At 37.3% G+C, this 72,089-nt stretch overlaps 3 protein-coding genes across 3 annotated transcripts; all 3 read right to left on the minus strand.

Moving 5' to 3' along the window:
• Window positions 1–10,359: 10,359 nt before the first annotated feature.
• Window positions 10,360–15,913, minus strand: LOC105056491 (protein NRT1/ PTR FAMILY 8.3). The gene is made up of 5 exons (XM_010938708.4): window positions 15,532–15,913; window positions 14,669–14,774; window positions 14,343–14,560; window positions 13,550–14,103; window positions 10,360–12,620 (listed from the first exon to the last, which is right to left on the minus strand). Exons 1-5 carry the CDS (start codon window positions 15,598–15,600, stop codon window positions 11,798–11,800), a joined length of 1,770 nt encoding a protein of 589 aa, XP_010937010.1. The 5' UTR covers window positions 15,601–15,913; the 3' UTR covers window positions 10,360–11,797.
• A 4,713-nt stretch (window positions 15,914–20,626) lies between these two features.
• On the minus strand, window positions 20,627–34,128 carry LOC105056492 (protein NRT1/ PTR FAMILY 8.3). The gene is made up of 5 exons (XM_010938709.3): window positions 33,832–34,128; window positions 23,586–23,691; window positions 23,283–23,500; window positions 22,594–23,150; window positions 20,627–21,663 (listed from the first exon to the last, which is right to left on the minus strand). The coding sequence occupies exons 1-5, from the start codon at window positions 33,889–33,891 to the stop codon at window positions 20,841–20,843; spliced, it is 1,764 nt and encodes a 587-aa protein (XP_010937011.1). The 5' UTR covers window positions 33,892–34,128; the 3' UTR covers window positions 20,627–20,840.
• Window positions 34,129–52,340: 18,212 nt separating this feature from the next.
• LOC105056493 (protein NRT1/ PTR FAMILY 8.3-like) lies at window positions 52,341–58,432 on the minus strand. The gene is made up of 5 exons (XM_010938710.4): window positions 58,236–58,432; window positions 55,347–55,449; window positions 55,043–55,260; window positions 54,275–54,831; window positions 52,341–53,335 (listed from the first exon to the last, which is right to left on the minus strand). The coding sequence occupies exons 1-5, from the start codon at window positions 58,290–58,292 to the stop codon at window positions 52,516–52,518; spliced, it is 1,755 nt and encodes a 584-aa protein (XP_010937012.1). The 5' UTR covers window positions 58,293–58,432; the 3' UTR covers window positions 52,341–52,515.
• Window positions 58,433–72,089: the final 13,657 nt, after the last annotated feature.

The following is a 72,089-nucleotide window of genomic DNA, read 5'->3' on the forward strand; positions in this document are numbered from 1 at the left end:
ATAAAATCTTATTTTTATGCAATTTCATCTCTTTACATTATGCAATTTATTTTTCTTGCAATTAGGATAGTTTAATTTATGCAATTTAATTTTATGCAATTATGTTAGTTTAAATTATGCAGTTTAAATTTATGCAATTAGGATAGTTTAATTTATGAAATTAGGGTAGTTTATTTTTCTGCATTTAAATTTTGCAAGTAGATTTAGATCATATCTAGCTAAGCATCCCTTCTAGGGTTTGCGATGAAGCTAGATCATGAGTAGGAATTTTACATAGGGTTCTTTCTTTTTCTTAGGGTTTCTTTTTCTTCCTCTTTTGCCAAGAATTTTTGACTAAGGATCGATCCCACAGAGACTTGGTTTAAGACTAAGGATCTAGGGTTTTTGAATCCACTAGATCTAGATTAGGAAATTCTACCTATAATTTTTCTTATTGATCCTAACGACTACTCCTCTTGTCTTTCCCAAGCATAGATTATGAAGGGACTAAGGCCCAACGATAACCCATCAAGATTCTTTACAGGGGAGTAGTAACTAGGATCCCTTAGGATTTTCTCCTCCTATGCACTGAATCAAGCATGAACTATGAAGGGACTCTGACCCAACTGTAGTTCATCAAAAATTCTTGGCAAAAGAGGAAGAAAAAGAAATCCTAAGAAAAAGAAAGAACCCTATGTAAAATCTCTACTCATGATCTAGCTTCATCGCAAACCCTAGAAGGGATGCTTAGCTAGACATGATCTAAATCTACTTACAAAATTTAAATGCAGAAAAATAAACTACCCTAATTTCATAAATTAAACTATCCTAATTGCATAAATTTAAACTGCATAATTTAAACTAACCTAATTGCATAAAATTAAATTGCATAAATTAAACTATCCTAATTGCAAGAAAAATAAATTGCATAATGTAAAAAGATGAAATTGCATAAAAATAAGATTTTATATAAAAAAATTTATTACAAAAACCTCAAAGCTCGAGGCTTGAGAAGAGAGCTAAAAACTCCACTATCTAGGGTTACAAGCTTGATCGGAAGGAAGAATACCTAAAACAAGGGCCTTTGGGGGCTTTTTATAGGCATTTGGGGGTTATAAGGTTTTCAAAACTTTAGATGTGGGACTAAGAGGTTTTAGAGGGTTGTTAGAGGGGTTTAGGGGCTCAAATCTTGCTCAAAAAGCACTTAAATCCATCAAGAAATCCTAGAAATTGTTTCAGCAGTCCGATCTTCATCTAAAGGACCCAATTCATCTAATAAATCAAGCTGGAAACGATTCTGGCCGTCGGATCAAGATCTGGGTGAAGCGCTGCCGTTGGATCGCGCTGCAGAGATGGGATCAGGTCGGATGCGTTGCGGACCGTCCGATCAAGGCGCTGGAAGATTTCGTCCGTTGGATCGCGCTGCAGAAGGATCCCGTGTTGTCCTAGTGTTTATTGCTTCTTGCAATTGCCTTGATTACGGTTGGATCTTGACCGGCTGCGATGGTGGCCGTCCGATGGCGCAAAAATATGGAGCGTTGGATCTTGATCAGAGAAGATCGGACCATTGAGTGATGTGAAGTTACCAGGTTGCCCTTCGGACCTTCTTCTCTCTCCTCATGAGCCCTGGACCGCACGCATAGATCGGGCTCGCGATGCATTGCGGTGAGCCGAGACTCGCTGATTGGTTGGTTTATGGTGCGCCGATGGGTCCATGGTCCATGCGCCTGTTGCTGTGGACCAGGCGGCTAACCAGATCACTAAATCAATTGATTTTTGACCAATTTTGATCTGATTTGACTCGGGTTTGACCCAATTGAGTCTTCTTTCTTCATTCTTCAATTTTTGGGTCAATTTAACTCCGTTTTGCGTAAAATTTGCGCCGTTGGAATCCTCTTTCCTTGTTCTTTCTATTGATGACCTCTTTTTTTGCAAAATATAATAACAAGTATCAATTTTCTAATAAAATTAGATAATTTAGATATTAATTGATACTTTTTATGTCAATTTGTGACATAAATCAGTAAAAAATGTATTTTTTCATTTCCTCAAAATCGATGCATTATTGTGCCTTAGAGTAAGGATGGTGTAATTATTGGGGAAAAAAAATGAACTAATTTGATCTAAAAAAATATCCTATTTTTATTATTAATATCCATATTGGACGTTAGATGAGCATATCTCCTCCTCTCCCTCCTCCATGTGCTTCTCTTCCTCATTCTCCTTCTTCTCCTACTACCCCTTCTTCTTGTCTCTCCATCCTGTTATCATGCCGTAACCATTCCCAACAAAGCAATGATTGATTGTTCCAATGGTTATAACAGTCATCATCTATCTTGAAATATAGTATTCTATTTTTTTTCATTTCAAAAGAATCATTACTATCATTGCCATTGTCATGATATTATAACAAAAACTAATAGATAATGATGGAAAATATTTTTCCAATCACCATCTACTTAAAAAAGATTTTACCTTTTTGAACATACAATCTTTTTTGAGAGGGAAAGTTGATGCAAAAAAATTTAGATTTTGAAAAATATTATTTAGAGAAATGGTATAATTGGAAATAATGATAGCTTATTGCATTATAACACACCATAATAATGTTAAAAAATATATTACAATGAGTACTATCTTCTTCCTTGTTACCATGCACATAGAATAATGGAGGGCACCCGATATCATTAAAATGGCCATTATACCATGATATAAATCAATGATAGGTCTCTTAAATCAAAATTCACTGTACTAGAATATTGGTTGAAATATTATCATAGTTTAAAAGTTTAGAAACTATTCTTTAAAGGGTTCTTACTTTTAATAAAGTGGATACAAAACAAATAATTTTTAGAGTAAAATTATTCTTTTCACTACCATCCCTCTTAAAATAAAGGTAAAAAAGAGATCCACCTGCGCATTCGAGAAATCTGACAGGTGCATTGGTTAACTGTCCCTGTCGATCTCCTCACTCAAAATCTCTCCATTAGCATTTCTGATGCATGCCCTAAACCATTGAGGTATGTATGTTGTAATAATGCCAACAAGACCTATTCAAAACAAACTAAGACGTTTCAGAATTTTTTTTGGGTACAAACTTAGAGCTGAAAAAGAATTTCAGATATGTATGCAGTGTACTAATGTTCCATTACAACTAAAGAAGTTTTATCGCATTATAAGTGTGGGAATTTGGCTACTTACCTCCTATAGTGTCGAGAATCCGAACCTAGCTTGTGATTACTAATTTTCGATCGAAATGACGAATGCAAGTCGATCAATTCCACATCCTAAATCCTCCCTTATATTTTACAGAAAATTGAATGATTGAGAGAAGAGATTAAGAGGGAGAGAGAGTAATGTTTTTGTGTTTTTTCTTCTCATTTTATCAGTTTTTGACTTGGGAAGTTATATCCCACTTTTGAAAACCAAATATGAGTAACTGCTAGGTGCACTTATTCTCCACAACTTAACTGTCCGTTCCATGCTGGATACTGAACCATCCATTATGGGCATCTCAAGATCTATAACCCAACATCTCCCACTTGCACATAATGGATTCTTTAATCTCATAATCATTCCAAGAAAACGTAATCTCTTTTCTCTATATAAGTTCATACAAGGAAATAGGCCGTGCGACCAACATACTTTATCATTTTGAGAACTCGTTGCTATACAACTGTTAGGTATATATAGCAGCTCAAACATTAAACAGAGCAAGTATGTAGTATCTTAGATTCATTTAGTCATATTTCAAACTCTCTTGATCTCTTTTATAACAATAGCTTTGTATTCACAATTATGCACAAAGCTTAATTGATCGATCGGTGAATACAATTAGATGTGACACCAAAATGATCTTCCCTTTTTCTAGAGTCTTTCCATTTCTAATCCAACTGTTCTCCAGATATGTCCCATTAGATCGAATCATTCATGATCATTGGCAACAATCCAAGATAACTAACAGTGAATCAGAACTTCAAAAAATGGTCAAAAGTCAAGGATACCAAGTTGAGATTTCTTGTAATCTCAAGGATCTCACACAACTAAGAAGTAGAAATCTTGTCTTCTGTTTCCCTTTTAGGTCGAATAATGCATATGTGGTATGAAACACATATTATGGTATTATCCTCTTTTTTTCATGAAGCGTATGTTTACATTATAAAAGTAATACCATACAGATGATAATTTAGATATACTCAATATCTATCTTGAATCCTCAACTTTACTTTTTCCTTTTAGGAATATTTCAATAGGGCTTCCATCTGGCATATAAAGACAGATAAGGTGAATTGTGGGTTTATTTACATCGGTCACAAAAAAAAAAATATTATCATAGTGACCTCATCTTGATCCATTATCAATGCGATTTCGTTTTGAGTTTGAGCTCTCTAGATTCATAAAGGATACTCAAAACTAATCTTACCTCTATAATAATACTAAAATTATATAGACAATTGCCTATATGAGAAGGCAATCTCTTGTCCAACATACCATTTCAATATATGTATAAAACATAAAAAAATATTAAACTTGTGTGTATGCTTTATCTGACAAAATTTTCAAATTGACATTAATTTGGAAAAGGAACATCATCCATTACTCATAAAACTGAAAAAAATCATTACAGATTTTTATAAAGCCAATTTATGCAATTACATTAGCATCTACGTAATCCTAAAGACCTAACATGGCCATTATACACATCTCTAGGTATGGGCTTTGTAAATGGATATGCAACTATCTTGTTCGTAGAAATATATTGCATATTGACTGTTTTATGTGCAACCATGTCTCTCATGAAGTTGTACTTGGTGTCAATATATTTGATCTTTGCATAATATTTAGGATCCTTGGTGAATGCGATTGCTACTTGACTATCACAATTCACTAACACAAAGTTCGATCCATCTTCATTAAATCCCAGGTGAGTCAGGAATCTCTTAAGCCAAATCGCTTCTTACCCCACTGTGAAAAATGCCACAAATTCTGCTTCCATTGTGGATAAAGCTATACATGTCTGTTTCTTGCTACTTCATGAGATTGCTCCATTATTTAGCAAGAAAATATAATCAGAGGTGGATTTTTTTTCATCCAAATCATCTTCCCAATCTATATCTATATAGCCCACAAGGCCCAGATCACATCCTTGGTAACATAGTAAATAATTCATAGTGCCTTTGAGATATCTTAATATCCTCTTCACCACTTTCTAGTGAGATTGTCCTGGATTTGATTGATACCTGCTTACCATACCAACGGCAAAACATATATTTGGCCTTGTACACATCATTGCATATATTAGGCTTCCTACAACACTGGAGTAAGGAATCTTTGCCATTTGTTCCTTTTCTTGTGGAGTCTTAGGATACATTTTTAGGCTTAGACCCTTATCTTTTGTGATAGGAGTATCAATAGGCTTACAATCTTGCATATGAAATCGTTCAAGAATTTTCTTAATATATCGCTCTTGTGAAAGAGCTACTAATCTTTTAGAATGATCTCTAGAGATCTTTACTCCTAGAATGTAAGCTGCTTCTCCCATATCCTTCATCTTAAAATTGGAGAATAACCATTCTTTTATGATTATAATGTACTTCTTATCATTTCCAGCCAATAGTATGTCATCCACATAAAGTGAAAGAATCACAAATTTATCTTTGGATCTCTTGACATATACGTGATGGTCTTCATCAATCATAATAAAATCATATGAGATTATTGCTTGATGAAATTTAATATACCATTGCCCTGAAAGATTGCTTAAGATCATAAATTGATCTTAAAAGTCTACACATTTTGTATTCTTGACCTTCACTTACGAAATCTTATAGGGTATTCCATGTAAATTTTTTCTTTCAGTTCTCTATTTAGAAAAATAGTAGTTATATCCATTTGATGTAACTCTGAGTCTAAACTTGCCACTATGATTAGAATTATGCGTATAAAGGTAAATTTCACAACAGAAGAGAAAGTCTCTTCATAGTCAATTCCCTCCTATTGAGTATATCCCTTTGCTATAAGATGAGCTTTATACCTTTCAATTGTTCCATCCGCCATATGCTTGATTTTGAGAATCCATTTATTTTCAATTACTTTACGTCCTTTAGAAAGATCAACCAATTCTCAAATATTGTTTGATCTCATTGAATCCATTTCATCTTCCATTACTTTCAACCACTTATCTTTCACAGAGCAAAAAAGAGCTTCACGAACTGTTTAAGGCTCGTCTTCATCTTGTGGTATAACTATGAAGACTTCATCTTCAATCTCAAAATATCATCGAGGAATGTTTTCATGATTATTACGCCTGTTTTGTGATTTTGATGAACCAATATTATCATCTTTAGTCTTGCTCCCATTTAGATGAGATACTGTTGGCTGATTTTCAGGTATGTATATTAAGCGATTTGCAACAAACAAATCATCTTGGTCTTCAATCTTATAAAGAAACAGACCCAAATTTATCTCATCCTTATGTGAAAATTCATTTTTGAAAAAAGTGACATCTCAAGATTCGAATTCGGCTACACTCCTACCCTCCTATTCACCAATGAGCACGTACCCTTTTGAATGTTCGAAGTATCTTATAAATATATTCTTTTTATCTTTTGGACTCAATTTGCCATGTTGATGAGCTGGCTCATCAACATAGGCAGCACAACCTCAAGGTTTGAGATAATTAAGATTCGATTTTCTTTCGGTCCATAATTCATAAGGGGTTTATGCAACCGATTTGGAGGGTACTCGATTGAGTATGTATACAGCAGTTAACAAGGCATCAACCCAAAAGGTGATGTGTAATTTGGCCTAAGTCATCGTCGATCTAACCATCTCCAAAAGAGTCCTATTTCTCCTTTCAGCAACACTATTTTGTTGTAGAGTGCTTGGTATTGTTAATTGTCTGTCTATTCCTTTTCATTACATAATTACTCAAATTCGTGAGATAAATACTCACGTCTACGATCAGTCCTTGATACTTTAATTTTTTTGTCTAATTGATTTCATGTATTTTCTAAAGCATTCTAAAGCTTTAGACTTGTGAAGATCAAATAGACATAACCGAAACGTGTGTAATCATCTATGAATGTAATGAAATATACACCTCCATGTCGAGCCCTAATATTCATTTGGCCACAAATATCGGAATATAATTGCAATAGAGTATCTGCTTTAGTTGCTTTACCAAATGGCTTTCTTGCTATTTTTCCTGCTAAATAATTTTCACAAGTTGGTAGATTAACTTTTTCAATTATGCCTAATAATCCCTCTTTAGCTAATCTATTCATTCGGTGTTGTCTTATATGGCCTAATCTAGCATGCCATACATCCACATCAACATCATTAGAAGATGTAATAAAAGAAGAACAAACACTATATATATATATATCACTACACAGAATGTAATTAACATCCAACAAAATAAAATTGTCCAACAAATAATCAGAACCATAATAACATGTATCCAAATACATATTTAAAATAGTACCATAGAAATTTAAAGCAATTTCAGACTTAAGAAGAACAATAACTGAAACAAAATTTTGTCGGATATCAGGAGCAAAAAGGACATCATGCAGGAGTAAAGTACGTCCATCTTGTATACACAATTTGTAGATGTCACTATCCTGGACCTCAACACAAGCATTGTTTCCCACATAAAGCCATCTTGTTCCACGCTGAATCTGATGAAAGTCCACGAACACATCATGATCTTTTGCTACATAGTCGATAGCCCCTGAGTCTACAATCCACAAAGGATAAGATTCAGTTAATAAGTAGAATTAGCAACTAATGCTATACTTGTAGTTACATATGAAATTGAAGCATTTCTATATACTTCTAAAGTTTCCATCCTGACAATCATATAAAAACATAAAGCATATGTAAACTCATTTAAGGTTAATACCTTCTTTGGCTCGTTGCATTCACGAGCATAATGGCCTTTCTTGTTGTAGTTATAGTACTTAATCTTGGACTTGTTCTTCTTCTTGGGATGAACCATAGGACTTTTTTTCTTTTCCTGATTTTTTTCAGGACTACTTTTTTGCTTCTTCGACTTTTTGCCTTTATAACCATACCCACCATATGACTTATGCTTACGCCAGAAGCTCCATGTGAGCTCGAGCCAGTTATATAGGGATGGCAATAGGTAGGATTTGGGTCAGATATTGTACTACCCATCTCCAAATTCGAATTTAATACCCTATATCCAAATCCTATCCGATATCCGATCGGATAAAAAAAGAGATACCCATCCCCATACCCAATCGATTCGGGAATATCCACGGATAACCCATTCTCCATACCCAACTCATTCCCATCCCATATCTATCCCATACCCAAAAAAAATAAACAACTAAAATAATTTTATGCGTATTATCAATCAAAACAAAATTACCAATTCAACGTAGAACATAATTTATAAGTCCAGATTTATAGAAATCAAACATAGAAATAGAATTACAATTCAACATAAAACATATAAATAACCAAAATAATTTTATGCATATTATCAACCAAAACAGAATTACCAAAATAGAATTATAAACATATATATTCGGATATAGATTCTGGTATTATCCATACCTGTAGGTTCAGGTCGGATTCGGATTTGGGTAGAAAATAGTACTACCCATACTCTATTCATACCCGTGCTACAGTTTTCGATTTTTATCCAAACCCAAATCCGATCAAACCCTATTTTTCGAGTTTGATCGAATTTGGGTAGGGTGCATACCCATTGGGTCAGGTCGATTGCCATCCTTACAGTTATATACACATCAATATTAAGCCTTGATGCCTCAATATGATCTTCCTCAAGCTCCAAATGACGTGTAGCATCAGTGAGAGTCTTTATGCTCTTATTATGGGTAAGGTGCACCTTCATCTGTTCCCAGTTATGGGGCAAGAATTGAATAATAGCCTGAACCTGTTGCTCATCGGTAAGCACGTGACCTACATTCTTCAACTCACTAATCATATTGGACATCTCTCTTAGATGTTGCCTCATGTTATGATTTGGACGCTTCTTATAGGTATCAAATCTAATAGTGAGTTGTTTAAGTTTGGTAATAGAGGTCCCACCAAACTTCACTTTCAAAGAATCTCAAATCTCCTTAGCAGTATCAAACTTTCGAAATTCACGCATAACATCATCTTCCATACTGCTAAGTAAGATAATGCAAGCTTTGGAATTCTTTTTCTTCCAGGCCTCATAAGCCTCTCAGTCTTTTCTATGTTGGGCCATATTTCTTTCTTCGGATTCATCCAGGACATAGTTCAAAACATCAAGAGCCTCTGGTTCTTTCAGGACATATTGGATTTTTATGTGCCAAATTTCATAGTTTTCACCACTAAATTTCATTCCACTGTTCAATTCAGTAACTATGTTCTTTATTGTAGTAGCCATTTTCACAAATGATTCTATATAGAGAGACATATATGCATTAATTAATGTTTACCATAGCACACAATCATCTTTACATGATCCAATAAATTATCATAAAAAATCAAGTAACATGTAATCAAAAGATCATTAAGTTTCACAATCATCATCCATGTTTACATGTTTCATTATATTAATTTATTTTCTTATATAAAGACTCCCACTTAAGTAACAAATACTTAAATTGAACATGGTTAAACATATTGATGTAATGAAAATAAATTAATATAACAATAATAAAAAATATATATACATTAACCATTTCACCAAAATAAGTAAAATAAGGAAAGCATAAAAGAAATAATAAACCAATAAATTATGCAACCATACAAAATTAAAATAAATATTTACAAAATACATAAGTTCTTTGAAAAAACACCAAGGGACTCGGTCTAAGGAAACACCCTTCGAACAGGGATCGAGTCCAGGAACATATCATGTAGGTCCATTGGAAGTGTATAGTGCAAGTTCGACAACCACGGGCTTCCAAGGCAGACACGTCTCTCACTACGAAGCATCATCCTAGCAGATAGACAAACAGATCATCTAGCTTCCCTCTTTACATACTCAGCTATGAACTTCTGAATCACAACTTGATAGCACTTATATCCTGGTTCAATTTCTCAAATTTGGGTGAAAAATCCCTGCAGATACGGACTCCGCAAAAAATCTATGCATTATCAAGTACGCTCCCAAGTCAGTTTTCATGCCACCTATCCATATGACATCTTGAATCCTATGATGCAGGTAGATGATAGGATTCAGAAGTCAATCCATATCATCCTCACGAGTATTGGGATTCATGACAACATCCATCAGAGACACAAGATTCATCTGAAGCCTTTGTCTTTGTGCTTGAGTTCTAGCTACTATAAGTGTTTTCATTAAGGTTATATTAATTTTTTTTTCTATAACAAATACTGAGACTGTTAGTATATACAAAATATACAAACAATGATTAAAAACTTATTTTAATCAACCCAAAGTAGCATTTTCTGGATCCCAAAGGTGGCAGCAGTGTGTATTATCAAGTGGCCTGCATTGAACCCTTATATCTCATTGGTTTCTAGTCTAGATTGCGCAAATCAAATATCATTCTGAAGCTTTACATGTCTACTTTATAAAGACATAAGTTGCATAGGCCAAAACATGCATTATCATAATAAATTTAAGTCTCAAAGGCAGTAAATTAAAACTGGAAAATATTGCGTCCAGAAATGACAGATTTTATGGGTCAACTTTGGAGAGTCGTAACTCTCTCAATCCTTAACAAAAATAAGCATATGATCTGCCAAATCGAAGCTTAACATACATCTGTAAAATGGTATAAAAATTCGTCACATATGATAATATTTTCACAAAGAAAAGAAGACCCAAAGTAGGCTGCTTGTTAACTAAACACATACAGATTTCAGGTTTCCAGAATTAAGTACCTAACTTTGGGAGTCCATATTTTACTCAATATGCATCCAAATAATGCAAATAAGGTGTCAAATTAAAGTTAATCATACCAATTACAAGATTGACACATAAAATCGTGCATTGGAAAACATATGAACAGAGTAAAATAGTCTTAAATTAAGCACTTCAATAAGCACGAAAAAATTCAAAAACAATGGGTTTTCATGCCTCCAATCATCAATCAATTCCAAATTGCCATAAGAATCATGTTTAAACCAAAAAAACAAGCCTTCATGCTCTGATACCAATGTGGGAATTTGGCTACTTACCTCCTGTAGCACCGAGAATCCAAACCTAGCTTGCGATTACTGGTTCCCGATTGAAATGACGAACGCAAATCTATCAATTCCACACCCTAAATCCTTTCTTATGTTTTACAGAAAATTGAATGATTGAGAGAGGAGATTAAGAGGGAGAGAGAGAGAGTAGTGTTTCTATGTTTTTTCTTCTCATTTTATCAGTTTTTGACTTGGGAAGTTATATCTCATTTTTGATAACCAAACGTGAGTAACTGCTAGGTGCAGTTATTCTCCACAACCAAACTTTCCCTCCCATGTTGGGTACTGGACCACCCATTATGGGCGTATCAGGATCTACAACCCAACATTAAGCTTTTCAATTACTTTGGGTCATTGCAATAACCAAAAACATGATCAGAAATATCACAAAAAGACCACCTACTCATTGTCAGTATTCAGTATCATATGCAACAAGATGATAGAATCATACAAGCAAATGAGCATATGTCTGATTATTTCAACATGCAGGTTTTTGGAAAAACCGTACAATAGACATCAAAAGCAGAGAAGCAGCATTGCTAGTTAAACACCAAATATTGTTTATGGCATATACTCCCAGATCACTGAAACCCATTTGTAAGGTTTCAAGGGCCAACCATCATCCAGATCAAGCTCAAAAGGCTTGCTTGTACTGATACCTCATAGCGCAATAAACAAAAACCAACAGGTTCAAGAAGCTGAGTCCAGCTATAAACCAAAAGAAATAATCAAGATGCCCTTCATTCAAGTTATCTGGAATCCATCCAGGTTTTCCACCTTGTGTCGTTATGGAGGTCAGAATGCTCAGAACCAATGAACTTAAGTAGTTCCCCAGTGAAACTGTTACAAGATAAAGAGCAGTGCATAGACTTCTCATGGCATCTGGGGATTGGTCATAAAAAAACTCAACATGCCCAATTATAGTAAAAACTTCAGCAGCACCTATCAAGAAATATTGCGGAATTTGCCACAGAATACTCATTGGCACTGGAACCTCCTGATGTTCTAAACCAACAGCCTTTGCAATCTCTAACCTCTTTCCCTCTACCAAAGCTGCCGCTACCATCGATAGTATAGATATGAACAAACCAATTCCAATCCGTTGCAGATGTGAAAAGCCTCTCTCCTTGCCAGTGAACCTCCTTGCAGAAGGTTCAAGAATGATATCGTAAATTGGGATCCATATGAGGATGCTGATGACAACAAAAGTTGATAAAGAGGCAGGAGGGATATTGAAAGAACCAATGCTTTTGTCAAGAAACATCCCCTGCTCCAAAAACATGGAAGATACTTGTGCATTGGCAGCATAGAATATTATGCCAGCTGCCAGTATTGGGAGCATCCTAAGAACTATCTTCAGTTCTTCCACCTGTGTTACAGTACAGAGCCTCCAAGGATTATGAAGGTTTTTGCACTTATCATCAGTGTTTGATGTAGTGGCAGCCTTATCAAAGAACCTGCACAGTGTATGTTAGACATGTAATAACATGACACAATCATTCTTAGGAGTAAATAAATGAGAATGAAAAGTTCAATAGAGAGAGAGAGAGAGAGATGAGATGAGAGAGAATCCAATTGGAAAAATTCTAGCCTGTCTCCTATTAGTGCAAAATTAAAGATAGAACTTGTAAGTTGAAGACTCAGACCGAATCATAATCTAAAACATTTAAATATGCTTAAAGAATACTATGTGTTGGAGTGCATCAAATTGGTCATAAACAAGCAACATTAATTTGGCCCATGCATCAAAATGCAACATGTGGTAGCACAGATAATGATCCACAGCACTAAGAAACATATAAGCCAAATGGTAGCAAGTTCAAAAGCTTACAAGCCATAAACAAGTAACCAAAAACATTGTCATGTGTGCGCACATGTGTGCGAGTTACGTCTGTAGAAGTTGACTTTTTTTTTTAATTATAAAATCTATTATCTGAATGTATTTATTCAGTGTCTATTTCAATCTAATGGACGAATATTTATGAAATATGAATTGATAATCATTTCAACCATTAGATTGACATTGAAAAACCAAGATTAGCTAAAATTATAAATTTAAACTCTCTATTGGAATTCAGGCTCTTAATATTGAGCTTGTTGCATTCAAATACTTTAGGTTCTAGAGTTCAAGCATGTTCTGGCATACTTCACTTTAGTTTGTTTACATGTTGACTCCAGCCTATTGGCTGTCGCTAGTGAATGTATCTAGAGATGACAACCTGCATTGAGTTTTGAGATGACATCCCATCATAATACTAATATCTAAAGGATATAATGAACAGAACAGATCCACTATTCTAGCACTCAAATTCTCTATGTGTGTTATACAAATCTAAGAATATATCAACTGATATGCATTTGTGCAATACAGAAGTCAGAGAAGTACTTGAATTCAGCAGTGTGCTCCAGTTTCCGGCTTCCTTTGATAGCTGAGGTTTCACCAGGTAGCTCATAAAGGAGAGAACCATTATGAGGAATATCTATATTCCACTTGCGAAGAGATGCAACAATGACTTGGCACACTCTTGTAAGAGGGCTTCCTCTGGGTTGTTGAAATCTATAAAATACAGAGCCCAAGAAAAAACTACCAACAGCTAAACCCATGGATAGGGCACAAATGCCAAATCCCAAGCCCCACCCATAACTATCTTGAACCCAAACAACATACGTGGCTGATATGAAAGAACCAAAGCTTCCAGAGAAAGAAAGCCAATTGAAGAAAGAGCCTCTTTTCACTTTCTCCAGAGGATTGGTATCATCAAACTGGTCAGCTCCAAACAATGAAACACAAGGTCTGATGCCACCACTCCCTAATGCAATTAGATAAAGACCCAAAAAGGATAGCACATGAGCTGAGATTGCTTCTGAGCAAACAAACCCAACACAGGCAGGAGGCGTAAGTGCAGAAACTGATGCTGTAAGTGTTAAAATAACCATTCCCTATTGTACAAAAACAAATTATTGTTCAATAAACAACATATAGAAGATGAAAGCAACAAAAAAATTAACAGAAAATCACAAGTCTTATGCAAAGGAAGACAAAGTAGATGGGTAACGCATAGGATCAGAAAAATGCTGAAGTCAAGCATATCTCTTAAATACCATTTATGAATCAACTAGACAAAAGAGGATAATATCGATGTATAGGTAGTTATGAATTAAGCAACTGTTATGCTTACAACGAGGTAAACAGCCAGAAAAGCTGCTATTGTCCAATATCTTCCCCAGTATGAGTCTGCTAGCACAGCACCAACTAGGGGTAAAAGATTACATGTGCCTTCCCAAGTAGTAACATTTCTTGCTGCAGAAACATTACCTTCATGTAGCTTTGTTGTGAGAAAAGTCACTAGATTTTTTTCTATTCCAAAATATGCCAACCGTTCACAGAATTCAGTCCCTGTAATAGGTATTTGATTTTGTTCAGTAAAACTTTGTGTGCCATATGTATCAGTCCCTGTAATAAAGCTTGTGGCTAATAGAAAGAATGAAGATTGTCAGCTATTACCCAGGATGAAGAAGCAAGCTTTCCAATTTCCTGTGTGGTGCTTCAAGATAGGATTGCCTTTGATGTCAACTGATCCATCCCCCGTGTATGGTCCATCACCTCCATTCTACAGGATCAAATAATGAATTCCATAGAAATTACAATGACTTGATTCTTCCAGAAATGGTTAAAGAGCATAAAGTTCCCTTCTTGGATCATATAGCTAACATTTTATATCAAACAAAATTTCAAAAGGTAAACGGAAAGGAAAGTTGTAACTTCGGTTAAGATAATTTCAGAGACCATCCTCAACTTTTGAACTTTAACTTAGTTTATTATTTTCGAATATCCAAGCCAATCATTCTTTGATTTATTATTTCTAAAACTAAATCATTTACAACATCAGTTTCAACTTCTTTTTCTTAAATATGCACATCCTTTCAAAATTCACATGCTGAAAGCCTCAATTTCTCAATAATCCATTGTTTGACCTCCATAAAGATCACTATGACATCCCTGCAATTACCCCCGAACTAATTAATAAAATTTTACACTGCCAACATACTGAAATGTCATTATCTGTATTAATTTTTTTAAAAAAAATACACATACTGTTTTAATCAGTGAACACCGAAGATATGAAAAATGGCCTTATTTAGATATTTGTTTTTGTTGCATACAACTTGAAAGATTCCTCTGACACCGATATATAACGTTTGTTATAACGTCGTAAAAATCATAAATTTAAATCATGATTAGAATAGCGCAAAACACAGTATGAAGCCTCAAAGCTAACATTTTTCTCCTCTTCCTGCAGAGAATAAATCAAATGTTTAGATGATAACAATAAACAAAAACGACCAGAGTGAGAGAGGGAAGGAGACCTCGGAGATGGGCTCTTCCGATTCCCACAGCAATCTCTCGTCCACTTCCACCACCTCCATCGATGCCATGATGAATCCAAGTAACGATCAAGCAGACGAAGGACCCGTCTGAGCCGAAGAGAAGGAAGAGACTGGTGATGGGAGGGAGTTAAAGTGTCAGCAACCGCTGATAAGTGACCAACAGCATTGCATCTGCTGTTCTTCTCCTTCCCTCTTCTGGAGGTTGGCACAGGAAATGGGGAAATGCGATGGGCATGGCATCAAGAGAAAAAAGGCCGAGACTTCTTCTCGTATTTGGAGTTCTTCTGAGGCGACAACGCACCGTAGTTGGTGGCCTCCGCGAGACCCTTAAACGCTAAATTTCTCTATCCAAGCAACAGGGTGGTTGTAGAGAGACAGGGCGGGGGAGAGAGGGCGCAAGAAAAGGAGTTTGATGTCGACCGATGATATGGCATAAGTCCGAAAATATTATTATTATTATTAAGTTTGATATATTTTTGAGTCTGCTTACTTCAATGTTGGTGAGAGTTGGGAAAGAGAAGTGTCATGAGTTTAATCTTTGGGATTGGTTGGATCCATGAAATTAAAAAGTTTTTTTTGTTTCTTCTGTTATTAATAAATCTGGTTAGGAAAAACAATCCAGTTGCGAGAGGAAGTCTCCTTGCACAGTGAGTCTCACGCAGAGACAATAGTTGTCCGGCTGTGGAGATGGTCAACCACAACCAAACGTTTGGAAACAATAGTTGTCCGGCTGTAGAGATGGTCAACTACAGCCAAAAGTGGTAGTGAAAGTAGTTCTTTACATCCAAAATACCATCTAGTACCATTTTTTCCCCTGTTCCTTTCTCATCTAATGTTGCTTGACGCAATGTCTAACGATGGGTACCACCATCACATGATAATCACCTGCCACCAATTAATTCATCACAGTTACACACGCAAGAAACTGACTGGGAGAGTAGCGGCAATTTTTTTTATAAGATATCGATTGCATGATCTTAATTTCCTTAATCCAGTTGTATTATATACTAAATTTTGCTATAGTGCTCCAATTTTTTTTTTTAATTTTTTTATTATTAATTTTTTTGGATTGTCCAATTCAAAATAGATAGCATTGATTTATCTATTCACAATCAATTTTAACCAACCATATACTTGGTTGGTATAGTAAATTATTCAAATTGTAGAAGTGATTTGAAAATGAAAAATTCACTTGATACTGGGGTAAAAGTGGTATGAATATTATCCATTCAGATTCATTTTCGTATCCAAATCGATCCGAATATGGATAGAAATTTGAGAATCTGACTAATATATATTCGTATCCGTATCCATATTCATAAAAAAAAATGATATGGATAGACAACTATCCGATCTGTATCCAAATATTCAAATCTACATATAATTTTATATAATAATTATTAATTTTTTTAAAAAATATTCAACCATATAAATATATTATTAACTTGATTTATCATCTATTTAATAATATTTTTGATTCTGTAATCATAAAGTTTAATTATCTAGGTAATATCTGTAATTATATCTATAATTTCAATATCCGAATTTTATCCATTTCTGTTTAAAACAAATATGGATATGAATTTTTGCATCCCAATAATATCCGTATCCATATTTATGTTCGTCAGATGAAATAAATATGGATATAAATATGGTGATATCCGATCTGCATTCGATCCGATTTCAACCTTACTTAGTTGGTGTTGAAAATAATTAAAAATTTAGAGATATTTTTAAAAATTATTTATTTTTGAAACTGCTTCTTTTCTTTCTTTCTCTTTTTCTGATTTTTTCTCCTTCATCTCTGGCTGTTGCAACCTTCCCTCCCCTCATTGTTTCGACAACCACTGATCAAGCCTCGCCCCTCTCTCACCACCTCAACCACTTTACTCTCAATCTCCTACCAGCGATCAACCTCTGCCCACCTCCGCTCCTTCATTTTCTTCTTTAACCACTGCGACTACTTCTTTCTGCTACCTCCTCGATCTTCGATCGACAATCAAGCTCCGCTTCACGCTCCACTTCTCCTTTGTTGGCTGGTCTGATCAAGCCCCATCTGACCCTTTTCTTTTCTTCTTTACCTCTGATTGCCACCATTGCCTCTCTCCTTGCTACGTATCTTGATTGTCTCTGATCAAACCCCGCCCCTCCCCACTGCCTTGACTGCATTGCTCCGGCCATCTCTCTCCCCTTGCCTTGACCGCCTCCTCTAGATCTAATCATGCCATCTTTTAGTTCTGATTCCAACAATCTAAAACTCAACGAGTGGCCCGAGTGAAAGAGATGGGGGTGAAGGAGGAGGGGGATAGCGGCAGATATAACGAGGAGATGCAGGGCAAGAAAAAAATTATAAAAGATTGAAAAATAATAAAATATTATTATTTAAAAAAATAATAAAATATAGAAAAAGGAGGAGAATGGTGGATCTGGTGGTGGTACAATTCTTTATCTTTTACAATAAATATTATAAAAAAAATACCATAGAAAAACCCATTATATACTATATTCTTTTTTGAAAACCGCTTATACCTCGATGTAGAGTTCCATTTCATCCATGTCTGGACATTCCCTTTTTCCATGCGAATCACATATACCAAATACTTGTTCCGGTAAAACAAATTATCCTATCAAACATTCTTACATGCGTAAATTTGTATTTATCGAATTTCACAAGTAAAAACTTTTACTCGCTGATATGTCAGCATTTCAAGCGGTTGAAAATTTTATAATTTTTACAGCCCCTACTTGACCACAGTGCTTATTTGACTCAGGTTTCTAGAAGCAGAGTTCGCAAGTATGGTTTCCGCTTCACCACCAAGTGGCCTTCCATGCTCAGATGCAATATTTATGATCCACTTAGCAGCTGTCACAAACATCCAAATTTTCTCACTGCTTGTAAAAAGGAAATTTGGATTTCTACTACTTTTATGGTCTACCACGATACGGACAAGTCCCAGTTGATTGGAGCAGCTGGGGCCCGTTATTAAATGCTACAGTTTTTCTCAAGCCTCAACTGCTGCTTAACAGGTCTCAAGTGGACTGTCGCTGGCCCTTCGTTGCTTCAGGATCCAAATCTATCGCCAAGTCACTGCTAACTGTTGCTGTTCCTACTATACCTGTTAGTTGGAAAAGGTGCCAAGTCATTGTCAGCTCTAGCTCATGTTATTTTTGTAACTTTAGATCCCTCCCTCCTGTTTGCTCTGTGCCTGGGGTGGGAGGCTGGGCAACTGGCATTTCCTTCTCTGCATTACCCCATCTTTCCCTATGCCTGGTTTTGGTGTCATAGCATACATCCAACATCAGTGGAACGGAGTCGAAAGAATTCAGGAGCCAAACAGTCTACTCAGGAAGCTGTCCTGTGTTGATACCTCGTGGCATATTTAGAAGGGATCCAGAACTATTATGGACAATAACAATGCTTAATATTTGCCTCGGGGTGACCGATGAAGTGATCTCTTGATAACTTATATGCACATAATATTTTGCACAAAACGGGATTTTAAAGATTCACCTTTGTTCAAAGTGAAATAAAAATTCTTAATAAAAAAAAAAAGGTAACAAAAATCCTGCTAATATATGCACCCGCCTGCAGTGACCGTTATCATGTTTTCCTGCTAGCACTTGTTCGCGTAATATTTTTATACGGATTTTCGTTCGCATAGAACGTTTTTGAGCACGTCCTCACGTGTCAATCTGAAACATAGTCCCGTATCCGATGAGTGGATTCCCGATCGCTCGATCAAGATCAGATGGTCGATGTTTAGAATATTGTGCCTTCAGGCGCCTCCTCCACCGACGTAATTTGTCCCATCAGAAGGCATTCCGAAACGAACAAGCAACCGACAAGAATTTTTTTTTATATATTTTTTTGGTAGAACCGACAAGAACTTTTTTTTTTTTTTTGTGCAAACCGACAGGAACTTTGAAAGCAAGGCTAGCCTCGAGAAGAGAAGGAAAAAATATATATATATATAAAAGTCAAACTTCAACATGCGTACGGAAGTTTTTTTAAAAAGATCTGCAGAAGATTTTTTTTTTCTTTTTGGTAAAGATTTGCGGAAGATTGTTGAGCATGATTTTTAGGGCTGCCATCGAGTCAGCTGGGGATCAGGTATGGGTACCGATCAAATATTAAATGTTAATTGTATCTTTAAGAGATAATCAAAGCTAAATAATCCATGCTTTCAAAAGTTTATACATCCAGTATATACTAAAAGCATTAAATTATGAATACTAAACACTTGTACGTATGTATGTATAAATAGAAGTATTATTATATATGTATAACTAGAAGTACTAATATGGATAAAGCTTTATAAGTTGTTATGTAAGTGTATATATTTGATCACTAGATCAAAAGTATAAATAGATACATCAGTGTGGCAAGAGCAAAAGGCATTTCCATCGGACCAAAAAACATCCGAGTCTTGTAGAAAGGAACAATACGTATTTTAAAGTAGCAAAACTAGCCGTATTTTCCCCTTGCAGAACAATCATTACTCAAAGATTTCATTTATTGAAAATAATATTTTAATGAGATGGATTTATTTTTGCCTTTATATGGTTGGATTGAATTGAACAGAGAAAGAATATGCTTTATTAAAAGGAAAGAGCAAGAGATCATTCAGCCACACCTTATCTGAAGCCAAACTGGTTCATAGAACCTGCCGACCCCAACCCCTTGGCATCCCAAAAACTAGCTTAGCAAAGCTCGCCACTAGAAGACTTCAATGCAGCAAGAATTTTCATATCATTTGCAACCTAAACTCAGTTAACAAAATAAAAATGGGAGCGGTCAGATGCTGAGATTTCTATGCTTCCAGTTAAAGATAACATTGTCCTACAACCAAGCACAAATCTATGTTTTTTTTCCCTTAGGGGTTTAAAGCATGCTTTCAACCTTCTTCAGTGCCAGACAGAAGGCTCGAAGATACCACCACCAGAATACCAGTCAGCAATTCTGCCCACAGGCCAACTGCCAACCTACTTCTGATGTGTTAACATAAGATATGCCACACTGATGATCCACTGCCACATCGCACATACTCCCAGAGATCCCAACAGAGACACCATGGAAGAAATACCAAATTATTATTTTTCTTGTGAGAGAGTTATTATTTTCTATTACATGTTAATTACATAAGTACAACTGTCTCAACCAAAGCATATAAAGGAAATATGCTACTACAACACTAAAGGATTTGATGGAACCATGAATGACATAACAACTGTACACCAGGCTAGAGAATGTTCTGAGATTACATTGGAACAAACATTCAAGTTGGAACTCAAGAAGCCTTCTTGCTTTTATATTTAATTGCGCAGAAAGCATAAACCAGAAAGTTCAGAAAACTGAGTCCAGCTAAAAGCCAGAAGAAATAATCAAGATGCCCTTCATTTAAGTTGTCAGGAATCCATCCAGTCTTTCCTCCTCGAGTTGTTATATATGTCACAATTGTCAGAATCAGAGAGCTTAGGTAGTTCCCCAGTGCGGTTGTGAGAAGTGAAAGCGCACTACAGAGACTTCGCATGGCATCAGGAGACTGATCATAGAAAAACTCAAGCTGCCCAATGAATGTAAATACTTCTGCTGCTCCAACCAAGAAGTATTGAGGTATCTGCCAGAAAATGCTCAATGGAACTGCCACTTCTTGGTGCTCCAAATGCTCAGCCCTCACAATGTCCAAACGTTTTATCTCCACCAGTGCTGCTGCTGTCATGGCTAAAATCGATATGAACAATCCAATGCCCATCCTCTGTAGTTCTGAAAAACCTCTCTCCTTGCCCGTGAACCTCCTTACTATTGGAACAAGAATCCTATCATAGACTGGAACCCATACGATAACACTGATCACATCAAAGGTTGCTAGAGATGCAGGGGGAATGGTGAATGAGCCAATCGTTGTATCTAGAACCATCCCTTGTTCCACAAACATGGTGGAAATCTGTGCATAGACTGCCGAAAAAACAATGGTAGTGGCCCAGATGGGGAACATCCGTACAAGTATCTTCAGTTCTTCCACCTGAGTGACTGTGCAGAGCCTCCAGGGATTGGAGAAACTTTCAGTCTTCAAATCAAGATCTGACACAGTAGCAGCCTTGTCAAGAAACCTGCGGTACAAGTTTATGAATATTTAGCAGTTCAACATGCATTATCAGGCAGAAACAGCAGAGGAATTACTGTATATAAAAACCTAGCTACCAAAAAGCATACAATAACTAAAGAAAGTATTAGGTATTAAAAATGTTTTATATATCAAGAAAAAGTCATAACTCACACCATTTCGGGCGGTTGACAATAATCATCAGTTTTTAGTGGACATAAGGATCTGTTACTTGAACTTCATGATTTGATTTGACTGGAACAGAAAAGGACATATGTTTTGTTTTTAGACCTTAGTTGATAATATATTATCAAGATAAATACATGTTTGATATCTATCAAATAATAAAACCAAGTAAATCAGTCCACTCTTAGTTAATTTCCAATGGCAAGATAACAGTAATATACAGACTGAAGAAAAAATTGGAAATTTACACAGTACTAAGTGAATACATCTTTCTGTTGAAAAGTCATGAATTTATAATATCAAGTACATAGCATATGAAAACTGGAGATGCAAACACGTTTAGAACGTACCAAAGCAAAAATAATGAACAATTTGACTGAACACTATTCACCATGGAGTTACAAAAATTAACTTATTCTGTTAATCTTTTGAAACGATTTCAATAAATTCTTCCGGTTATAACCTAGTTTTATAATTTACTTTGATGCTGTCCTCTTATGATATGATAGATAACTGAATTCTAAGACTGACCATTTTTGACAGATTATGGGTTCTCAAAAGTAACACAGAGATTGCCAGAGAATCTCTTGACGATTTGCAACCAAAATTTCATCCGCAATGTTTTCCAATCAGCCAATTGCAAGTCTACAGATGCAAGTCCAGCCTGAGTAGCAGAATTACTTAAGGACTTGACTCAATATTAATTCAACAATTAAATATATTGAGATATAAAGGAAGTTAAGAGACGTACTTAAGTTCGTCAGTGTGCTCCAATTTTCTACTCCCTTCAATTGCTGATGTTTTTTCTGGTAGTTCATATAGGAGAGAACTATCATAAGGGACATCTAACTTCCATTTACGAAGAGAAGCTACAGCCACCTGGCACACTCTTGTAATAGGGCTTCCCCCTGGTTTTTGAAATCTATAGAGTGTGGTGCCTGAGAAAAAACTTATAATGGCTAGGGCCATGAACAATGTAGGAATACCAAAGCCCAAACCCCACCCATAGTTGTCTTGCACCCACACAAGAAAACTGCTGGATATGAGAGCACCAATATTCACAGAGAAATAAAACCAATTAAAGAAGGACCCTTTCTTCACTCTCTCTGCTGAATCGGTGTCATCAAATTGATCAGCACCAAAGGAAGAGACACAAGGTTTGATTCCTCCAGTCCCTAATGCAATCAGATAAAGACCAAGAAAGAAAATAGCATATTGAGCTGGATTTGCTTCTGGGCAAACAGATTTCACACAGGATGAAGGCCTAAAGCCAGGAACCGATGCCGAAAGAGTCAATGTACCCATTCCCTACACCCAAAACAGTAGCATTATTAATTTCCCGAATTAGATAAGATGGAAAAAACAGATCATAAGTCACAAGCAGAGCAACCAAACACACGATTACAAGAAAGAAACGAGAGAAAAAGTACTTGTACTTACAATAAAGTATATTGTTGAGAAGACTGCTATAGTCCAGTACCTTCCCCAGTATGCATCTGCCAATATTGCTCCAATCAAGGGGGTGATGTAGCAAGTTCCTTGCCAAGTGGTGACATTTCTTGCAGCAGAGACATTTCCTTCATGTAGTTTTCCGGTGAGGTAAGTGACAAGATTGGTTGCTATTCCGTAGTAGGCCAAACGTTCACAACATTCAGTCCCTGTGATTTGGTTATAGAACCTTGAGCGCAGCGATGATGCCTAGCTGATATATGATGGGCTAAACATATCAAGTAATGTTAATACCTAAGATGAAAGGGCACGCTCTCCAATTGCCTGTGCCATTCTTCACTACAGGATGTCCATGTATGTCAACTGATCCATCTCCTGTGTACGGTCCGTTATTTCGATTCTACATATCAAACAACAGATATCCAATGTGATGGAATTTTATAAAGTTTTAAATAATCAGAAACTAGAAGGTATGTGAATTTTAAAAAAGCCCCATCAACTAGCATAACAAAATGAATTAGCATTTATAATCTCAATTGTGTAACCGAAATCAGATAAAAAGCGAGATTTAGACTTTGCAATGGCAACCCAAACCTTCATTCTGATGACAACTTCTAATTGATGTTTTGATCAAAAACAAATTTTCCCAAGTCAAGAACTATTAAGCTCAAGCTTTAAGCGAAGGCTATGAAAACAGCTAAATGAAAAATAATCCCAGGTAACAAATTACCTGGCTATGACACTTTTATCAGACAGGTTAAGTACTGTGGAGGGGAGACATTCAAGGACTATTTGAGTTAGAGCACATAAAACCTACCATCCATAAATCAGTAATAGGAACTTATGAGCAGTTGCATCTATGGGATTCCGGATAGCTCAGCGGAAGGTCTAGGTGTTTAAAATTTTTCATTCAAAACACCCAGCACATCAAAACCCTAATTTTCAGGATCTCTTGATAATATCAATCAAAGCATGAGTTAAATAAGCAGGATTAGAAGAATAACTGTAACGCTTATTATAATTTTCACTAGGTGTCCAAGTGTTCGCCCTCTAACGATGATCCACATAGGAATCGATCTAAGGACAGCACTCCTTCTACACCTTGCTTCAAGAGTTCTAGTTCCTAGAACTCAACAAGCATTCAACCGATTAGACCCGCCTCCAGACGTGAGTTTGAACCTTTTAGAACCTCTTTCTGGCTTTGATCTCTTTCTTTAGGACCTCTTAAACCCTTTGTCCTAATAGGAATAGGCTTGTCTTAAAAGAACAAACCTTGTTCTAAAGGAACTAGAGTTTTAAGAGAAGGAGAGAGGGAGTGGATAAGGCTTGTAGGAATCGAATGAATGATCCAATGGCCGCCCCCTTTAACTAAGTTGAGAGGGGGCACCAGATGAGAAGTCACACCTCAAATGAATTGCCATATCTTGATAACATATCAGAAATTTGAGAGTCTTCAAACAGAAGGACTCGTCAGACTTGATACGTCGATTCATTCCCTCCCTCGCGTGCACGTCAGAAAGAGATGCAAATGGCATCTCTTCTGAATTCAGATAAACCCATAAATTGCCATGTGGTGAGGGCACTTGAATTTGAATTCAAAACTCCTGATAAGAGGATAAGAGGTGCCTCCTTCTGCCCAAAGTAGGACTTCTCAAGCACCTCTTCGCGTGATCAGCAGATCACCGCACGTGCCAAGAAAAAACCAAACGTCCCACGCCCATTCAAAGCCTTATTCATCCTTTAAAATATGTGCCAAGGAGGTTAAGGATCTGATCAAGATGCCACATAGGTCAGAGACCCAAAGCAAAAGCATTCTGGTCCTTCTGCATGCCAAAAAGAATGAGGGCATGCGCCCCTCTTCTTTTTTAGCACCAAGAGTCCCAACCCTTGGGTCTTTAACCAAAAAATGTGGATAAGGCATTAGGCGCCCCATTTTGGACCGCCTCCAGGTTGCTTGACCTAATCCAAGTACTCACCAAATTAGGTTAGCCAAAAAGCAAGTGATCAAATCTGATCACACAAAAAGCTAGGATTTGTCACACATGCTAGCATGCTTATTGGTAATCCGATTGAATTCAAAATTTCAATCAACCATATCAAATGGATCCTTGATCAATTCCTTTATGTGTGTGACCTATTGAGTTTCACATCTAACCAGTAGTAGGTCCAGATACAGGTTGACCTAATTTGATTAGAACCTTTCTAATCGATTAAGATCCAAACCGTGCCGATTCGAGTTCAGCAATTAAAACTCTTTCTAATTGAAGATCGAATTAAATACTTTAATTCAATTAAACCTACAAATCAAGATGGACGTCTAGCACCGTATCATGACTATCCAGAAGATATGAAATTTAGTAAAAATACCAAATACATCCTTTAGTGGTATGTTATCGTGCAATTCAATACCTCGATCATTCCGCATCTCGAATATATTCATGAATATGGAATCATGTCAAACTCAAACACATATTCATATCGATTCTCCATCAATCAATGATGACTCCAATGATGAAGCATTAGAAACTCTTTCTAATCTTCATCGAGTTTCTAATGTTTCATCCTGCTTTAGCTAAAGACTTCTGAGTCATCTAGAGATTAGAATGCATAGGATGACATCTTCTCTTACTAGGAGTGATCGATTTCTTATTGACCGACTCACAACCTCCATACATATTCCACCATATCCAGAATATCCCATACATGTTTTTATGTCATGCCTGGATATGAACTAAAACATGAATTCACGTGCACAAGATTTCATGATGGTCTCAGGTCTAAGGATCACTTGCACAACTCCCACTTAAAGAACCATCTTTTAATATGTAAGTAAGGCTCCATAAGATATTCTCTATCGATGAATCAATTCAGTGAACTCATTCCCTAATGAGCATCCATATTCTTGTATTAATATCCCACACAAGTGGCTTGCGAAATCAGCTATCCTTTTCATCGAGCATACATAGAATGTGCCGGTCTATCCAGAACATTGATCTCCGACTCAATATTCCTACGATCAGAAATATTTTAGATTAGAATTTTAGGTTTCATAGGTATGAACTCTTCATGGCCCTAAAACCATTGTCCTAATCTATAGGGTTCATCATAATCTTAAATACAATACGATGCAGCTATAATGATAAATCAATGCCTCATTTATTTCATAAATAAATAATGTCATTACATAAGTTGGAAGATTACAAAAAAAAATCCCATCGCATCACTCCTGTGATTGGCTTGTAGGACACTATTCTTTCAGTCTTCCACTTGCACTAAAGTCAATCGCCTTTGTATCTTAATCACATACAATCGAGATGGTGATCCAACAGCTGCTGCGATATGACCTTAGTGAATGGATCCGCTATATTGTTCTTAGTATCGACTCGTATTACCATATCTTGTCTTTCGACAATTTTATGAATGAGATGGAAGCATCTGAAAATGTGCTTGGGTTTATAATGAAACCTAGATTCCTTAGTTTGAGCAACGATCCCAGTGTTATCACATTAAATTGGCACAGACCGTTCTATCTCAGGAACCACACCCAATTCTGTGATGAATTTTTTCATCCAACAGCTTCACTAATAGCAATGTATTCTAGCTCTATAATAGAGTCAGCTACAGTATGTTGCTTGAAACATTTCCAACTCACTGCTCCTCCATTCAGGATAAACACATAGTCTGATATAAATTAGCTATCATCCGGATCAGATTAAAAATTAGAGTCTGTATATCCTTCTAGTTTCAATTTTGATCGACCAAATTATAAAAAAACATCTTTAGTCGTTCTTAGGTATTTAAGAATATTTTTCACAGTTTTTCAATGATCCTTTCCTGGATCAGTCTGAAACCTACTAGTTATGCCTAAAACATAAGCTACATCAAGCCAGGTACATAAGATGGTGTATATGATCGATCCCATAACCGAAGCATAAGGAATTTCACACATTCTCTTTCTTTCCTTAGGTGTGTTAGGATATTTTCTTGGAGAGACATATGCCATGACTCACAGGCAAGTAACCTCTTTTACTTGCCTCCATGTTGAACTTTTTCAACACAAGATCTATGTACCGAGACAGGGATAAGCCTAGCATCCTCTTGGATCTATCTTTATACATCTTTATATCCAGTATACAGCATGCTTCATCCAAGTTTTTCATGAAAAACTTATTTGATAGCCAAGTCTTGACCGATTACAACATTGGGATATCATTCTCAATGAATAGTATGTTATTGACATACAGAACTAAGAAGATATTAGTACTCTCACTTGTCTTCTTATACACACATGGTTCATCCTCATTTTTGATGAAACCAAACTCTTTGACTATCATATCAAAATGGATGTTCCAACTCTTCGAAGCTTGCTTCAATCCATAGATTGATTTCTTCAGTCTGCATACTTGATTTGCTCTCCCACTAGAGATAAATCCCTCTGATTGAGTCATATAGACCTCTTCTTCAAGATTACTATTGAGGAAAGCGATCTTGATATCCATCTGTCAGATTTCATAGTCGTAATATGCAGCTATAGCAAGCAAAATCTGAATGAATTTGAGCATAGCCTCTAGTAAGAAGATTTTATCATAATCAATTTTTTACCTTTACCTGAAATCCTTCACCACCAACCTAACCTTGGTAGGGTTCAACTTGACCATCTGCTCCGATCTTCTTCTTGAAGATCCACTTACACCCTATTGGGGTTACACCCTCAGATGCATCAACTAAAGTCCACACTTGATTGGTATACATAGAGTCCATCTCGGATTTCGTGGCCTCTAACCACCTATCAAAGTCTCTACTCATGACAGCTTCCGAATAGGTCAGCAGATCATGATCCTCAATGATGTTGATCTCCTTGTCATTCCCAATGACAAAACCATATCTTAGAGATACCTGTCGCACTTTATCTGACCTTCGAAGAGGTGTGTATAGTGAATGTACCTTATCCTTGGGTACTTCTGGTTGAGGATCTCTTTGTGGTCGAACCATAAATATTTCTGAAATGGTTTGTAGATCTTGAACTTTCCTAAATTCAACATTCCTCCTATTACCTCCTTGGATAAATTCTTTTTTCAAAAAAGTAGCATTACCTACTAACAAACATCTTTTGTTCAGTAGGATGGTAGAAGTAGTATCCTTTAATTTTCTTAGAAAATCCTATAAACCTATACTTGTCTGATCCAGCACTTAGCTTATGTCCAAAAATATTCCTGACATAAGTAGGACAGCCCCAGATCTTAAGATATTTAAGATTAGGCTTCCTTCTTTTTTATCTCATATGGAGTGTTAACAACAGACTTTGAAGGCACCCTATTCAAAATATATGCGTCAATTTCTAGGATATCTCCAGAAAGATATTGAAAGATCCATGAAGCATATCATGGACTACACCATATCCAATAGAGTATGATTCCTTTTTTCCGCTACACCATTTAACTGTGATGTATAAGGAGTCCATTCAAAGAGAATATCTTTATCCTTGAGATGATCAAGAAATTCACTGGATAAATATTCTCCTCCTCAATCAAATCAAAAAACTTTGATATTTCTTTCAATTTGTTTCTCGACCATACTTTGATACTCCTTTAATTTATTAAAGACTTTCGATTTGTATTTCATCAAGAACACATATCCAAACCTCAATAGATCATCCGTGAAGATGATACAGTAGGAATATCCTCCTCTGGCTTGAGTTGTCATCGGTCCACATATATCTGAATATACCAGAGCTAACAACTCTCTTGCCCTCTCTCCATATCCAATGAATGGAGCTTTGATCATTTTATCTATGAGACAAGATTCACAAGTTTCTAATGATTCATAATCACAGGAGTCAAAGAACTCTTCTTTGTATAACTTATTTATCCTTGACTCACTGATATGACCAAGACAGCAATGCCAGAGATATATAATATTTATATGTTCTCTCTTTCTTTTCATATTTCTATGAATATGAAGGACATTTTTATTGAGTGCAATAATCAGAAGATTTTCAACTATATAGCCACTGCCATAGAATTTATTAGAATGATACATGGAGCAACCATTGCCCATTATCTTTATTTCAAAATCTTATTTTAGTAACAGAGGTACAGAAATAATATTTTTAATGATCTTAGGCATATAGTAGCATTCTTCTAATTCCAGAATTTTGTCCGACAGCAAGTTCAGCTGGTAGGTTCCTACAGTCTCGACATGAATGGACTCTCCACTCACATCGAAAAGCTTGAAGTCACCTTTCTTCAGCCCTTTGATTCTCTGTAGTCCTTGCAATAAATTATAGATGTGGGAACCACATGCGGTATTCAATATCCAAGAATCACTGGCTGAAGCACTCAATGAAAAGGTAGTATGTATCATATACATACTTTTCTGTGCAACACTTGCACCATACTTCAAGCTTGCAAGATAACTCTTACAATTCTTCTTCCAATGTTCCACCTCGTCATAATAATAATAGATAATTTTTGCGGAGACATTCTTTGCCTTCTTTTTGAAAGCATCATCACTGATTGGATCTGAATCAAAAATATCCAGAAAATAGGAGATCTTCTTCTGTGCGAATACTATTCGCAAATTCCTCAACCAATCCATATTGTTCGAATCGGTCAACTTATTAGCATCAAGAATGCCATGCAATAAGAGTGAAGATACCATGATGCAGATATTTAATTCACATGCATTAAAAATAATGGTATAAGCAGACCACTCATGATGACATGTATAACTAGATGAGGTCTTCTATCTAGTCATGTCTTTCACTATTTTATCAGATACCATAGCCCTCACCTATGGTAAGCGAGAAATCCTAATCGGATCCCTTAGTGGGATTGAGATCCTAATTCCTCAAAGAAGTCTTGTGGATAGCACAACAAACCCCAATGAGTTCAAAAATAGAAAACTCTTTCCAATTGTCTTATGCAATTCTCAACAAAGCCTTACCTTTAAAATATTTATAGCCTTGTGGATAGCACAACAAACTATAATGGTTTAGTTAAGTCAGATCCTTCATTTTCATACGATCATATCTGAATAAATGCTGGTCTTGTGGATAGCACAACAAAGCAACATATTCAAATATGCCATAAGCATCTCTTATGCACTAAGACAACCCCACATCAATCCCCATAATAAGCCTTGTGGATAGTATAATAGACCTACTACAATTCATGACTGGGTATTGGCTTAGCATGAAGGAAGGCTTATGTAGTGATCTTAACACGATCTTAACACTAAACATCCCAAATTCAGGCTGAATTAACCCAATTGGACAGTTAAGTATAAGATTGGTGGGAGGCTCTCCGTGCTTTTGCAACGGTCTTAATTAAACAACCACCGTTTTTGAAATATTTAGACACCAATCAATCAATCACCGTCGAACTCGGTTTGTTTTTGGTTTCCATCACTACGACTTAATATAATTTTTAGAAGAGCTTTATGATCTTATGCACATCCTACTTTGCATATTTCATAATGATGCATAATCATACTTAAATCATGACAATCATAATTTGAAGTAATGCATCTAAATATATCTCTAAGATTGACTAGGATTTGAATGTTTAATCGGACTCATCTCATCGTCCGTATTGAACTTAATAAAAAATTCTCAAATCTTAAATCATACCAACATACTATCCTTTGATTGTATTAATCAAGGAGGCTCTGGTACCACTGTAGGATTTCGGATGGTGCAGCGAAAGGTCGAGGTGTTTAAAATTTTTCATTCAAAACATCCAACGAGCCGAAACCCTAATGCCCAGGATCCCTTGATAACATCAATCAAAGTATAAATTAAATAAGCAGGATTATGAGAATACCTATAACGCTTATTCCAATTTCCACTAGGCATCCAAGTGTTTGCCCTCCAATGGTGATCCATACAGAAATTGATCCAAGGACAGCACTCCTACACTTTGCTTCAAGAATTCTAGCCCCTAGAACTCGATCAGAATCTCCTTCTAACTTTGATCTCCTTCTTTAGGACCTCTTAAACTCTGTCCTAATAGGAATAGGCTTGTCTTAAAAGAACAAATCTTGTTCTAAAGAAACTAGAGTTGTAAGAGGAGAGAGGGAGTGGACAAGGCTTGTAAGAATTGAATGAATGATCTATCTGCCGCCCCCTTTAAATAGGATGAGAGGGTGCACCAGATGAGAAGTCACACCTCACATGAATCACCATATCATGATAACATATCAGAAATCTGAGTCTTCAAACAGAAGGACTCATCAGACTCGATACGTCGGTTCATTCCCTCCCTCGCACGCGCATCAGAAAGAGATGCAAATAGCATCTCTTCTGAATTTAAATAAACCCATAAATTGCCATGTGGCAAGGGCACTTGAATCTGAATTCAAAACTCCTGATAAGAGGACAAGAGGTGCCTCCTTTTGCCCAAAGCAGAAGGACTTCTCAAGTGCCTCTTCGTGTGATCAGCAGATCACCACATGCGCCAAGAAAAAATCGAACGTCCCATGCCCATGCAAAGCCTTATTCATCCTTTAAAATATGTGCCAAGGAGGTTAAGGGTCTGATCAAGATGCCACATGGGTCAGAGATGAAAAGCAGGACTCTAGTCCTTCTGCACACCAAAAAGAATGAGGGCATGCGCCCCTCATCTTGTTTAGTGCCAAGAGTCCCAAGCCTCAGGGACTCTAACCAAAAAATGTGGATAAAACATTAGGCACCCTATTTTGGGCTACCTCTAGGTGGCTTGACTTAATCCAAGTACTCACCAAATTAGGTTAGCCAAAAAGCAAGTGATCAAATCTGATCACACAAGGAGCTAGGATTTGCCACACGTGCTAGCATGCTTACCGACAACCCGATTGAATCCAAAATTCTAATCAACTATATCAAATGGGTCCTTGATCAATTTCTTTATATGTGTGATCCATTGGATTCCACATCTAGCCAACAGTAGGTCCAAATGCAGATTGATCTAATTTGATTAGAATCTTTCTAATCGATTAAGGTCCAAATCATGCCAATCCGAGTTTAGCAATTATAACTCTTTCTAATTGAAGATCAAATTAAATACTTTAATTCAATTAAATCTACAAGTCAAGATCGATGTCTAGCAACGTATCATGACTATTCAGAAGATGTAGAATTTTGTGAAAATACTAAATACACACTTCAGTGACAAGTTATCGTGTAATTCAATCCCTCGATCATTCTGCATCTCGAATATGTTCATGAATATGGAATCATGTCAAACTCAAACATATATTCATATCGATTCTCCATCAATCAGTAATGACTCCAATGATGAAGCATTAGAAACTCTTTCTAATTTTCATCCTGCTTTGGTCAAAGACTTTCTAAATCATCTAGAGATGAGAATGCATAAGATGACATCTCCTCTTACTAGGAGTGATCGATTTCTTGTTGATCGATTCACAACCTCCATACACATTCCACCATATCTAGAACATTCCATACATGTCTTTATGTCATACCTGGGTATGAACCAAAATATGGATTCATATGTACAAGATTCTATGATGGTCGCAGGTTTAAGAATCACTTGCACAACTCCCACTTAGAGAATTATCTTTTGACATGCAAGTAAGACTCCATAAGATGTTCTTTATCAGCGAGTCAATTCAGTGAACTCATTCTCTAATAAGCATCTACATTTTTGTATTAGTGTCCCACACAAGTGGCTTGTGAAATCAACCATCCTCTCTATCGAGCATACATAGAATGTACTGATCTATCCGAAAAATTGATCCCCAATTCAATGTTTCTACGATAAGGAATGCTTTAAATTAGGATTTTAGGATTTTAGAATTCACGTACATGAATTCTTCATGGCCCTAAAATCATTATTCTAATCTATAAAGCTCATCATAATCTTAAACACAATAAGATGTAGTTATAACGATGAATTAATAGCTCATTTATTTCATAAATAAGTAATGTCATTACATAAGTTGAAAAATTATAAAGAAAAATCCCATCGCATCGTTTATACGATTGGTTTGTAGGACACTATTCTTTCAGCATCTAATAGAATTCCCTAGTCACCGCTTCCAATTATCTAACAGAAGGCACTTAGTAGTTACTTTGCTCAATTATTCTTGACGCCTACAGACCTTTAGCATTGCGATCGCAAGTTTCCTGATTTCTTTTCAATTTGTGTTTTCCCCCTATCGGCTGATGGAGATTAGATAATCTAATCTCATTTTTCAAGGGATATGGAACATGTTCTTATAAGGATCTAATTTTTCCAAGGCTTCACGTCAAAGCACGACCAAATAAATCATGCCACACCCAAATTGGAGAGGAATTATTTACCCAACTCCATCAGAAATCCAAAAAAATCTGAAAGACGGACATAACTCAATAGCTTAAACACAATTTCTTACAATAATAGCGATCGTCTCCAGATTCACACGAAATAATCATTAATAAAAGAAATAAACCCAGCACAGAACTTCCTAAATCGGCGAATAATCAAGGAGCCATAGACGGAAGATAGATACGACAAAATTTTCATCGGAATTTAAAGCTATAAAGGAAAAAGCAGACCTCTTCCGATAGGAGGCCGTCTTCCAAGAGCGATCGCTGATCTTCCTCCTGAGATCCCATGGATCGAAAGCCGAAAGAGAGAGGGGAGATTACGCAATAAAAGGCTAGTGAATTAGGGATTCGAAGGGATTTTGTAATAACGAGTTAATCATCGAGAGACTAGCTCGCCGGGAAGGACGGCGTGGTAGACCCGACCAAGCTGGGAGTGGTATTCTTCCGCTGACGGGGTGAGAGCAGATTGAAGACCGAGCATCCACAGTTAAAAAGTAGAGGGCAGCCTTTAGCCAATCGTTTTTCCGTACATAACCTCTATAATATCAACATTTATATAAATAGTTTATACATTTATCTGTTAAGAATATTTTAATTATCTTATATATATATATAGAGAGAGAGAGAGAGAGGGGGAGGGGCTCTTCCTCTATCCATCACGCACATGCATGATTTTTATTTTTTTTGTTAAATAAAAAATCCCTTGATTGCATAATTAGTTGTATCCAAGATGATTTTCACTGGGCGGCATGAGAGAACGAGAGGAAGTAAAATTAGCCCATCATAAATATTATAAAATAATTATTAAAATTTAAAAATTATTTTTATTAGTATCAAATTTTAATAAAATAATTATTTTTTAAAAATCGGATAACATCATGCCAGCATTCTTTGATATCAAGAATAAACAAGATGATTATAAAAAATAATTTAATGCAGACAAATGAATTAGTAAAATAATATTTTACAAATATTATATTTTGAAATTAAAAAATATATTATTTTAATTTTAAATTGCTAACTTCTTAATGAAATTAGGTGGGGTGGGTGCATTAAAAAAAAAATATTCATAAAAAAATTATATATATATATATATATATATATATATATATATATATATATCGATTTTTGGATAGTGTTCACGTAAATTTTAATATGGAGGGGTATGTACGTAAAATTCTTTTTCTATCCGGTTCAAGCAAGAGAAACGGGCTGCACTTTAAACAAGGATTTTCCTTGCTTCGCACAGATCTATCGTTAGATCGCTTACCGCGCAGATCCGTCTCATAAATATTAAAGCGACTACTGCTCCACTCGTCCATCCGCACAACTCTCAAAGCGACCCGTGGTTCGTTTATCCCTCTCCCTCTCTCGTCCTTTTCTCTCCTCTCTACTTCCCCTTCTCTCTGGTGAGCTTTTCGGCAGTCTCCGGCAGCGATTCCTTGCGGCGCTTCGGTCCCAGTGGCAACACTCGATGCTGGATAATCTTCATTTCCAGATTGGTGTTTTGGTTAGTGACATAGGCACCAATCTTGGATTTGCTCTGTTTCGTTGTTAGCTCTGGATTTTCTCGTAACTGGACGTGCTGGCGATAGAGAACCATCAAAATTTCAACTTCTGTGGAGAAAGCAGAAGAAAGTGATGGTACAGTTTCGATCTTTTTGCATTTTGTTTGCTGAAAATGGGATTTTTGGGGCTGGGTTTTGATCTGGAGACGGGGTTTGGGGGCTGGTGGGTTCGATGATTGGGCTGGGGAATGAGGACCATGGTCCGCCATGGCTGAGCCCGCTTCTGAAGACGAGCTTCTTTGTTCCATATTGTTCAGGTATTTGTTCTTATTCTTCTTGTAGAAATCGTTGAAAGAAACCATGCAAAGAGAGGAGTTTGATTTCTTAAACCCAGGCCCTTGTCGTCGGCCCGCCCTCTGCCCAATCTTCAGCTTCCTCTTTTAACTTCTCTGCTTCTTCCTCCATTTACTTTATTGATCTTTGTAAAGAACTAAAGCGCAAAGAATGCCCTCTTGATTTAATTTCCACGCAAAGAGTTGAATTCTTGTATGTACTTTCGGTTTCGAAGCCCAGCCAAAAGATAGATTTTGATCTGGATTTTGAATTGATGGCCTTAGAAATGTGTAGATCTTCTTGACATTTGTTAGGATAAGTCAATCCACTCCCAACTCAAGTCAACTGACTACCGACTTCGATTCAACCAAAGCTGATCGATCGGACATACAATCCCAACTCTACATCGACTAAATATGCGGTTCCGACTTTTCATCAATCAACTGAGCGAATCGCATCGACTTATCGTCGGTTGACCGACTAACGATTCGACTACTACCGATCGATAGCAGACAACTTAGACCATCGGCATAACAAAACTATTAGTCGACGGTTATGCATAGATTCTACTGATATATAGTCGGTTCTACCGACATATGGTCAGCTAATCTACTCAACATACCATAACCTTCATGAATGATTATTGGCCGCATATCACGGTGCGATCAGTGAGAATTAACTATCTACTACGTGATTATGACCCGATGATTTAGTACCATAAAACACGGAACTACGTCCGACGGTTACGACAACCTTATCTATAAAAAGGGATAAGGAAACAGGGCTGATAAACTTACGCTGGGCCAAAACTCTGCTACTGTTTACATTCAACTCCTGTTCACTAACTTTCCTCTCTGACTTAAGCATCGGAGGGTCCCGCCGGACATAAATCTGATCTGTGCGGATGCTGTTTTGCAGGTGTTCATTCTCGATGACAGGTGATGGAGAGTTGGCCGCAACAGATTGGTGCACCAAGAAGGAGAGAAAAACAACTTGCAATGACAAAAACCAAAGCCCAACGTTCGACTACAACTGGATCAGCAAGGCACTCTTCCCGTCGGGAAGAGGTTCCTCCCCCTCCTCCAGTAGCAGAGCCTAGTTCCTCACGTCTTGTGGTCACTACGGACGTCCAGATCGCTGCACTCGTACAGCAGATGACTGTTCTTATGGAGGTGGTCAGAAGCCTCCAGCAGCGGCAGACCCAGCCACCACAGCCACCAGCAGAACAACCGGTGGCGCAATCGATGCCATCTAGGCATAACTGCCGTCATCTACGGTGATCACAGTCTCCTTCACCAGAGCGGCCGTCTCGGCTCGCGGTGCTCTCAACGCACCACCCATCATTCATGGCATCCCTCTTCTTTTCAATTGGATTGAACAAGGAAGAAAAAGTGACCGCGAACACTGTCTGCTTCCCCCTCTAACTCATTGGGAGGTTCAACCCCCAGAGTTTCCTAACAGCGACTTGATGATTATGAATGTAAATTTTAAAAGATCAATTGCCAACTTGCTCAGCTTCAAATGGAAGGTCGGAAGTCCTCCAACGACTACGACTTTCACACTGCCCAGTCGCTTTCTCGGTACATCTTGGACCAACCGATTTCATCTCGGTTCAAGATACCTCGGGTGGACCCATATGACGGATCCACCAATCCGATTGACCACCTTGAGAGCTACAAGGCTCTCATGATGATTCAGGAGGCCACCGACGCCTTCTTATGCATCAGCTTTCTGGCAACTCTTCGAAAAGCTGCTCGAGCTTGGTACTCTGGACTTCAGTCGAGAAGCATATATTCTTTCGGACAGCTAGAACATTCTTTCGCGGCTTACTTCAGCACCAATCGAAGGCTGTCACACATTTCTGATAGTCTCTTCTCGATTAAGCAAGGAAAGATTGAAACACTTCGAGATTTTGTGGCTCATTTTAATGCGGCCACACTTGAGGTCAAAAATCTCAATGAAAACATGGCTATCTCGATCATGAAAAGAGGTCTGAGGAGATCTCGATTCACATATTCTCTGGATAAAACTCTTCCTCAGACTAATGCTGAACTTCTAGAGCGTGCATACAAATATATGCGTACAGATGAAGGAGCTTCTGACCAGCGCCAGACAGAAGGCAAAAGTCAGAAGAAGAAGAAGAAACAAAAGAAGGAGGGAGCTCCAGCCAAATCAAGTTAGCTACCATCCAATAAGCAAGCTCGTCCTAACGACAGAGTCCAAAGTCGAATTACAGCAGGTATGACTCCTATACTCCTCTTTTCGCTCTTTGTGTGCAGATCTTTATGGAGATCGAAGGAGCGAAATATCCACGACACCCCCCATCGATGAAGGCGTTGCCAAGAAATCGCGATCGGAAGAAGTATTTTCGGTTTCATTGTGATCATGGTCATGATACCGAACAATGCATTCAGCTCAGGGATGAGATAGAAGTCCTGATTCGACGAGGCTACCTTAAAAAATATCGGAGAGATCCACCGACTCAACCTCCTACTGATCGACGACCTCAACTGCAAACTGAGGAAGCTGTAAATAATCAACCAACAGCAGAGGTGATTAACATGATCTCTGGACGACTGGACAGAGGAGTAACTTTCGAAGATGAGTCGGCAAAGCGATGATAACTTGACAATGTAATAACTTTTTCGGAAGAAGATGTTCGGAGAATTCAGACTCTCCATGATGATGCTATTGTTGTTTCAACAACAATAGCAAACTATGATGTAAAAAAAATCCTTGTAGTTAATGGAAGTTCAACTGACGTTTTGTTTTATTCGACTTTCTCTCGAATGCGACTGCTGATTGACTGACTCAGAAGAGTCTCGACGTCACTGATCGGCTTCACAGGAGATACTGTCACAGTGGAGGAAGAAATTTCTCTCCCCTTAACCGCTGGAACCGAACCACAACAGAGTACTATTTTCATAACATTCATGATAATTTGAGTACCTTCGACTTACAATGCCATACTCGGATGACTTGAGCTTAACGCTTTGAGAGCAATGGTTTCGACATACCATCTGTTAGTCTGATTCCTAACAAGACATGGAGTCAGAGAAATACGTGGAGATCAACAACTCGCCTGACGTTGCTTTCTTGTCTCCATCCAAAATAACAAACTTGAAGACTCTTTGCCTGTTGACAAATTGGATCAAAAAAAAAATCAGAAGAGGGGTGAACTAGCTGAACAACTGATCTCCATCCTGTTAAAAGAAGAAGATCTTGAGAAAATGGTCCAAATTGGATCACAATTATCCGACTCAGAGTGACAACAATTAATAAAATTGCTCAGAGCCAATGCCGATATTTTTGCTTGGTCGGCCACCGACATGCCCAAAATTCTTTCAGAAATAATAACTCACAGACTTAACATCAATCCAAATGTTAAGCCGGTGAGATAGAAGAAGCGATCTTTTGCTCCTAAAAGATAAAAGATCCTTGATGAAGAAGTCGACAAACTCCTCACGGCAGGCTTCATTAAAGAAGCTACATATCCCGACTGGCTTGTCAATGTGGTAATAGTCAGAAAAGCCAATGAAAAGTGGAGGATCTACATCGACTGTACTAATCTGAATGTAGCTTGTCCGAAAGATAGCTTTTCGTTGTCGAAGATTGACCAATTGGTTGATGCGACTTCTGGCCACCGACTTCTAAGTTTCATGGATGCCTTCGTTGGATATAATCAAATCCGCATGGCACCAGAAGATGAAGAGCATACGATTTTTATGACCGACAAAGGCATATATTGCTACAAACTATGTCTTTCGATTTGAAAAATACCGGCGCTACCTATTAACGGCTTGTCAACAAGATATTCAAGATACAGATCGGACGAAACATGAAAGTATATGTAGATGACATACTGGTGAAAAGTTCCCAAACTACAGATCATGTTCGGGACCTGGAGGAAGCTTTCGACACACTCTAACAGTATCAAATGAAATTAAATCCGACTAAGTGTGTATTTAGGATAATCTTCAAAAAAAATTTTGGATTTCTTGTTTCACAACAAGGGATCGAGGCTATTCTCAAAAGAATCAAAGTCATTATCAACATGAAGCATTCAAGCTCAAAGAAAGAGATACAGCAACTCAATGGAAGGATTGCCGTGCTCAGCCAATTTATTTCTAGGTTGGTAGAGAGATGCTTGTCATTCTTTAAAACTTTACAGCAGACAAAGGATTTCTCATGATCAGATGAATGCCGACAATCCTTCAAAGATTTGAAACAATACTTGACTTCTCCACCTTTGCTCACAAAACCAAGAGTCAGAGAGATATTGTATCTCTACTTGACAACTTCAGCAGAAGTGGTTAGTTCGATGCTCGTCCAGGAGGATGAGAACCAAATTCATCGATCAATCTACTATACCAGCAAGGTACTTCACAACGTCGAAGTCTGATACTCAAGGATAGAGAAAATGATCTACGCCCTAATCATATCGACACAACGACTTTGTCCATACTTCAAGCCCATCCGATTGTAGTTCTGACAGATCAGTCGTTGAAGGCAATCTTACATCGACCTGACATGTCAGACCGGATGGCAAAGTGAGCAGTGAAGCTTGATGAGTTTGACATTCAATATCATCCATGACCATCTATGAAGGCATAAGTTCTAGTCGATTTTATCGTTGAATGTACTATATTCGACAATAAGCCAGAAGATACAGATGACAATACAACAAAAGAGGCTATGACTCCCAAACCCGACTTAAAGTCAACCTGGATGCTGCATATTGATGGAACATCAAATGCACAAGGTAGTGAAGCTGGCCTCATACTCACAAACTCTGAAGGAGTAGTCACCGAGTATTGTTCGGTTCAACTTTAAAGCCTCAAATAATCAAGTCGAATATGAAGCACTTTTGACCGGCTTGAAAATAGCCAAGGAGCTTGAGATTTACAGTTTGAAGGTCTTCACCGACTCACAACTGATCGCTGGATAGGTAAGGGTGAATTTGAGGCCTGCGACCCCATTATGATGAAGTACCTTTAGAAGGTGAAAGATTTTATGGTAAGCTTGAAATATTTCGAGATGTTTCACATTCTTAGAACTGAAAATGCTCGGGACAACGTGCTTTCACGACTAGCTACTACCGCTTTCAACTCGCTGGGTCGGACATTTGTTGAATGCCTCGAACAGTTGAGTATTGATAAAGTCGAGGAGGTATTGCAGCTCACTATCGAACCAAGCTGGATGGATCCGATCGTTCAATACCTGATCGATGGGACCCTTTCTGCAGACTCCTCAGAGGCTAAACGACTCCGATGGACGGCCTCTTAATATGTAATAATGAATGATCATCTCTACAAAAAGTTTTTCTCTCTCCCCTTACTGAAGTGTTTAGGACCTACGGATGCCGACTATGTACTTAGAGAAGTACACGAAGGGATATGCGGAAACCACTTAGGGGGCAAGTTCTTAGCTTATAAAGTTCTGTGACAAGGATATTACTAGCCCACCATAAAAAAAGACGCAGCTGAACTCGTCCAAAGGTGTGAACCATGTCAAAATGCAAATATACAACATCAACCGGTTAGTCAGCTGACGTCGATTGTAGCATCATGGCCCTTCGTACAATGGAAGATTGACATATTTAGCCTTTTTCCTTCGATATCTGGATAGAGAAAATTTATAGTGATCGCCATCGATTACTTTATCAAATAGATAGAAGCCGAACTTCTGGCGTAAATCACTGAAAGTAAAATGGAAGACTTCATTCAGAAATTCATCATTTACAGATTTGATTTGCCACATACCATTATCACCGATAATGATCGATAATTTGATAATCAAAATTTTAAAGAATTTTGTGCGAAATTCCATATTATGCACAAACTCACGTCGGTCCGTCATCCACAGTCAAACAGTGAGGTGGAAGTAACCAACCGAACAATCCTCCACGGGCTAAAAACTCGACTGAATGAAGCCAAAGGCCTATGGGTAGAAGAATTATATCCGGTCTTATGAGCGTATCGAATGACTCCCCGCATATCAACTGGAGAATTCTCTTTCAACTTAGCTTATGGGACAGAAGCAATGATACTGCTTGAGATCGGATTGCCGTCTATAAGAGTGGAGCAACATAGTGAGCCGTGCAACTCTGAATGTCGGAGAGCTGACTTAGATCTCCTCCCACAACTCTGACAGCAAGCTCAAGTTCGGATGGCTGTATATCGACAAAGGATAGTCCGGTATTACAACGCAAGAGTCAAGCCGAAGGTCTTTCGACCAGGAGATTTGATCTTAAGAAAAGCAGAAGTCTTAAAATCCCTGGATCGAAAAAAATTATCTCCGAACTGGGAAGGATCTTACAAAATATCAGAAACTCTTAGATCGAGCGCATATCGGCTAGAAACTCTCGAAGGATCGATGATTCTTTGAACATGAAATGCCGACAATCTGAAGATGTATTATCAATAAAGGTATCGATATGTACATTATTTAAAATACAATCAAAATTTCAGAATTATAAGTCTTGACAAGTTTTACCAACAACTGGCTATATGTCTCCTTTCATTGCCAAAGCTGAGCTATCTACTGTACTTTGACATGAAGTTTATCTCTGCCTCCACTATAAAAATTGAAGAATTAACTGCTTCGATGACGACTGTATTTTGATTCTCATGCAAAAACTGACATACCGACTACACAGGCTTCACCGTAAAAATTGTAATACCGATTATATCTCGGTTTACAAAGTCGGCTTTCCACTGTAAAAGCTGATCACAATCGAAAGACTAATATGCTGACTTTGTGCTAACTACGCAGAATGAAATGCCAAAACGACTAAGGTCGGATTGAAACTATACCGACTAGGCTACGGTCGATCGAGGGATATTCGGCTTACCATCGATTATCAAATAATTCGACGTACAAATCTGACCAAATATCGGACATGGGATATTTGACTTACAATCGTTATCCTAATTTCTATCAAGTACGTCAAAATGACTACACGACTAACGGATATTCTATAAGTCCTACCAAATGATCGGATCATCGATTAATGTTTGGTGACTACTTTACATTGCACACAATATTCCAAACGAACAAAGTTCAAACTTAGTAGAAAAATACTTTCATTCATTGCTAAAACAAGAAGTTACAAAATTGGATCGAAATTCGATTACAAGTATCTGATTACAAAAAAGAAAGCAAAATACACCGACTAAGTTTCATCATCGTTTCTTTGCTTGGGTGTTGCATCTTCGACTGGAACGATCTCAGGCTTAGTCGGTGCTTCTTCTTGAATCGGAGCGGCTTCTTCTTCAGCAACTCCGTCTTCCGATCTTGGAGGGACGATGCTGCTCAAGTTAAGGTCCGAATATAGTTTTTCGATCACATCTCAACCATCTTCATATCTGACGAAGTACAAAGCGAAGCCATTTTCAAGAATCTCTTCCCTGTATTCTTTCGATCCTCGAAAATCCTCGACTGCCTGACCTAGTACTTCTCTTGCCGACTCTACTTCTACCTTAGCCAAATCAGCATCGGCTCGAGCAGAGGATAATTCTTCTTCGGCCAGTGCCAATCTTTCCAGGCTGGCCCAATGACGTCCACGTTCAGCTTTGAGTTCTTCGATGCATCCATCTTGCTCTCATCGAAGCCAGTGGATAGAATGCTTCTTGCTCTTGACCTGTGATTTAAGAGCCAAAATAGCCCTACGAGCTGACGCAAGTTCGGCCCTTGAGGATGCCAAGTCGTCAATAAGTCGGGAAACCTCCTCTTGAAGTTTGGCTTCCTGCTTTGCTGCCGACTTGAATTGTTCAAGTGCGGCCGCTTTCTTAGCATCGACGGCTGCCACCTTATTCTTCCACGCGCTGTGGATGTCGGCGAACTTCGTGTAGCCAACCTCCAGGTTAGACATATCGTGGATCAACTGCAGACAGAGAATACATCGGGTTATAAAAAAAAAAGAAAGAAGAAAGAATGTTTATCAAAGAGACTTACCCCGATGATGGTCGGGTAAAAGGATAAAAATATTTCGACCACCGACTGTTTCCTCCGACGTTCCCGATCGACTGGAAGGAGAGTCGCCTGGCACAGTCGCTTGGTCAGTATAGAATTAGCCAGGATCGATTCATTGACGGGCACTTGGAGGTCGAAGTGCACTGCATGGCCCTCAGATATTGCATCATCCACCGATGCCACCGGAGCTTTTCCTCGGTTTGTTGTCGGCGATCTCACATTTGAAAGTAAGGAAAAGCTTGAGCTTGACTGCATCCTAATTGAAGGAGCAACTGGCATAGCTGCAGATTGTTCGGGCTCTCTTGCCTTGGCCCGAACCTCAGGTGGCGGAACTACCGATGTTGTTTCAGTAGTTTCTCTCGTTGCCCTTTCTTCAGACGATGCAGCAGGGAGCACTGTCGGAGTTGACAGTGCCAAGACTAGTTCAGGAACCGATGCTGATGGGGCATCAGGTTCCACGACCGACGTCGAAACACCGATTGGAGCCAGTGCTTAATGCCTCTTCGATGGTCACGAAGGCTCAATCTCAGATGCTGTTCTCTTCTTGGTAGCGTACAGACGAATGTCGGCATTCGACACACGCACCCTTTGCTGCATGGCTGCAATTATAACGAAAGTCAGAACAATTCAGCAAGTAAAAAGAAAATCAGAAATAACCGACCAACTATACTATATTCTAGACGAGGAACCAAACTAAGGCCGGCATCATAAAGGGCCTGTTCGATTACAAGCTCTTTCTACTTCGGCACTGACATGTCCTTCAGTCGGTGAAAGTCCTCCTGATTGTCGACCTCTACCCGACTGTTGTCGTTGGGATCGGTTCGAGGATCGCCCCAACGAGAAGAAAAACCCCAAGGAAGAGAAGAAGAAGCAAAGAAAAATTGGTTCTTCCATCCATGAATGGACAATGGAAGATCGATGATAAAGGAAAGATCTTTCCGGGGGTTGAAGAACTACCACCCTCAGGCTTTCGGATGAGGTCGGAGGATGAAGAAGGCTCGAAAAAGAGGACGGGGCATGATCGGTAATATCTGACATAGCAAAGCAAAGCAAATTATCAGTCGGACCGAGTTCGATGTCAGCTGAGCTGGACAAAGTTCGTAATAATCCAAAATATTTCGGACAAACTTCAAAATCAAAAATCGAAGACCCGCCCGAAGATCTTCAACATAGAAGGCCATCTGATCCAAAGGTGGGTTATTCACCCGACCATCGGCCCCAAGGGCGAAAAGTTGAAACTGCTTCGAGATACAAAACTACTCCTGGAGCCGTTCGATATTCGATCTTGAAAGTGAAGAGGACTCCACATCCGGACTCGACTGGGATTCATCAGTTGGATTTTTCGATCGATCTTCTCGAGAAGGAGAGGCCCTAGCCATGAGAACAACTCTAAAAAAACAGACTTGAGAGGAAAAAAAAAGACTCGAAAAAAAGACGAAGTTGATCTGAAAGCTAGAAGCGATAACCTTGGGCATTGGGGCAACAATCCGATAAAGTCTCAGTACCAAAAACAGTAAAAAGTAAAAATTTGGCTGAGAGTGATCATATATATAGGATCCCTCAACGACCAAGATGAAGACGGTCAAATCAAAGATCTACTAGATGACGACACATAGCAACATTTGGACCGACCATCGATCGGACGGTTTGACGTATCTCCCTCAGATGGAGCCACGTCACCTCTATCCGTATCAGCAATTCCAACCTAATAACATTCGGACACGTGGAATAAATCTACTTATCAGAATCATATCGTCAGATGTCGAACCGACTTTTCGAAACGATGCCTAACACTAACAACTGATACCGAATCGTCTAATCAATGTGACAGATGATTGTACCTGCCAACATGACAAAATAGTCGATCACCCATATCTCGAAGAAAATGACATCAAAATTGAGATTCAATGTGATAAAAAATAACTTCCTTTGTCCAACGTGACAAACCACATGGTAATATGCATGTCGACTCACCTTGGACTTGGGAGTGGGGGGCAACTGTTGGGATAAGTCAATCGACCTCCGACTCAAGTCAACCGACTACCGACTTCGATTCAACCAAAGCTGATCAATCGGACATACAATCCTGACTCTACATCGGCTAAATATGCGGTTCCGACTCTTCATCAACCAACTGAGCGAACCGCACCGACTTATCACCGACTGATCGACTAATGATTCGACTAATACCGATCGATAGCGGACGACTTAGACCATCGGCATAATAAAACTACTAGTCGACGGTCACGCATGGATTCTACCGACATATGGTCGGTTCTACCGACATATGGTCAGCTAATCTACTCAACATACCATAAGCGTCACGAACAGTTACCGACCGCATATCACGGCGCGATCAGTGAAAATTAATGATCCACTACGTGATTATGGTCCGATGATTTAGTGTCATAAAATATGGGACCACATCCGACGGTTACGACAACCTCATCTATAAAAAGGAGGTAAGGGAACAGGACTGGTAAGCTTACGTTGGGCCAAAACTCTGCTACTGTTTACATTTAACTCCTGTTCACCAACTTCTCTCTCTGATTTAAGTATCGGAGGGTCTCCGTCGGATACAAATCCGGTCTGTGTGGATGCTATTTTACAGGTGTTCATTTCCGATGACAGATGACGGAGAGTTGGCTGCAATAACATTAATCTTATTTGTTAATCCATAGCCGCATTCTTTAGCGTCTTCTTGTTGTATAGAAGTCCAATTCTGTGATTTTTGCAACTAATTGTGGAGGGAAACGTTGCGAGAGCCGTTGATAGTTCAATCTCTGTGAACTTAAAGGTAGGTGATCCCCGTAAACTTGCACTCCAATCTCTGTGAACAACTCGAGAATTACGCAAATGTATCCATAAGCTTTCAAATTGGAAGGGAACTTAAACTTATGCCATTGCGCTTGTCGGTCCAAATCTTTTTCCCATTGTAAAATCTATTTCCCCTAAAGTAGCTTTTTAAATGGCAACCATCCCTCTTGAGAAACCTCCAAAAAAATATATCTACTATTATCTTCCAGCTCAGGTCCAAGCTCCTGTGCATTGTATCAATGGAACTAGAGAAGAATCCAGTCTCAAGAAAAACACAAATATCAGGATCATGGAGGATGAATAAACCTCCTGCAAGAAGAAGGGAATCCTAGTATATTGGCATGCCTGCAATTCCATAGTATAATATTCGTGGGAAAGGGATTGGTGAAGAGCTCCCCTCACCCTCCGCCTGGAAAGTAACACTATTCACAGCTAAAATGTCATCTTGAGTGGCATACCAACAGAGGCATCAAGCAAGGAAAAGTTTAACAAAGGATTCAGTAGCAAATTGTACAGATGTTGGTATTGCAAATACCATCTGTAATTTGCAAGTCCAGTTAGAAGCCAAAAGAAGTAATCAAAATGTCTTTCATTTAAGTTATCAGGAATCCATCCGTTCTTCCCTCCTTTGATCGTTATCGGTGTTACAATAGTCAGAATTAAAGAACTTAGGTAGTCCCCAAGTGTGCTGTCATGAGAAGAAAGAATGCATTGCAGAGACTTCTCATGGCATCAGGAGACTGATCAGAGAAAAACTCAAGCTGCCCGATGATTGTGAATACTTCTGCTGCTCCAATTAAGACATACTGAGGTCTCTGCCAGAAGATGCTGGTAGAACCGCCACCTTTTGGTGCTCCAAATGCACAGCCTTCACAATGCTTAAATGCTTTATCTCCAGCAGTGCAGCTGCTGCCATTGCTAGTATAGATATGAAATGGCCAATAACAATCTGCTGTAGTACCAAGACGCCTCTTTCGTTGCCTGTGAATTTCTTGCTCCTGCCACAAAAATCCTATCATAGGCTAGAATCCATACAAAAACACTGATGACATCAAAGGTAGATAGAGATGCAGGAGAAATGGTGAATGAACCAATGGTCATGTCAAGAACCATCCCTTGTTCGATACACAAGGTGGACATCCGGGCATAAACAGCAGCGAACACAACGGTGGTGGCCCAGATTGGGAACATGCGTACCAATATCTTCAGTTCTTCCACTTGAGCGACCGTGCAGATTCTCCATGGATTGGACAAGCTTTCCCTCTCCTTATCAAGATCTGAAATAGCAGCAGCTTTGTCCAGAAACCTGCAATACATGTTAATATTGTACATGACATTCCAAGAAGAAACCATGAAAAATTCATGCATATATGAGCTAATAAAAAGCACAATAGCATATTTGGACAAATACTAAAAATGGAATTCACAAACAAATTGAACTCACCATGCAAAACAATATTGGATTATAATCATCATCTGTTTATTATTTTTCTCTGTTTATCATTAAAATAGAATTTAATAAACCGTGGACCGCTTGGCTTGTTTCCAGTAGAAAGACACTGGTCCTCTAATATGAAGGCAAAGTGGAGGTCCTCTATAGCTACTAGATGCTTATACCTTTCAATTGACAACTCACTTATGAATCTATGAACTCTATAATCTCTTGTCCAACACCGGCAAGACTGCAATTGCCTCCTTTGCCACCATCTCCGGCTCCGAGCTCTTCTTCCTTGAGATATTCAAGACTGAGGCCCTCATCTAGGCTTTTCACGGCGCCATCAATAACCACATCAAAGAAGAGGCCAAGATAAATACATGTGTGAAACAAAAGCTTTGCTAACGCAGAAGTTTTTATTTTAATATATATATATATTAGATTGGATTAGATATTACAAACCTAATGTCTCGATCCCAAAATCATATATATATATATATATAATAATACTCTGTGGAGAAGTTTTGGAGTGTTGTCAACTCAGCTCTTCAAATGAGCTTGGTTGTACCACCTAAACAAAAAAGCATTGAAAACCTCCACCAATTTAAGGAAGGCCCCTAAGAAACGTCGCGATCCGAGCCTCCGCAACTCCGCACGAGCACCGACGAACCTTAGCCACCGTCTAAGATTTCCTATTCGGCCACTCCAAGTCGGCGACCATGCGAGCACTGGTGACTGCCTGCAGCCGGGACTGGGGAGGGGAGGCGAGAGGGGTTGGTGGTGTCGGAGCCGGGGGAGGGGAGAGGAGGGGAGGGGGGTTGGTGGCACCGAAGCCGGAGGAGGGGAGAGGCAATCATCGGTGCTCGCATGGAGCCATGGGGGCTCGGATTAGCCGGGGTCGGGGGAGGGAATAGGAGGGGATGGCGACGGGGAGAGGCTGCAGAGGGGAGGAGAGGGGGGTTGGTGGCGTTGGAGCCAAAGGAGGGGAGGGGGTTTGGTGATCATGCGGCGCCGGGTGTGCCACGGACGGTGGGTGCAGCAGGGATGGTGGTGGGGCGGGTCGGGTTGGTGGTGCCGAAGTCTGGGGAGGGGAGGAGCGATCGTCGATGCTCGGGCGAAACCACGGGGGATTAGGTTCGTCGAGGTCGAGGGAGGGAACATGAGGGGACGATGACGAGACGGGGTCGTAGAGGGGAGGGAAGGGGGTTGGTGGCACCAGAGCCAGGGGATACGGCGGGGGCGGGGGGTGGAGGGGGAGATGGCGGGAGGAAGGGTAGGGAAGGGAAGGGGGGGAAAAAGGAAGAAAAAAAATATTTGGGGAGGGAGAGAAAAAAATATTATTATTTTATTACTAATAATAATTTAAAATATTATTTTTCTAGGGTATTAATTTTACAAAAAAAATATTTGAAAAGAGGGAGGAAAAAAGAAAAAAGTAAAAAAATTATTATTTTATTATTAATAATAATTTGAAGCAGAAGAAAAATATTAATTTTAAAATAATAATAAAAATATTATTTTTTAAAATATTATTTTAAAAATATAATTAATAATAACATATTATTTTTAAAAAATTATTTCAAAAAATTAATAATAAAATATTATTTTAAAAAATATTATTTTTTAAATAATAATAAATATATTATTTTTAAAATATTAATTTATTATTAATAATAATTTGAATAATAATAACATAGTAATATCAAAAAAATTATTTTTATGTATCCAGCACGGATGATGGTGGGGCGGAGCCGTGGCAGGGGCGGCGTGGATGGCCATAACCTGGATCTCATGCTGTGGGGCCAAAGGCAGTAGGACGAAGGGAAAAGAAGAAAAAAAATATTTGGAGAGAGAAAAAAAAAATATTATTATTTTATTATTAATAATAATTTGAAGTAAAAAATATTAATTTTAAAATAATAATAAAAATATTATTTTTTAAAATATTATTTTAAAAAATAATACTTTTATTATTAATTTAAAAATACTATTTGTATAATAACATATTATTTTAAAAAAATTAATTTCAAAAAATTAATAATAAAATATTATTTAAAAAAATATTATTTTATAAAATAATACTAAAAATATTATTTTTAAAATATTAATTTATTATTAATAATAATTTGAATAATAATAAAAATACAGTAATATCTAAAAAATAGAATAATAGTATCTGAAAAATTATTTTCATATATCCCGTTTCCGCACAATGTGCGGATTTTTGACTAGTTAAAATAATAAAATCTCATTCATTGATATAATAGAAAAGCATCCAAATCATCCTTCAAGTACATCTTTGTCTTATATCAATTACTTCAGCTCTACGCTTCTAATATAGCCTTCAATGCCAATCAGCGAGAACACCTAACTTCCTCCCTCACTCTCAAATCACGACTCCATGGAAGCAGCTAGCACTATCAGCATCCTCTAAGGGGTACGGGTCCTCGCTAAGATTGCAAATGGGTCGGGTTGATCCGTGATCCAATCCGACCCGATTAGATCCGATCCGAACCCATTTAGAGGATCCATGGAGCGAGTCAGGTTCAAAAATTGAATCTATTTCCTTTTCAGGTCGGGTCTGGATTTTCTGAATTTGGATCCGATCTGACTCGACTTGGTCCGTGAAGATTTTTGGATTACTTTGGATCCTAAGATACATGACCCAACCTGATCTGGACCCAAACATAGGACCCGAACCCAATTAGAGTGACTCACCCAAATAGAATTTGGGCTTGGGCCAAAATTTTTCAAACTCTTTGGTCTTTTCCATCCCATTTTCAAACAAAAAATCTTTAAAACTAAAAAATTTTCAAATCCTTCAGTTCTTTTATTCTGACTATGGTAATATTTATAACAATCGAGAAGGAAAGACCGGATGGATTCCTGATAACTTAAATGAAAGGCATCTCGATTCCTTCTTACTTTTTGCTGGGCTGTTTTCTAAACCTTCTAGTTTATGTTTACTGTGCCATGAGGTACAAAAGCAAGAGGACTTCTTGAATTCCAACTTTATTTTGTTGACTTTAAAAAATTTCAGAATATGCTCTAATGTGTGCAAATATTGTGTTATTCACAATATATGCAGTCTCATTTTTAACCATGTATAAGTATTCTCCTTGTATGATATTTTAGATTGGGATAATTATATTATTATTAAAATTTATATTTTTTTTTACTTTTCTTCTTTTCTGTGGACTTTTGAAATCTTGACTCTTCTAAAAAACCACTTGTTTTCCTCTGCTATCCAATACAATTAATTATTAGAAGCTACAGTTAGAGGATTGAAAGAAAAAAAGAAAAGAGGTCTTTCTTAATTGTCATCCAGCAATAGTATTCACTGATGATAGGTTTCAAATAAATTAAACCTGTGACCTGATCCGACCCGAACCGGATTCACATTTCATGGATTGGGGCTGGGTTATATGTGGACCCGATACGATATGAATGATCCAATGGGTCAATAAATTCGGCCATGGACTCGATCCGACTTTTTATCGGGATGGGTATGGGTCTAATATCAAAATCCGATCAAGAAATCGGATCGGGTTGGGATCACTCAGGATCTGGTCCGACCCGACTTATTTGCGGGCTTAGTCCTCGTGAAGGTGGGCCTCTCCCACCTCTCGCCCCAATACATCTAGCCCCCCGAGCTCTGGCCGGATCCTCATTGCCAGGAGGCAGAGGACCATGGTAGCATCCCCGTCGTCGACCCCCTCCCGTAGCTCTGTGCTAGTGGCTTCTTTCGCTCCCTTATGGAGACACAGCTCCAGTATGCGTATAACCTTGGGGTGGCTGGGTCCAATTTCCGAGTATTTGAAAATATTAGCCTTCCTAATGTGCGGGTTCTTGGAGGCCTTGAGGCAGAGATCGGTGACGATGATGGAGGCAGTAGGGATTCAGAAGCTACGAATAGAATGGAGAAAGCCAAAAAAAAAAAAAAAAACTGCCTTATAGACACATGGTGACAGTGCCTTGAAAAAAAATGAACAACAGACAGAGACTGATGATTTATTTTAATATATATATATATATATATATATATATATATATATATATATATATATATATATATATATATAGATTAAACATCATATTTTCAAAAATTAAAAATTTAAACCTTATTTAGCAATAAATATGATGAACTCGGCGATGGTCAGCGATAGATGGTATGGCATTGGGGGCGACCGATAATGGCCAACACTGAGTGACAATCGGTGCTTGTTTAACTATGTCGGGTGTTGTAGGCAGTTGAGATGGTGGCAAAGAAATAAAAATCATATTTCCAGTTTCTACAGTTTTCAAAAATTGCTTGCAGGTTTCAAAAAACTAAAAAAGAAAATTAGATTATCAAACACTCTTAGGCCACTATTAGTCTGTTATTGAAAACAAAAAAAAAAACTGAATACTGAAAATTCGCAACCATTCCAAACAAAGGCTTACCCAAGGAACAACATTAGTTTCTATTGGATTGAAAGAATTAAAAAAAAAGGAAATCTCGGCCATAAGATTTGAAGGCTCACATCCACCACCTTTCTGGACTACACACCAAAAGGGGCATCATGCGAGAAAAAATATATCACCCTTATTAGCCAACAGCTGGTAGCTTATTTGTCACCTCTCCCTGAGAGCTTGCCCTGGGAGAAGGTCCAGGAGACATATCCTGGGTCTTCTTAAAAAATAATAAATTATATATATAATGATATAATTGTCCCTATCTAAAGCATCATACAGGAAGAATAATTTGACAATGTTAAACATGCACTTTATACATTGTGAACGACAACACCTGTATGTTTTTGAGCATATCTAAAAGTTCTTAAAGCCAACAAACAAAGTTAAAATTCAAGAAGCCCTCTTGCTTTTATACCTCATAGCACAGTAAATATAAATCATAAGGTTCAAAATACTGAGCCCAGCTAGAAGCCAGAAGAAGTAATCAAGATGTCCTTCATTTAAGTTATCAGGAATCCAACCTGTTTTTCCTCCTCGGGTTGTTATAGAGGTAACAATGGTCACAATGAAAGAACTTAGATAGTTCCCTAGTGCAGTTGTGAGAAGAGAGAGTGCTCTGCAGAGGCTTCTCATGGCATCAGGGGACTGATCATAGGAAAACTCAAGCTGCCCAATGAATGTGAATACTTCTGCTGCTCCCACCAAGAAATACGAAGGTATCTGCCACAATATGCTCAATGGAACTGCCACCTTTTGGTGCTCCAAATGCTCAGCCTTCGCAATATCCAGACGCTTCATCTCCAATAGTGCCGCCGCTGCCATTGCTAATACAGATATGAACAGGCCAATACCCATCCTCTGAATTTCTGAAAGGCCTCTCTCCTTGCCAGTGAACCTCCTTGCTATTGGCACAAAAATCCTGTCATAGATTGGAACCCACATGATAACACTGATCACATCAAAGGTAGATAGAGATGCAGGAGGAATGGTGAATGAACCAATGGTTTTGTCAAGAACCATCCCTTGTTCGACAAACATGGCAGCCTGTGCATAAACAGCTGAGAATACGATGGTGGTGGCCCATATGGGGAACATGCGCGTCAATATCTTCAGTTCTTCCACCTGAGTGACTGTGCAGAGCCTCCATGGATTGGAGAAGCTTTCAGACTTCTCATCAAGCTCCAAAACAGTAGCAGCCTTGTCGAGAAATCTGTGGTAGATGTTGCACAATTCAACAATGCAGTATTAAGAAGAAAAAGCGAAAATATTGTAGCATTTAAAGACTTAAAAGCTATAACCACTGTCTGACTAAAATATTATAAGATTCATCAAGTCAAACAGTTGATATTATCATTATATTTTACTGAAAGCAGTCATCTGTGATTCAAATTTCATGTTTTCATTCAATGAAAACATGACAGAATCAAAGTTTTAAATTAAATCTTAGCTGATATACATCACATAAAGATAAATTCTAGTTCAACATATATCAATAAAGTAAATCAAATTAAAAACCCATTCAGGATCAGGTTATATGCAATGGTAGAGTATAAGTAATGTACGAAGTGAAAGAGGAGCTACCAAAAATTTGCTTCTTTCAGGTGACAACTTATTTATCCATTTCATAATCTCTAGGTCACAAATGGAAACCAATGATATAAACTCCTTTAGAAAGTAGCAAGACTAGGATACTTGACAATTTTGTAAATCCTTTTTACAATGTACTTTGGAAAATTTGCATATTTTCTTAGTCTTATGTGTTTTCAACGACTCCTACAGTAAATGATTAAATTTTACAATTCATTTCCTCCTATGACTTAGGAATAAACTGAGTCTCCAGAACACTAACAGTAATTGACAGCTTACAAATTCTAAAATGTGTTGGATACAGAATGCAAGAACTGTCTATGCAAGTTTGCAAACCATATTTTTGTACACAAGGATCTCCAGACAAATTTTAATGAGCCCTTTATAAATATAGGATGGTATCCCTACCCAAGTTATGGAATACTTAAGGACCTGACTAGAGATTCATAACACAACAACAGGGCCAGAAAGCCTCCTATGCTGACATTTAAGTGCAGAATCTGCAGCTTAGACCATCTAAAAATCAGTTACCATAAAATTTCTGAGGAGTTGAGAAATGTACCTCAGCTCATCACTGTGCTCCAGTTTTCGACTCCCCTTAATCGCCGAGGCCTTGTCAGTAAGTTCATACAGGAGAGAACTGTCATGAGGAACCTCTACCTTCCACTTGCGAAGAGAAGCAACAACTACCTGGCAAACTCTTGTAATAGGGCTTCCTCCTGGTCTCTGAAATCTATAAAGTGGGGTGCCTGAGAAAAAACTTATAATGGCTATGCCCATGAACAAAGTAGGAATGGCAAAGCCCAAACCCCAGCCGCAGTTGTCTTGCACCCAGACAAGCAAACTGCTGGATATAAGAGCACCAATGTTGATAGAGAAATAAAACCAATTAAAGAATGAAGCCTTCTTCACTCTCTCTTTTGAATCAGTATCATCAAATTGGTCAGCTCCAAAGGAAGAAACACAAGGTTTAATTCCACCAGTCCCTAATGCAATCAGATAGAGACCAAGGAAGAAAACAGCATATTGAGCTGCACTTGCTTCTGGGCAATAAGATCCTACACAGGATGGAGGCTTAAGAGCAGGAACTGAAGCTGAAAGGGTCAGTGTACCCATTCCCTACATTCAGAAAAACAGAATTATTGATCTGCCAATTGAAGGCTCTTGGTGGAAAGCATGTTAGACTGAAGCATAACAACAGATCACAAATCAAGTAACAGAACATATAGCCAATCATGATTTTGCACTTGCTATTATTCGAGCTGAGAAAACTCAGAGAGAGAGAGAGAGAAAGAGAGAGAGAGAGAGAGAGAGAGTCAGTTATACTTACAACAAAATATATTGCAGAGAATACTGCAATCGTCCAGTACCTTCCCCAATATGCATCAGCCAATATAGCTCCGATCAGGGGGGTCAGGTTGCAGGTTCCTTGCCAAGTTGTAACATTTCTTGCAGCAGGAGCATTTCCCTCATGTAGGTTTTTGGTGAGGTAAGAGACAAGATTAATTGCTATTCCATAGTAGGCTAAACGTTCACAGCATTCATTCCCTGTGATTTGGCACTCAATCATAAGGTATGACAACATTTATAGCTGATAAGATAATAGGCTGAACAGTCGCAAGTAATGTGACCACCTAGAATGAAAGGGCATGCCCTCCAGTTGCCTGTGCGATCTTTTGAGACAGGATTTCCATGAATATCAACTGAACCATCTCCAGTGTATGGTCCCTTTCCAGCCTACAAATCAAAGGTCAGATATCAACCATGATGGATATTATGGCAGTTTTAAAGACTTAAGAATCTTAAAAAAGCATGATGAAGTTAGACTCCTTAGTTCTTCCGTTTTCGACCATTAACTCCGAGCTGCCTTGAAACTTAAGTTCACAAAGTAAAATGAACACTGCAACACATCACCAGATTTTGCATTGTGCAAGACAAATGCTTATTTCTACAAGAGTTGATTGACAATGACCTTTTTCTAGTGAAAAGTGTTGAGTGAAAGCATCAATAAAGTTATGTGACAAACTGGCTAATTTGAATACCCTTAGGAAACTAATTCCCTAATTATTGTACCTTTCTATCCAAGGGACATCGGTCTGGTGGTATTTGAATTCAACAATATCAATCTATCAGGACCCATGTGGTCATTTGTTTAGTCCCACATTGGTTATGCACTGAATAGATCTTGCACATTAATATAGGGACAAGGAGCACAAACAATACTTTTTGGCTAGCTTTTTTTGGTGAGATCTTGAGTTGTTGCAAATGTTAGTAGAGCGAACCTGGCCCATGGCCTACATAGACTGGGAGATACTGTAGCATAAACCAAGGACCCATCATGGTATTTGTGATTGGATCTATGGTATTCGTGGTTGGTTTTGGCCCTTTAGCCTAATGAGGATTCCAAGATTTAAATAAAGGAAGTATATAAGAACCCATGTGAGTGTGTAGAGTGTGTATTGAGTCCCACGTTGATCATGCACTTGGTAGATCTTGGATATATATACAAACATAAAGAATACAAACAATAACTTTTGGCTACTCTTTTTGTGCAAGGTCCAACGTTACTACACTACCATTCAAATTTATATTAAAATCAGTTGCATATGAATGCTTTGAATATTAAATCTACAAGTTGACCATCATGTCCAATGAAAGGTTCCTTGCAGTTACCATGCTAGTCATTCTCTTACAAAGTAATAGTCAATCTTCACAAGTACCTTGAACTTTTCTCATCATTGGTTTTGCAGATATGATACTGTAAATAACTGTAACCGAAAGCCACAAGCATGTTTCCATCTATATGGGTTTGGGTTTGTCCAGCCTTCTTGGTTATGTGTTCATCCTAAAGGCCAAATCCTTGATCAATGGAAACCTATTTTAAAACCTTCCATGCATATCTATTTTCTGGTTCTTATGATAGACTGCTCTTGTGTTCATCACCTGTGATCATACCACTTGTGTCTTCCATAGCAACATCCCTTACCAACTCAACCATTAAGCTTCCCATTAAGAGCCTGTTTGGATGGTTGGGCACAAAATCCTATGGGATTTGTGGTCCAGCCATAAAAAAATATTAGATTATAAATAGATCAGGCCCTATATTTATAAGTATCTAGGATCATTTTTGAGTGAGCTGGTTCGGATCCCGTAGAGAGAAAAAAATGACCTCTTCGGATCCCATAAGGAGAAAAAAATGACCTGGGTCATTTTTTTTTCTTTCATTGGGATTCGGGCCAGCCCATTTAAAAAGTGAGTCTGGACACTTGTAAACAATGGCCTGACCTGCTTATCGTCTTTTTTTTCATGCTTGGACCATGAATCTCATAGGATTTTGAGCCCAACCATCCAAACAGGCTCTAATTTATTCATTTTTAATATATTGACCCCGTGTGCTTCCACATTTAACTCAAAAAATCAGCATTGCTTTATTACTTTAAATCTTGTAATCTCTATACTCATATCACACCTCTTCAGACGCAGGTAACTAAGGATGCCAAAAAGTTGCAGGGAAAAAAAAATAGAAACATGTACAAAATATTACACTTGATCCAAGTCCTGATCTAAATCCTAAAAGCAACAGCTTGGCACTGAATCATGAAGAAAGCCTGTGTCCTATCCAATAAACCAATGCAAACAAACAAATCACATGAATTTTGCAAGCCAGATTGCATGTTACGTTGTATTCTATTATCAACACACCTAATATTTGAAATGTTTAAAAGATCGGGAACTTTCATGTCATTTTATCTCACCTTAAATTTTCTCATATCTCAATATGATCCTACCCTGCGTCTGCAAACTATATTCCAGTCCATTCTTCTACAAAGGGAAGTTCTGAGAGTTGCCTTATAACTATCCAATCCACATTGAATTCACCAAGATCTCTAGGCTCTGAAACATTCTCACCAAGGTTAGCTTTCTAAGTTTTTGGAATAGGAACCACCTGAGAAGAAGAAGATGGGAGAACAAAGCGCAGAGGATTAGGATGGGTTGTTCTCATCTAATTCTTGGCTTCATTTAAAATTTAGATTGTCCAAGGTTAGCTTAGTAAGTTTGTAAGGTGAGCTACAGATGAAACGAACCAACAACCCAAACCATTACAAACCCAGAAACCCTATCAATCACACAATTTTCCTAGAAAAGGTAAATAACAAAAAAAAGAGAGAGAGAGAGAGATATCCAAGATCTTTGTGAACTCTAAAGTTCAATTTTTTTTCAGCGGTTGATAAAAGAACACAGCCAAATAAATCATGCCCCGCCGAAATTGGAGAAAATTAACCACTCCATCATGATTCACGGTCACCCGAAACATAGATACCAATCAACAGCTAAAAATCACGACTTATCACCCCCAAATCTACGCCTGAAGAATCATAACAGAATCAACCAGCCAAACATTAGATAACTTCTCTTTTAGGACCCCCTGAATCTAGGAGGAAATCAAAGGTGACAACTTGAACAAGTTTCCCATCGATTAGAGCGCAAAAATTAGAATTTAAAGCCAAAAAGGAGATAGAAACCTCTGATAAGAGCCCATCTTCCAACAGGGATCTCTGTTCCTCCTCCTCAGAGCCCATGGATAGAAACCAGAGAGAAAGAAAGAGAAGGAGAGGGCGAGGGAGAAGCGTGAGAAGGAATCCCAAATCCAAGGCTAGATTTATTAGGCTTGGGAAGAATCTCCTTCCACGATGATGCGGTCACTGTACACGGGGAAGGGATGGGAATCTTGAAACGCCACGCCGTCTCCCTCCAAATTTTTTCTTTCAAATTCGTCACATCAAGAATGTGCGACTCGGTAGTTAAGTCAAAACCTTTTATTATGGAGCCCATGTGTTGTGGGGCCCAGGTTCCATTGTCAGGGGTTTACATGTGGGCTTCAAAGGTAGTTTTGTTCTTGCTAGTGCCGGGGGATCGTCTGATTTTATCGAGATCCAAGATGATGACATGTCAGAAGATTCACTGCTGTGATGCAAGATATTTGTGATTATGTTGGTGGACCATTGGATCTTCTGTAACTACACGCTTCAACTTTTCATAATTTATGACTCTATCTCAGATATTTTAATTTTTTAAATTAGATTTTAAAAATTACCAATTAATTTTAATATGGTCCACTTATCTACTTAAACTCTAACATCATTGATTATAAATATAAAATAGTTTAACATATCCTTGATTTCCATCTCCATTAAAATAAAACTCTTTTAATTCAACTAACGGAATATTGATGGATTTAAATCTAAACTTATCTCACAACAATCACATTTTCAAAAATCTCTATTAAGATGGATAAGTAGGCCATGTTACCCCTAAAATCTATTTTAGAGTTTACTTGAAAAAAATTAGAATTTTTGAAATATAAATATAAATCATAAAAAATTGAAGAGGCATCGGTATATATATATATATTTTTCCATCGTCGGTAAGGTCACATGGCGAAATAGCTACAGAGACTTTTGGCTTGCCGCCTCTGACTTGATTTCATCCGGCTATCCTTTCCTTACGCCGTTATCACACCTACCTTTTACGGAGCCAGCTTATTTTGTCTCTCTTTGTAACTCTTGCTTGAAGGACACGAGCAGACGCTAAAGCATGTTCCGAAATAAGTTGAAACCGGCAACCTAAATTGGAATTTAAGAAGCTCTCTTGAACAATATCAATCTACCATTCAAATCTATGGTAAAAGTTTTGAAAAGTTGCATACAAAAAAACTTTCAATATTTAATCTGCAAGTTGATCGTCACGCCGAATAGAAGGTTTCTTGCAGTTAATTTGCACTACCATTCTCCTACAAAGCAATCATCAGCCTTCAGAAGCACATAAAAACTTTTCTAATCATTGTTTTTGCACATAGCAGCATGGATATTTCCATCTATATGGGTTGGCTTCGTTATTCCTTCTTGATTATATATTTGAATCAAAATTCAAATCATTGATCAGTGGAAAGCTTTTCAAATCATTTCTTACAACCCCTGCCTAAGTCTATGGAAGTGTATTCCTCGAGACCTTCTACATCTATCTGAATTTTAGCTTTTATGAGAGGCTTCTCTGGTCTTCATTACACATTTTTTCAGAAGAAGGGAGGTAAAAGTATCACCTGGCCTTTGTTGCAGTTCGAAATTTTGCATGAAGGTTTGTCTCCGTTGCACTCGGCCATACTACCTGAATATGTTTTCCATTGCTGTATCTCATACACAGTCAAACATTTCTTATTTATTACTTTAGATCATGGAAGTGTTGTTTTTATATGCTGATAACTAAGGATACCAAAATCATTGCAAGTAAATATTTAGAGAGAACTAGTGTAAAATGTTGTACTTGATCCTGGTCCCCAGCTAAATCCTAGTTGCAAGACCTTGACAGTGAACCATGAGAAACCTGCTTGTGGCTTTTATAAACCAAAGTAGACAAGACACATCAATTTTGTAAGTTTAGTTGCACATACGTTATTCCTTATCTTCGTACTAACGACACCCAATTTCCAAATTTTTTGTAAGATCAAGATCTTTTATGTAATCTTCCCCAACCTTTAATTTTCTTGAATTTTCAACAAGATCCTTAACTACATATGCAAGCCATAACATATCTATTCTCAATAAATCATCCACTTAGGTAGTGTTTGGACACCCAAATTTTATTCCTAGAATAGGGATACGAATTTCCGGTGAATAACTATTCACTCTTGTTATTTCAGATTTCTATTTGATTGAAAATCTGGTATTCCACATTTATTCTAGTGCAATTAATGCAGTATTATTCCAACCCCTGTTTGGTTGACATGGGAATAAGCCTCTATTCTATGAAAAATAGAAGATGATTTTTTTCAAAAACTTAAGAATGCCCTTGGCCTATGAATTTATGTTTTTTTTTGATACAAGCTTGTCCAGCAATCTTAGAATAGTAGTTGCTAATATTGAAGAAGCTCTTTCTTATTTCTAATAATATTTATTTTTGAATTCTTTGTGTGCTTGAGACTCTTCAAATGACATTGTATTTAACTTTACAATATTTGATAAAAGAGGATTGAATTTGTATTAACTGAGAAGTAATAAGAATTGTACAATAGAACAAAAAGTAACCGAACAAGAATTTATAATTGCAAAATAAGCCAAAATGTTGTGAAATAAAATGTTATCCAAACCCAAAAAAGAGAGTAAAAAGAAAGACATATCAGTTTGATCCAGAATATAAGACAATGATAACCCAAAATGAGGACTGAGCATGAATAATTTGTATAGCAGACCTGCTAACATAAGACCTGAATGATCCAAAATATATGAGTTTCTAGACAGTTATCTGCAAATATAAACAATTATCAGCTTCCATTGACACATCATTTGGGAAATAATAACCAAGGCACAATATGTAGAGAATATAGCCCCATTCTCATCAGTTTCAGCTTCCATTGACACATCATTTGGAAAATAATATCCAAGGCAGCATAGCCAAAAATCTAGTTGTATATTTTAAGATGAGCATGTGAAATACGGACCCGCCAGGCAATCCAAATACAACTATGCAATTGTCCAAATATGTATAATAGAAGGGGCTACCAATAAATTAAACATAATACAAAACTGCACATTCATGGGCTATCAAGAAGTTAAAGTCCAAATACATCATTAACAGTTGCCTAGAATAGTATCAGAAGAAAAAATGTGCCGTGGCACATGAGGGCTGAAATAATTCTAGCATTTCAAGAGTGCCAAATTAACTATGCCATGATACTCATCATTGATTTAGACCTGTTCTCTACCTAAGCATTCATGAACAAATTAAAAAATATTAGCAAAATGCTGGCAAAGAATAACAGAGGGGGAATTAAGCTCAGAGCTCATGGCCAAAATGGGCTGACAACAATTTAAATCCAAAACCCAATAATCAAGGTGCCAAAAGTTCAAAATCAAGAAGGAAATAAACCTAAAACAACTTGCACAACAAATTAAACATTTGTATAGAATAAGTCCAAATACATCATCACCATGGCAAAAAATAAATCCAAAAACCCCATTAACTTATAAAATACTTTGAGTTAAAGCCCGCAAAGAGGGCATCCAATATTATAGTATAGACAACATAATTTAAAGATGTCCAACCACAAGCCTAAGACGAAAGCCTACAACAAAGGCAACTACAACCAGAAGTAGGGTACCATCACGTGCACACACATTCATGGGGCTGCCAATAAGGATTTTATCCTCTTTAAACTTATTGTCATCATATTGTTCACGAGAAGAGCAAAGAGATCATAGATAGCTATTAAGTGCAGCAATGGCCTCCTCTTTAGTTGAAAACTTCTTGTATAAGGCGTGCTTATATCCGGAGACTTTTCGTTGACACTCAACTCAGGAGTCATAAATCTCTCGTATACGTCCCTCAAAAATCATATAGAATCTTCCTGAATATATCACTAGAACTCAGTGAACACCCTCTCGAGTTTCTGCATTTATGTGCAATCAATATCAAACATATTATACATAATAATAAACTCTGCTACAATTAGTATACACATGAACTTCGCTATATGGCCCCAATTATGAAACATACTCTACTGGTTATGAGCAATCCATAGCCTATTAGCTATTGAATTGCGTAGTTCTTCGTCTTTACGGATTTCATATCATCCCCTACAATCAAATAAGGGTCGACGTTGTCTCTGTCTGGGTCCATAGATAAGGGTGCCAATGATACGTTGAAATATCTATCATTGCCTTGGTTGCATCTTATGAAGTTGTGAATAATGTAACAAGCTATAACAATACGCTTCTGCATCTTGAAGGGGTACGGTATAGGAGTTCTCAAAATCTTAAATTGCTTCTTCAGAATACCAAAGGTTTTCTCTATATAATTTCGTAATAATGCATGTCGATGGTTGTATAGATCCCTACAATTAAAATATCGCTGTGCCTGAGGATTGTTAAAGCTACTTAGGTGGTATCTGTTGCCCCAATAAAGAGCAAAAAACTTATCAATGTTGGCATATCCTGTGTCAACAAGATAATATTTTCCTGTACCCAACCATGCAATGTGAAAATGACTTTGAAAGTCAATAAAATATTGAAACTCAAAAAAAAAGATAATATGGATACCTTCCGACACATTGAACACTCTGACTCAACACACTAACGGAGAACCTTCATGTCGGCTGTCGATCCCTCCCATCCAGTATAAATGAAAAAGAATGAGTGATCAAAGGAAGCTACAGCCATAACGTTCTGAGAAATGGTGCCCTTTCGATTACGAAATCGGGGTTGTTTGCTTTTCTTGATTAGGGTAGGTATGTACGTACTATCAACTGCATCGATAGCATTCTGTGATGTAACCTAAGTGTGTTTGAGACATCAACTACCAAGATGAAAATCAATGACCAAGCTTAGGAATGTTCAGGGGTACCATAAAATAAGGATGAAAAATGTTGTTTTCATGGATGCATGATTGCACATCTACATCCTCACTAGGTTGGATTATAAACTCCTACTTCAATGAATAGATGACTTTCAGAATATTGTTAAAGTGCCGTGATATCGTCTCCCCTGGAGTACTAGAAAGTTTTGGTTAAAACCCTATTGGTGACACCATGACCTATGCAGTACAAAAAATAGGCCAATTGCTCCTGGATAGTCACACAGTGAGTGCTAGCATTAGGCAACGTGATACAAACAACTGCTCTAGCTATAGGAACATTATGTTTGTCATTCTAAAATGATCGTAACCCCTATCTGGATAGCCACTCAGCATATCTGTAATGTGGTCATGATCGAAGAATGGACATATTCGACAAGGCATCTTCAAAACCATGCTAAAATCATCGACACGAATGATTCCACTATTTATGAGTGTGGTTATCACATCTTACCAATAATTATCCTCATCAATCAAAAAGTCCATCATCTTCGCAAGGTGTCCATCTAAAAAAAAACAACATAGGACATGTAAACTTCATGGAGTCATCCAATAGATATATCATTACAGCATAATATAAGTTGTTTCATCCAATATTACACATGCACATCCCAAAACAAAACAAAAGACTGCCTCAAAGCATATCTCCTTTATGGAGATTAAACATACAGTATAGAGTCCAAAATCAAGAAGCATAGATTAGCATAGATTATAAGTATATCAACTGTGCTTTCAAAACATCTAATACAAACATAAAAAAAACAACATCATCCATGGTTGAAGAAGTCATTGAGCTGGGTTGGAGATGTAGCTGAGCTACCATGAGTGCTAGGCTTGAAGGACTGTTCCATGAAAGGATGCGTAGCACCTTGATTCACACCATGGATGGGAGGAGGCATGAAAATATTAGGGACACTTTCGAAAAATATATTTGATCTGAAAAGGGCTGCCATAGGCGGTGGGATATGGTAGAAGTCGGCCATTTGTCTCTGCAGCCAGCTACCAATAGTGGCCTCTCTCATGTTTAAATGTCTCTCTTGCAGCAAGGATGCATTCATGCGTAACATCGGGAAGCCTCTCCAATTTCACCATGCACTCATCAGTGGAATACAGCGTAGGCCTACCAAGCTTGTCCCTCCTAAGAATCTTGAAGGTAATTTCTAATCTTCTTCTCTCTTGATCCATCAAATCTAAGAGAGCATCAGTTGCATCAGTATTCATCCTAGTCCTACGTACTGTAGGAGTCAAGGAGCTTGACCTAGACCTCTTTCCGGTGGAGGAAGATGGAGATGCATTTGGAAAATAGTTGGTGGGTAGGGTTGCAGTACAGAAAGTTGGGCTACTGAGGGGTACATCAGACATATTTTGTTCAGAAGGTTCAAAAAGGCCAGAAGATGAGACAGAGACTCGTCCACTAGGTTTTGAAGGTTACCCATCACTAAGATTCAAGTCCTCTAAGTCAATCTGATGTGTCCCCACATCTACCAGTGACTGTACTCTTTGAGAAAAGGATGTCAATGTCATCAAAGATAGGAAAGGACTTACCCTTAATAGAGCATACTCCTTGTTTACCTGTTATGAGATCAAATAAACAAGTATGGTCAAATATCGATATACTTATTAGCTATGATATTAACAACCATCCAACACTCACCGAGATAACCTTCTCCCATATTTGTTCATTCCCAGAGGTAGAAACTTTGAGCACGGGGTCCCATCCCCATCCGGATTGACTTGCTAAGTTAAAATATATGTTAAAGTTTTTCTTCAGGACCTTCAACCGATTCTTGAGGTTTCTATACGTGAGGTCTTCTTGGTTGACTCGTTAAACGCATTCGTCATCTTCTTTTAGATTTTTTGAGAGAAGGTACCATTTTGACAATTGTCTTGATCATTCTCTTACCTCATCAAGCCAAGCATGACCAGATCAAGGGCATCAGTCCAATTTGGTGCCCTCCTATATGATGATCCTATCCTTGCAGATTCAGAATCATCGGTCATATGGACTCTCGGCATTTTAGCTACATGAATGCAAACTTTGGGATAATCAATTGTAAGAAGCCAATCTACGGCAAGGATAAAAGGGCATACAAAAAAAATATTAATCATTATGCAAGAAGAAGAAAATAAATAAAAAATGATATGAAAGGTGGCTCAGGACATGCGAAGTTGAAGTCAATGAAGCATCGTGGCTACAAGATGTAAAAACTAATTATATAGTTAAACACTTGTCTCCTAGCCATGCTCAATCATCAGGCAACCCATCATCATTGCCAAAACAAAATATAAGAAAAATAATATAACTTAATATAGATAGAAAATAGGTAAAAAGCACAAAAGTTCAAAGTCAAGAAGAATTAAAAATAAAAATTTCATGAAATAAACAAAAAAATTCACAGATATAAGGCAATATTCACAGGTATCATTTACAGACTTAAGGCAGCATTTATGTTTGGACACCATAAGGCAATAGATCCTCTTAATATTGTTCATAACTTATCCAACTTAAAATCAAAAGGCTACCAAATTAAAATTACCTTAGCCACTGCGATAGGGATGACAACAGTGCACGCGAGAAGAAGATTTATTTGCAGAGAGACCGAGAGGATGTGAGGCGAGTGTAGCGGCGATCGATGGCTTTGAAAAGCAAATCGACCGACGGAGGACATTGGAGCGGTAAAGGAGATGGAGGAGAGGAGGTTTGCGGAGGATTTCAAGCCACCAAGAAGGTGAGAGGTTGTAAGCAGCGGACACGGTGTGAAGACGAAGAGAGAAGGATAGAGGGTATGAACGGCGACTGTGGCATGAAGACGAAGAGGTAAAAAGAGGGAGGTAATAGGGTTTCACCATCCTCATTAATTTTTGACAAATGACACTGATTACCCCTGGGTCGGCTGGGAATAAGGAGACCTAAAATTACCAATTCCATGGGGGACCATGGAATTGGTATTCTAGAATACCAATGGGTTGATCGGAATTGCTAAACTAGGATGGCCCACTATGAAATTTTTGCCTGTTTGGCAAAATAAATTAGAATAAGCCCTTATTCCATCTAAAATAAGGCAACCAAACACTACCTTAGAGAATTATCCCGAAGTAATAATAATATTCATCCCATAAGAAATTATCTATCTAGCCTTTGGAACTTTGTCCGCTGCTTAGCAATTTTGCTTCTGTCCTGCTTTAAGGTATATAATCATGATTTGGAATTTGTATAAAATTTTGCAAATCACTGAAAACTTTGGAAAGAATTCAGACAACTGACAAAAGTGAAAATAAAATAATAGAATTTAAAAATATGAAAGTTTTAAATTATTTATAAACTTATTTATTAAAAAATAAGTAAGGGAGATGCAAGAATAACAAATGATGGCAAAAAAATACCGCAGCCACAATCAATATGAGGAATCATTAATTTGCAATACATTCTTAAATTAGTCACGAATTACTCATGAATGAATTGTAAAGTTCTTATACAATTTGGAGATATGATGGAATGATTCTGGGTTTATTAGTTTTTGAAAAATGGTTTAACCAAGAGAAAAGTAGAGAATAATTAAAGAATTCTTCAAAATTCAGAGAATATTATAACTTTCCGACTACGTACCAAATGATACTAACGCATGTTAATGGCCGTTGTTTTGTCTCCTAAAATATATACTAAAACTGCTACAGACCCAAAAATCAATTAATCATTAAAGCAATTTTCTAAAATCACACACACAAATAAATCATGCGCCAGTGAAAATGGAGAAAACTCGCGAACTGCATCATGACTCCAATGATCTGAAAGACAGATAAACCAATTAATAGCTACAAATTACATCTTATCAGCCAGAGTTTATGGTTAATGTTCCCCTCAGATCCATGTATTGCGATAATTTCTGGAAGTGACTTGGCACCAAGCCCTTTGTTCCACGTGGCAGGAGGAAGTTGTCATGCACACAAACTTGCGTATGTTCATCAATCCTCCATGAGCTCATTGCTGATTTATGCGCAAGCTAGTCAACAGAAATGTTTCCTTTCTTCCTTGCGAATATGGGCATTTAAGATGACTGCTGTCATAGATCACTGTCCAGTTTGCGGGTCCAACATGATATTGGAGGATTGGTTCGATGGACCAAAAGAAATAGCGTCCATAAAAGATATTATTTGTTAAAAATGTTCTACCACGTATATATATCTTGAATTATGTAATAAAAAGTTGCCATATTATTCAAAATAAGTGAACTTTGCTCATTCAAACCAGCAAAAATTGTTGGTCAGTGGTTTAAGTGAACTTTTTTTTTTTTCGTTCAAAATTTTCAATGAAAATCTTGGATAACAGTATCTCTTTTATCCAATAATGAATGGCGTTATAAGTTTTATCCAATTATGTGTGACAGAACGGTTCTAGCCAATGATTCATGGTCCGATGGAGTTCTAAATATTATGCCAGCCGTCCTCAATTGCCGTGTTAGAGTTGGCTTTTGAGCATGGACTAGAGGGATCACCTAATCCTTTCAGAGTCACTGGATCAAATCAATTGGGATCTGTTAATGTACCAACAACTGCTGTGTCCACTGCCAGCTCAACGTGATCCATGTCGCATGCATGGGGTATTGGAAAAATGGTAAATTCTTTGTGCATGGGGTATAAAAAATTTGATGTAGAGTGCACTGCTTTATGTGATTGATCCACATAATCATCACTTTTTAATGTGTATTTAATATCTACAGTTCTCTTTTTTTATTTAAAAATTTTGAATGACAAAAATATTTTTTATTTTTTGAAAAAAATTATGGCATCTTGTCTCATATTATGACAACCTGCATGCAGGAAGTCATAATTTTGATGCATGATATCATAATATGCCATATGATATTATAATATTTTTTCAAAGAGTAGGGGTATGTTCATCATTTAAAATTTTCAAATGAAAAAGTAGAACTGCAGACATTAAATGCGTATTAGAAAGTGATTGGATAAAAATGTCTCTTCTATATTATTACATTTTAAATCATATTATGACATCCTGAGCCATATTATGACATCCTATATGCAGAAAATCATAATTTGATGCAGGATGTCATAATATACCACAAGATATTATAATTTTCTAGACCATATTATGACATCCTGCATGTAGGAAGTCATAATATGCCACAGGATGTCATAATTTTTTTCAAAGAACTAGGATATTTTCGTCATGTAAAAATTTTAAATGAAAAAATAAAACTGCAGGCATTAAATATGCATCAAAAAATGAAGGCCACGTAAACCAATCACATAAAGTGGTATGTTTTACGTTGGATTTTCTACGCCGCCAACCATACACAAAAAATTTCTCTTGGAAAAATTAGTTTGCTTACGGCAAATTTGGAATGTTGTGCGCTGCCTTTTTAAACCACCAATATGTTACACCGATATTCGTTGGAAAATAGGAACTAAACTTGCGGTTCGCTGGGACTAAACATTATGGTCGAGGGAACCGGATGTTAAATTGCACTTTATTTTTCTCAATTATAATTTAGATCAATTAGCGAATACCTGGATTATTTTTATATATCCAGTGAGAGGATTTAAAATCCGCTAGGTGACTGGGAGGAAATAAAATAGAATAAAACCAAGAGAAGAATCGGATTAAAATAAAGGAATCAACTTATCTTTCATCTAATCTAATTTCAAGCCTCTTCAATATACTAAATAATTGATTCTACCAAAATAACAGGTGTTGACTTTTATTCAATCGGAATTTTTACATCCTTAATACACTTAAGGAATAAAATGTTATGCCCCAATCCGACAGCCTATGTCGGACGTGCGCAGACCATTATATGTCCCTAGGTTTAACTCCGCAGGGTATGTAAGATCTGTTTTTTCATTCATATATATCATATATCAATCCAAATTCAGATAATGATAATAAAAATAATTTTTTAATATATTTATTTAATAAAAATACTTCACAAAATTTAATAAGGATCAATAATATAAAATCTAAATCAACTCTTATTCAAAGATAAAACTCAGCAGATGTCACACCCCGAACCTAGCATTTGGATCGAATATGTGATGGCCGCACACTCTCTAGAATAAGTCCTAAAGAATATGCAAGGTTTATAAAACTTCTTACATATCTCAATATCTATAATAAATAATTTTATATTAATAAATATCAATACGCCAAATCATCATTGATGGTGTTCTATCTAATTGATGATTACAATTGTGATTCTAACTATAGTTAAACGCATGTATTTTGTAACTCTAAAAAAGAAAGAGAAAGAAGAGGAGTGCTGAGCTTTACAGTCCAGTAAGAATCTCCAAACACTCACACCAGCATAATAATAATACAATTTGAAAATAACTTATGAATAGCATCGAAAGAAAATATGAGCCACGAAATTTCATACCAAGTATCCAGTATAACTCAACATTGATATATATAAAAATATGCATTATATACCATCGAATATCTATCTTTTCCAAAAATCATATACCGTACATATGTAATCAAGTAAAACTCTTTTTTACTTAATTATGATTTCATATCTTATTATTCACATCTTATTAACATAATCTAAATCAGTCAATAGTTATCTCTATGGTCATGGACTAATCATGGTCACATCCCATCCGTGATTGGCAAACCATAATATCCGCGGTGGCAAATCATATTAGCCGCGTTTTTATCCGTGGTGGCAAATTAGAATATCCATGATTCCGTCCGCGGTGGCAAATTAGAATATCCATAATTTCATCCATAATGACAAACTCAGTTTAACATAGCTAGTCCAAATATCCCTTTATTGGTTACCAAATTTTTTAAGTCTTAATTACGCGAGGAAAGACGCTGTATCATATTACGTTCTTTTCAAAATTCTTAATAGCTAGTATCATAATTCAAACCATCCGAAAAGCCATCGTTATTTGATACAAACATATGATACAGAATATACAGATAATTACACTAACAAACATATAGATATCAGCAATGAGAAACCAAATCATATATATATATATATATATATATATATATATATATATATATATATATATTGGTATTTGTATCCAAGAATCCTTATCTCTATCAGTGATTGACTTAAACACAGTAATCAATAAACTCCTCGATCTACTAACTTAAAAGTAAGGTGTTCTGCTGAACACCTTATGCAAACAGTTGCACTTCTACATAATCAAGATCAAATATAAAAATCATAGATGATTATAGATGTCATAGTAAATGACTCTAGCACTACAAGTCTAACACTTCTCACAGAATTAATGGATCAATTAGAGCGTATCTAAACATCTGGTCCTTAAGATTTCTAGAGAGAGAAATCAATGAAAAGAGAAAAGATTTTAGAGAGAGAAATTTAGAGAGAAAAGGTGAACAGAGGAGAGAGAATTTTTTTTCTTTTCCTAGCGCTTATGAGAGGCTCCTCTGGCCTTGATTACACATTTTTTTCAGAAGAAGGGAGGTAAAAGTATCACCTGGCCTTTATTGCGGTTAGAAATTTTACATGGAAGGTTTGTCTCCATTGCACTTGGCCAAACTACCTGAATATGTTTTCCATTACCATATCTCATACACAGTCAACATTTCTTATGTGCTGCTTTAGATCATGGAAGTGTTGCTTTTATATGCTGATGACTCAGGATAACAAAAACATTGCAGGTAAATATTTCGAGAGAACTTGTGTAAAATGTTGTACTTGATCCCGGTCCCCATCTAAATCCTAGTTGCAAGACCCTGACAGTGAACCGTGAGAGACCAGCTTGTGGCCTTATAAACCAAAGTAGACAAGACACCTCCATTTTGCAAGCTTGGTTGCACATACGTTATTCGTTATCTTCGCACTAACCACACCCAATTTCCAAAGTTTTTGTAAAGATCAAGATCTTTTTTGTAATCTTCTCCGACCTTTAATTTTCACGAATTTTCAACATGATCCTTGACTACATATGCAGGCCATAACATATCCAATCTCAGTAAATCACCCACTTAGGGAATTGCCTTGGAGTAATAATAATATTCATTCCATAAGGATTTGTCTATCTAGCCTTTGGAACATTGTCAGCTGCTTAGCACTTTATCTTCTGACCCGTTTTAAGGTATATAATCACAATTTGGAATTTGGACAAAATTATGCAAATCAATGAAAAATTTGAAAAGAATTTGGACAAATGGAAAAAGTGAAAATAAAATAATAGAATTAAAAAATATGAAAGTTTTAAAATATTTATATAAACTTATTTATCAAAAAACAAGTAATGGAGGTGCAAGAATAACAAATGATAGCAAAATATATCACAGACATAATCAATATAAGGAATCATTAATTTCCAATATATTCTTAAATTACTCATGAATAATTCATGAATGAATAACCTGGTGAAAAGTAGAGAATAATTAAAGAATTCTTCAAAATTCAGAGAATATTATAACTTTGCTACTATATATTAAATGATACTAACACATTTTAATTAGTGGCCATTGTTTTGGCTCCTAAAATGTATACTAAAACTGCTACAGACCCAAAAATCAATCAATCATTAAAGCAATTTTCTAAAATCGCAAACACGAATAAAGCTCATTTTATTTTCAACAGCCAACCACAATCCATGCCAAATAAATCATGCGCCAGTGAAAATGGAGAAAACTCGCGAACTGCATCATGACTCAATAATAAGAAAGATAGATACACCAATTAATAGCCACAAAATACATCTTATCAGCCAAAGTTTATGGTAATGTTCCCCTCAGACCCATGTATTGCGATAATTTCTGCAAGTGACATGGCACCAAGCCCTTTGTTCCACGTGGCAGGAGGAACTTGTCATGCACGCAAATTTGCGTATATTCATCACCCCTCCAATGAGCTCATTGCTGATTTATGCGCAAGCTAGTCAACAAATATGTTTCCTATTTACCCAAAAAAAAAAAAAAAGAGAAATGTTTCCTTGCTTCCTTAAGAATATGGGCATTT

This window comes from Elaeis guineensis, chromosome 13, assembly GCF_000442705.2.
Source record: "Elaeis guineensis isolate ETL-2024a chromosome 13, EG11, whole genome shotgun sequence".
Lineage (NCBI taxonomy): Eukaryota > Viridiplantae > Streptophyta > Magnoliopsida > Arecales > Arecaceae > Elaeis > Elaeis guineensis.

Coding starts and splice junctions, on each gene's coding strand:
- LOC105056491 (XM_010938708.4), bottom strand. CDS start 15,600: ATGGCATCGATGGAGGTGGTGGAAGTGGACGAGAGATTGCTGTGGGAA. Junction 14,104..14,342: donor TTCTGGCTGTTTACCTCGTT/GTAAGCATAACA, acceptor TTTGTACAATAG/GGAATGGTTATTTTAACACT. Junction 12,621..13,549: donor GAGCACACTGCTGAATTCAA/GTACTTCTCTGA, acceptor TACACTGTGCAG/GTTCTTTGATAAGGCTGCCA.
- LOC105056492 (XM_010938709.3), bottom strand. CDS start 33,891: ATGGGATCTCAGGAGGAAGATCAGCGATCGCTCTTGGAAGACGGCCTC. Junction 23,692..33,831: donor ACGGCCTCCTATCGGAAGAG/GTCTGCTTTTTC, acceptor TTTGATATGTAG/AATCGAAATAACGGACCGTA. Junction 23,151..23,282: donor TCTCAACAATATACTTTATT/GTAAGTACAAGT, acceptor TTTTGGGTGTAG/GGAATGGGTACATTGACTCT.
- LOC105056493 (XM_010938710.4), bottom strand. CDS start 58,292: ATGGGCTCTGAGGAGGAGGAACAGAGATCCCTGTTGGAAGATGGGCTC. Junction 55,450..58,235: donor AAGATGGGCTCTTATCAGAG/GTTTCTATCTCC, acceptor TTTGATTTGTAG/GCTGGAAAGGGACCATACAC. Junction 55,261..55,346: donor GGCATGCCCTTTCATTCTAG/GTGGTCACATTA, acceptor GCCAAATCACAG/GGAATGAATGCTGTGAACGT.